The 64,837-nt window shown below is 37.2% G+C and overlaps 1 protein-coding gene across 1 annotated transcript; it reads right to left on the bottom strand.

The window, feature by feature from the left end:
* Positions 1-13,952: 13,952 nt before the first annotated feature.
* LOC104527396 (A disintegrin and metalloproteinase with thrombospondin motifs 19-like) lies at positions 13,953-64,073 on the bottom strand (the record flags this gene model as incomplete). The annotated part of the gene is made up of 7 exons (XM_010171112.2): positions 64,028-64,073; positions 63,303-63,934; positions 33,898-34,063; positions 25,377-25,549; positions 24,359-24,442; positions 23,487-23,644; positions 13,953-13,996 (listed from the first exon to the last, which is right to left on the bottom strand). Coding segments are annotated over exons 1-7 (1,303 nt in total), but the record flags the coding sequence as incomplete, so codon positions are not given.
* Between the last annotated feature and the right edge of the window lie 764 nt (positions 64,074-64,837).

Genomic DNA, 64,837 nt, shown 5'->3' with positions numbered 1-64,837 from the left:
CATTCTGTGATTCTGTGTGATTCTGTGTAATGTGCAGTATTTTCTTTGCTTCATAATTTCTCATAGTATTAATACAAAAGAAAAATAAAACAATCTTTCTAAGCAATAACTCAGTCTTAGAAGTTCTAAGAAATTCAACTAGTTCGATCCATCACACTAACTTCCTCATGGCATGATTTGCATAAAAAAATTTTCTAGGTGTTTGTTTTACATGGCATAGAAAATTATATATAGTCTTGATTTACATTTAGAAGGACAGAAGTAGAAAAGTAAAGTCTTAGGACTTAAATAATAAAGACTTTTAGTTCTTAAATTACATGGATAAATTCTAAGAGTGCCTTAAGAAAGCTTCATGGAACTCTGCTGTATACAGTCAAATAAGATGGGACTTTGAAAAGGAGACATCTCTCTTCTTTGGCAACAAAACTGAACAGGGCTTTACAAAGTAAAGGGGAAGTTTGTTACATAAAAAGCCAGAAACAGGCTTCAAGCTGAGCACCAGCCATTTCAGCAGCTCTCACCAAAAACATGCATAAATAAATTCATTTGGAGGATACACTTTTCACCGATGCATTGGACAGACATGACAGATACACAGTTTACTTTGAATGAGTATCACATGCCTCAGATTAAGAGTTGGTGCCCATTTCCTACCATAAAACTGTTTCAGTATGTTGACAAAACTCACGTTACTCTACAGACAAGATGGGGAGATAATGACAGTGAACACTGTGGTACCCCACAGGAAGTATTTTCAACAACTCAAACTTGCTTTCTGTGTTTTCCAGCTTGTTCTATAATTACATTTACTTTACAGGTGGACAACATGACAATGTTGTTTTACAGTCTTTCAGGATGCAATTGTAGATTTCTCTATCAAACTCTTCTCGGGATCATATTTTTTTCCTGGGCAAAAATGATCAGGGAAAGTTGTTTGTGTGAACTAGCCATTTCCAGTCCTCATGATATCTAAGCATATGGCACTTCTGATATTGGGATTAGCTGCAGTGAAACAGGAATGAGAATTTATTCTTTACAAAGAAAAGCTTTCGTTATCGTCCATTACTTTCTTATACACATATATAGCATTAAAAAGACCATTAGACCATCTTTTGAAATATTATGCTAGATGGAAAAAAAAGCAGAGCTTGAATTCTGCTTTTCTTTGCTAGAATGAACCATAACCTACAAGCTAAGGAAAGACTGCTATTAATGGATCATCACAATGACTAGAAAATATGTAAACCAAATCACACATTCTCCTTTTACTTATTTACCTCTGTGACCAGACACACCACCACTCCATCTTGGCACCTACAGTTGTATAAAGTGTTACAAGGTGGTATGTGTGCATGTGATATGAAGGCTAAGTCTGTTCCTTTAACTGATTGTCTCTACATTTCTGTGTACATACACACACACTATTCTTTTTTTCCCTCTTTTGATCCTTATTTAGCTCATGTTTCATTTTTCTTTTCCACATCTGCTTTACTTAAATAAACTTCTTTATTTAAAAAAGAAAAAACACACAAAACAAACAACAGTTTACTTTTTTGTGCCTAGTCAATTAACCCCTAAAACAGAAGAAGGGTCAAATGAAATAGGCAAGGGTGATGTGCTTACAAAGCTGAGGGAAGAATGTAGGGAGTGGCTGACAACAGCTGTTGCACAGAAAGCTGAACTTATCTCAACAGAAAAGGGACTGGAGGATTTGTTTTAGATAAATGCCTGTACCAGTTCAGTGGATTAACTGCTTTTTTAAACGTTTTTCCCGAAGTTAATTGGAAGAGTGTGAATGGCTCCTTGAATGAGCCAGCCCACTGAGGGGTAAGCACATATGTGGCTCAGTCCAACAGAAAGCATAAACCCTGAACAACTGACACAATAAACTGTGAACAGAGCAATGGGCTTGAGCTGACTTTAACACACATGTTCCTTCCCAGCACCTGAGGATGCCCAGCATCATGACGGTGAGCATATAAAGGCCAGCAATACTGATCTATATAGCATCCATACAGAATTAGCCTTTTCTAAAATACAGTTTCTTCTATATTACTTTCAGTTTGAATCAAGTCCTGTTCAGTTGCTTGAAACTAAATTCGTGTCAGAGCACATAGTAACTCTTGAACCTGTCAGGAAGCAAGTAGGACCGCTACGAATATATGGGATATGAAGTGCCTATCTGTGTTTAATAGTGTCACACAAAAGCCTGGGAGATGGAGGCATTCTTGAAAGTGGGAAATTCTGTTAAGCTCTTCAAAAGCAAAAATTATACTTCAGATGCATTTAAAAATAAATGTTTCATTGCAAAAATGGATAACAACAGAAAATTATTATGAGGCCTACATATTTCCTTCTAGAACATTTTTTGAGAAATATAACATCTGCTATACGGTAACAAGTATCTTAGATGATTGAAGAGCCTGATAGTGGATGACTTGTATCTGGTATTTGTCCATTCAAAAATCTGTAAGGAATACATGGCATGGATTTACTGTGACAAGTATTTAAAAACAGTTATCATCTTTCACAGAAAGAGAGGAACAAGACAATTTTCTAGCCCAGTATAAATTGTGCAGTTTTGCAGAGGCTTACATACTGAGGCTTCTGCTACAATATGACTTTAAAAGGAAAATCGGGAATCACAGACTCCAGACTGAATTCAAAGGGAGGTTATCTTTGACAAAAAGACAAGTGAAATTTTAGTTTGCCAAGAATACCAAAGTAGTACAAGAAATTGCAATTTGAACATTTGCTAGCATTAAGACACACAAATTGATATAATTTTTTGATTACCTTTTCTAGTAATTTGTTACAGCTCTGCTAGTGTATACTTTCTTGCCACTGCAAATTGCTGAAATTACGGTTTGTTTGTTTGTTTGTTTTTTAATGCAAGCACTATTTTAAACATACTTTTATAAAAATTATGTACAGAAAGGTTTGGTTGACTTAAAAATATTTTAAATGTCTGGAATACATTAAAAACCACAACATTTTATTTTAAAGTATATATAAAAAAAAAGCCTCACCATTTAATGTCAAGAGCCCTGGTCCAAGGAAACCGGAAGCACAATGCACAGTACAGCATGTTTATGAAAATGCTGATGTAAGGGTAGGCTTTAGAGTTCCAGGGGAGCTATGTACAGTATAGGTACTTTAAAAGTTCGCCTAGTTTCCAAGATCAGTTTTGAGGCAGTCTCTATTTTCTAAATGGAAATTTTATATAACTTCTGTAACTTTAAAAATTGTGGTAACCTTAAAACTTAAGCATATATGTCATTTCAAGATGATTAAATGTTTTCTGTAATGTGTCAATAAAAGCATAAAATACTTATTGCACTCATATTTTAATGCAATTGTTGTCCTTCTAAAACCGCCTCTTGTCTCTTACTCCGCTTCTGAGAAAATCTGACTCTCCCCATAAGAAATGGGATGAATAGATGTTATCCTGAAACATGAGATGGTCCAATTGGTTGTCAGAACTTCTTCCATTTCTGTGAAGTGTGACTTCACTTTAAGACATTTTAAAATACTATAAGTATGCAACTTTGTACACTTCAAAATATATTAGCATCACAGAGTAAAATATATACTAGAGGTAATTAAGAATTATGTCTTTCCATCCAAATAATGAAATTATTCACCCAGGTGCTTTTCTCTCTTCTTGCCTTCCTGTCATCTGAGTTTCAATTCTCACATCCATAAAATGTGCAGCTGCTAAAGTCGCCTCCATGCTCTGTACATCTATGTGCATTGCAATGTCTTTGAATTCACCTCTTGTCTCATTCCATCAAATCATTTTTTCTTCTGAATATGCTTCCAAGCCTTGTGTAACATCAACTCCCCTTACTGATTTGATCTGCTCATAATATATCACTGATGATTTTCCTGGTCTTACAAAGATGCCAGCTTTGATACCGCATTAAGCTGATTTTCGTGTAATTTCTGGTGCCTTCTTCCCCTTGTCTTGGTATCACCCTCTGTGCAACAAACTTAAATCTTGGTCTCTTTTCCCAAGTAACAAGTGACAAGACGAGAAGAAACAGCCTCAAGTTGCACCAGGGGAGGTTTAGACTGGATATTAGGAAAAACTCCTTCACCAAAAGGGTTCTCAAACATTGGAACTGGCTGCCCAGGGAGGTGGCAGAGTCACCATCCCTGGAGATATTTAAAAGATGTGTAGATGTGGTGCTTAGGGACATGGTTTAGTGCTGGACTCAGCAGTGTTCAGTTAGCGGTTGGACTCCAACCAAAGCGATTCTATGATTCTGTGAATGTGTCTGAACTGGAATGTGTAACAAGAATTAGACACGGGTCTGAATGGATGTAATAGTTATTATTATTACAATGCAAGAAAAAATAATCGCTAACCTCAGAGATATTTCAAGATAACCACAATATCTGAAAAAGTTTATGTCTTTAGCAGATGAGGAATGATTGCAACTTTAATACTATCTTAACTATCCTGTATTTATAATTTATAACTATTATACAAATAAATGCTATTCATGACAACCATAAATACCAACACTATCAACAAACACCAAAAATTCTTTCAAGAAAGACCAGAAACTACTTGGAGAGAGTCCAGTGGAGGGCTACAAAGACGATTAGGAGACTAGAGCATCTCCCTTATGGGGGAAGGCTGAGAGACCTGGGTTTGTATATCCTGGTGAAGAGAAGACTGAAAGGGGATCTCATTAATGCTTATAAATATCTAAAGGGCAGGTGCCAAGAGGATGGGGCCAGACTCTTTTCAGTAATGGTAAGCAATACGACAAGGTTCAACCAACACAAGCTGGAACACAGGAGGTTCTGCTTAAATATGAGGAAAAAATTCTTTACTGTGAGCGTGATGGAGCATTGGAACAGGCTGCCCAGGTAGGCTGTGGTGTCTCCTTCTCTGGAGATATTCAAAACCCACTTGCATGGAATCTTGTGCAACCTGCTCCCTTGGCAGGGAGGCGGGACTAGATGATCTCCAGAGGTCCCTTCCAACCCCTGCCATTCTGTGATTCTGTAATATCCTGCACATCAAATGAGTAATGTGTTAGACTGTTTCATTCTCAAAAAATATTATTGCTTGCACCAGAACATTCACAGTTTAAGACTAAGTGTCATAGATTTTCTCAGCTCTATCTAAAATTTACTTAGAAATTTCACCATAAATTTCTGAATCTGGATGGAAATGTGAAAATTAACCTTCTAGTCTTCCTAAACACATTCAAAGGCCCTGTTGTTTCCCAAGACAGACTGTTAACACAGACTTAGTAAGAAAGCAGTGACTTCTGTAGTATAGCCTGAAAAACAAAACAGAAAAGATTTTTTTTTCTCCCTTCACTTTCAGCTCTCTAAAGGAACTGGCTAGCTACTTCAAAGTAAAATAAAATAAAATAAAGAAAATGAAGGAATTGCCTGAAGCATTAAGCCCTTGATCAATTGTTTAAGGAAGACAAAACTTGTTTTTTAAGTATGGTAAGTGGTTAGTAATTAAAAGTGAGCTCAGTGATTATGAAATTGCCATCAAGAGTCCATTCAGAGAGATTTATTGTGTGTTACCCTACTACTGTTGAGATTAATTAAGCTTTAAACACTTAAAATAAAACACTGGTAAATAAAACAACCTACAGGGTTGCAACCTAGTTACTTTGTCTCTGAGTTACAACACAGCTTGAAAGCAAAGGTTCAGCTGTCTTGGCATGAAAATCTACCTGTCTGGTCTCACTGGAGTGTTGCCATTTTGTCCAACTCGGTAAAACAAGAGGGAAGGTAAGATGGGACTGCATCTCAGGGGTTTTGCTGGAACCAAGAATCTTAGTAATTTTTAAAACTGAATTTAATTATCTAGAAGAGGAATAGAGTTGAGGCTCACAATAGCAGATGTCTGGATTTGGTGACTGAGCATCCATATTGCAGTCCTACATTCTTCTGCTTTCCTGAGAAACTGCACCAAGCATGCATAACTCATTTGACATTTTATGACATGAGGTAGACTGAATTCTACTTCTTTATTTAGGTTTGGGTTTTTTTAACATTTAGTGCAATTCACATCTAATTAGGTTCTGTTTTGCTTTACTTACAAACACATAACTCACCAACAAAAGCAAGTTTTATCCTGTAGACTGTAGAAGTCAAAATTTCCCTAATGATTTAAAAAAAAAAATCTTATGTATTAAAGGTATTTGTATACCAGACATACTGTACTATCACATGGATAGGGAAAGTTCACACTTCACAGGGAACTTTTGCATTTCTACATTTCTACATATTTCAAATTATATTAAATAAAGCATCCTAGCAACATCACAGGAGAAATCAATGTTCAGAAGCCACATGTGAAATTTACAGTTGCTCAGGCATTTCCAGCCTTTGGATATATATCTGAGCTACAGTACTTTTAACAAAAACAGAAATGAAATGAAATTGAGTGAGATCTTTATGGCTAGCTTTTCCAAAAAAGCTCTTAAAAGATGCTCCTGCTCTCACTGTATGAGGTGTTCCTTTACATACAGATCAGTGAATTTATTATCCTGATCTTGCTGTAAAAGACAATGTTGTATGAATGTATCGTAAAAGTTGTATGAATGGCTTAGATTAGGTTACATATTGGAAATCTCCTTAGGAAGTCTTTTGCATATTAAATGGTGAACCCAGTTCTCTGAAAGTCAGCAATCTCACTGACAAAAATTATCTTTCCTTCACACAAGATATGTTTAGAATATCTTCTGTTTAGGACAGTTTTTGTATTTTGGGGTAAACCAGCTCACAGGCCAAAAACTCAAAGCTTACAATGCTCTTGTCATTTTTGCAACTTGTGTGTAGCAGCAAGCCTGAAAATATGTCAGAGAACATTTTTGACCTAGAAAGTTTAACAGACTGCACCTGTGCCTTCACTGGGAGAAACTTGCTGTGGTCGCTTCTCCTCATCCAATCTGTCCGTTCAACTGCTTGTGCTCCTACTCTGAATTTCCTATGGCACCCAGGAAAGTAACATTCACAACAAAAGAAACAAATTTAATTACACTAGTGATGAATAGCAAAAAAAAAATATTCTGGTCACAGTGGTAACCTGGAGGGCTAGGTATACATTCCCAGGTATGGGTGACTTGAGTCAACCGCATTTTAGAATGGCAACCTCAAAAAGTACTTCTCTACTTAAAACAAAACACTTTTCACCAATATCCAACCTGACTGTGCAATGCTAAAATGTTGCAAAAGCCAGACGTATGCACACAAGTTACACAACTCATTTTTCTAACCTCCACTGATTTAATTCCTTAAGCTTGCCTCCTACATTCCTTTCTGCAAAACTGATAGTACTACCAACTCCCCACTCTCACCCCATCTGCTATATATAGGACACAACCTATACATAGGTTCTAAACTCCATCCCTTGCAGAAGTAGTTCTGGCCCACTCCCTACTTTCAGCCTTATCTGTCTTGTGGAGCAACCTATTCCCAAAAATGCATGTCAAGTTAGGAGATACAGTAAACCAACAGCGTTTATGGATTCCTGTTTGCCTTGACTGATCAGAAATCTCCCTCGTCTTCTGCAAATGTCAGCAACTGAACAAGCTACAGTATTGATTTGAAACTGCCTTAAGTGCATTTCTTCTACAATTGTGTCTCAACAAAAGAGAAGAAACAAACAAACAAAAAAACCTTTCCAGTGAATGAATATAAACAACATAGGCCCTTGTTAGTATCTTTTAGGAAAAGATACCAGCTGCAGGATACAGTTCTGACAGTAGGGAGGGCCTAGAAGAGAAGGGGACAGACTTACCCTTGCTTCTTTATCCCAGTTAAACCAAATATGCCCACTGAAAACACAAGTGGCAGCACCTCTTCCCTCCTTTGCCTTTTTCTGGAGAAAGACAGTGAAAGAAAGTCCAGTACCCACGTCCTGTCTAGCCACACAAAGTGCTAGAGAGGCAGAAAGGCTAGCCCTGTATACACAGCTTATGTCGCAAGGGCTCCTGTTCTGCAGTACACAGGTACTTGAACTAGCTTCAAATTAGCAATGTCGAGCGCCCATGGGAGCTCAGCCACAGTGGGATATGGCTCAGCCTGAGAGAGTTTGTCCTGCTGCTCAGCAAACCCTTCCCACTCCCCTATCTAGTTAGGCTAAGGGCAGCTCAACAGAGCGATTTGATGGGTAAGAGGAGGGACACCAGATGGATACAGACGAGGAAGCACAGGGAAACAGCCTTCTTAAGTTTACTTCTGCAGTGCTGCTGCCTGTGTTCTGTGCGACTTCTTTGTCTGCTTGGTAACAGGCCCTACACATTCAGCTTCAATATTTCCAGCATTAACCTCCACTGGACAATGGCAGCCTGCCCAATTCCCTATTGCTGTCATATCTCTTAAGGCAGAGGGCTGGACTAAACCTTTGTCCCTGGGGAAAAGTTTTGGAGGAAAAGGCCAAGTCCTTTGTATTAAAGATCTACAGCGTCCACATTAGAAAAGAAAAGTAAATATATATATATATCTTTGGCATTTTGCCAAGTTGGATGGAAGATGTGTTCTTCCACTTCATTTTGTTTTGTGGGGTTTTTTGTGTAGATGTTTGTCTGATTCCTTACTGATCATTATTTGTATCCACACTATTTAGACCCTTTGCAACAGAATGAAGACCTGATGGTGCCTCCATTTTCTGCTATTGTTTTTCTCTCTGCAACACTAGATGTTACCAGAGTTAGAAATGTATAATATACTATATTTGTACTGACCCTTCAAACAATCTGACGAGTTCTTAAAGGAGTTCTGTTTAGAGATTGCATTGTCAACATTTTACTAGAAAATGCTTTCTAGTAAAAAGTTTAGATGGAAGCATGTTTTTGGGAAACAATGTTCTCATAGCTGTTATGTTTTAACTGAGAATGGTATCTGAAAGTACAGAATCAATTGGTACAGTATCAGGTTTTAATTTTATTATTTTTTTTTAAGGAAACCCTGTTCTTTTGTGATATCATAAGATACAAATTATTGTTTGAAAACAGCACTTCATTACCTTCTCTCCAGAAGACCACAATCAGAACATTGCACTTATACTCCCTTGAGATCAATGAAATGCTGGAAACCCTGTCTTTCATAAAGCATCAGAAAAGCTCCATATACTATTCCTGAAACATCCTATTACTTGGGAATTTCAACCACAAATAAGAGTATAAGCAAATGGTATCAGCTTTAAAGGAAAAGTGCCTGTGGAGAACAATACAGATGTGTCAGCCAGAGATGTCCTTTAAAAAAAAAGGAGCCTCACCCCTCTGCAGTAAGAAGACATTATTGAAACAATCAGCTGAGGTGACTCTATTTAAGGCAGAAGCTATCTTCAAAATTACTCATAATACTGACATATTAGGTCAAATGGAGCTCAATTTTATACATGCTGAGAAAATTCCTGACCTTCCTTTGACAGAAGCATATTTTTTTAACTGAGTGCACTAACAGGCTTACGGTAACTGAATCTGGAAATACTACTTTTTTGTTTTCCATTTTGTTGCAATCAGTGTTACTAGGACATTTTACCGGCTATCATAAATCTTTCAAAACATTAACTATAGCCACAGCATTTTACAAAGCACATGTTGTACACCTGCGGACTTTTGACAAGGGATGAGAGAAGATATTATCTGAAGAATCAGAGAGTATAAGACAAGGGATAATACAAGGATTCAGGTGCTTAGTGTCTGATCTCTGGAATGGTCTATATTCAGTAAAAACTTAGAAATAAAAACAACTACCAGCAGGAACTGCAATTAATTTTCACTATAGGCTAGTATTACTAAAGCAACAGATTTCAAGTAGTAGAATAGAAGATTCTTTTGTCTGCAATTTATTTTCAAATTCTGCATGTTCTTTAATTATAAACTGACTTGGTCCTTTACAACTTACAACAGACTTCATTTTCTGAAAATTGACAATGGAATTCTTAGATTTTTCAGAAATCCATTGACACATTTCACGTCTCTACAGCACAAGAAACAGAACAAAATTACAAATCACCACAGATTCAAAAGATAAAATCCTCTGACTAAGCTAACAAAACCTGTTTGGAGGACAGAAACACCATAATCCCAAAGAATAGTTGTCTTCCGGAGGAAAAGAATCTTGAACAATTACAAATCTAAACCATTTTTATTCATTAGCTAAAATAAATCTGATTTGCATATATTCTTCGACCCCCAGACAAGACCTCTTTTTTAATCACAGTATGTATCATACAGTAAAGCAAGGTCTGAAACCTCTTTCTCTTTAAGCTACAGAAATGCTGTGAGAATCAGTGGCAGAGAAGTAGGATCTCACTTCTCTGCAGGAGCAGGAGACAGGGAGCATACACATGAGCAGAACAGCAGGGAAAGAAAAAAAAAAAAAGAGTGCTGCAGTCAACCAACCACAGGAAGCTCAAACACTTTTTTTTTTTTTTTTTTTGAGCCTAAGACAATTGCCTCGTGGTTCTCCACCCAGAAGGAATTTGACAGGGGCTGTAACAATTGACAATGCTGAACTCGTAACACCTTAGCTGAAATCAGTTGACCTGAGCTGGCTGATATCACATGAGAGTCTAGCTTATTGTTTCACAGAAACATGAGATTCGTCAAGGAAGGCATTCATTTGAGTTACTCTGGATTTAGACTGTGAAGTAAGAAAGTAGCCCCACAACTCTCCTGGCTACAGTAGAGCTTTCCAAACACTACAGTATGATACTTAATATAACTCTGAAAAACATAAAATAAAGATATTCTACTTTCTAAACTTCAATACACTTTGGAAAATCAAATAACATTCCAGAACTAATTCTTCTATTTCTGCCTACTTTTCAAAACTACCAAATGTGAAATACCCTTTTGCTTGATTACCAAGATAGCAAAACCTTTTTTTCCTGATTCAGAATGTAAAAATCTGACAAAGATTCCAAAACATGTTTTCTATCATTGTGGAAAAAAAAAAATAAAATATTATATTTATTCACCTTAAATGCTTTCGTGCAGGAATATTTGGAAGACAGGCATCATATATTTTGTTTCAAAATCAAGAATGTATGTACTTCTAGAGAGCTATGACACATTTTTGATTTTGAGTAAACACTTTTTTTCTGGCTAACAGAGTTCTAGGTTAACGTTACCTTTAAACCATTAAATCTTCATATAAATCACTCTGTTATTTTAAGAGACAGTAGTGCATAGAGTGCATAAGCTCTGTACCTTGAGTAGAACTAGACTGTAAACACAGAAAGAAATGTATTATTTACCACCTAAATACGTGAAAATTTTGTCTATAAAACAGAATATTGGCACTTCATTTGGCTTAAGTGGGCACTCACATCCAGTCTGAAAACTGTGAGCCTTGGCACTTAATGAATAAATAATAAATCCAGTACTTGTCCATTTAGTGGAAAAAATTGGAAAGAGCCATGATCCAACATGGCAACCTTTTCCAATAATGAGGTCCATCCTGTAAATGTTCCCTTCTCATGACTTTCATTTCTGGATTGTGTAATGTGCTACAAAGATTACCTCGACTGCCTCACGTACATGTATGTGTTAACATTTCATAGAGAATTGCCTTATTCCACTCTTTACGGCAGACAAAGTCTGTATTGTGGTGAATTCTTTTGGGGGGGTTTTTTGGAGGAAGGAGGGGCAAACTCTGGACAGCTGGAAATTGTACAGTTGATACTACATCAGTATTTCTCATCTACTTTCTTAGGAAAAATCTTCAATTTACAGCATGTTAAACCTCCTTGGAATGTGCTGTCTCCTTTTGCCTATAAACATATTGTATGAAGATCTACAGTGAGATCAAACTGCTCTTCCACACCTTTCAGCGAACTTTTACTCATGATCGAATCTAAGAATACAAATCTCCATTTGGGTTTTCCTAGTGAAGGCAAAAGCAAAAGAAAAGATGCCAAAATGAAACCACCATCTACCTACATGTACTTTTAACAATTCTGCATAAAAATTTGCAGTCCTAAAAATATTGATGTAATAAATCTATGCTAGTAAGACAATTTAAAATGCACCAAGTTCTCCCTAGTTTTCTGAACATTCTGCCTTAGATCAGCTCACAGGTGATGAACAAGAGCTGTAGAAGGACATTTTCTTCTTCAGACTGAGCATGGACCCACAGTACTGTAAATGTGCATGGAAGAAATGATACACTGAATTTATAGAAAGGCCCTATATTCATTTGGAAAAGTAATTATTAAATTCATATAATAACTGATGGAACAACAGGAAAAGAATGACCTTAGCTTTTGCTGAACAATTGTACCTGTATAGAAAGAACTACACATATGAACTATGTTTCAGTTCCTGAAGAAAACTCTAAACAACAACACCCAGAGTGGGAAAGTCCACAACAGCTATTCTTCAAAATGCCAAATTAAGACAGTCAAGGTCTCTACTTCGTTTTGCTTATCACTATATTAAGACCGCAAATGTTTTACTTCCTGTGCACTTACTATGAATGTCCTCCCTCATTTTCAAGTTTCATTCAAGCTTCTTCATCATAGAAATGTGAATGACTGACACTTAGTTCAATCTTCTCTCATTTACAATTCCATGGACAAGTTCAGAGATAAATAGTCATACTATTACCTCCAAGGTTTAACCAAAGAGGAAACATCTTTCAGTGAAAATCCTTGAATACATTAATTTAATCAGTGAAATCCAGACAGCAGCCTGTCCTGATTTAGATATACTAGAAGTACTCCAGATTTGATCTTCAGCTCAGATCAGCCCAAGATGCTGAAGATTTCTTCTTCCTCTTTCAGCCAGAGGGAAACATTTTTCCACTTAAAAGACAAAAATAAACACCTCTCAGAACCAAGTACTCATACAAAATTCACCTAAGACCAAGATACCTATTAGTGGAAGAACACTATGAATTCTTAACCACTAACTCCTGTGAGAAACATTCCAGTCTTCAATTACAAGGATTCTTTATGGACATCCACCCCACAGACACACTGACATAGGCTTGGGATGATACAGCAGTGAAAGGAAAAAAACTAGCAAGTAGTGAGGTAGTACAGTTTACATAAGAATTCTCCTCAAACCTTTGCCATGGATATTGAACAGGGGAAACAAACAAAAAAAAATCCACTTCTCCTCTGCCTAAGAGGGAGCACAAGCATGACAATAGTTAATAGTCCATTACGATCAGCCTAAACTTACTGAAATAATTAGGTTCTGAATACTTACATTTACATATAGAACTGTTAAAGACTTCTATTAGCCAAATGAAATCCTATGGTAAAAACATGCCATGACAGCCTTCATTAAATATCCTGGCATGTTCTTACCCAGTATTGACTAAACAGAACAACTGCTACCTTTTGGTACCTTTTCCATGAGATATTTACACTGAAAAACTGTCTTCCCAAAAGGGTGCAAACTAAATTAATGACTGCTGATAGAAAAACTCGGTGCAGCTAGCACTCACTTTAATTGAAGATGTCAGAAGATGCCTTGCACAATAGTTCACATCTGTAGACTTCTGAAGTTACATAGTTCATAAACACTGCATCATCCTACTGCGTTACATTATGTTCTTACAGAAACTTTTTAAACATCATAGACATATCCTCACCAAAGATAAATCTACTGCATAAAAAAGAAACATAAACACATTTGTTTGGCTTCATATTCTGAATTAAGTATATGAAAACAATTTTGTATTAAACTCTCAGTGAGATTAAAAAGAAAAAAAGTTCGTAAATTTCATTTTATGAAGGAGAGAGAAATCTTGTACTTAAGTATATTATTTTGCTAGAAGCGTACACAAATCTAACGAAGGATTATTGGCATTTGAGATACATTTTGCATTTTTGTGTTACAGCTATCCATCATTGATGCTATTCTCATCTTTTAGGCTTACATCTCTATATTTATGTAACACATTGAATGAAGTGGTTTATATACAGTCTCTTACATTTATTTACTTACCAACAGTATCACATGGTTCATCTTTATGTACACAGAAATCCTTCCTAGAATTGGGGGGGAAAACAAAAATGTTAAGCAAGCCAAGCTGTCAAACTGGTAACGACTCTGTGACCTATTTACAAATATTTTGTATGGCTCAATGAATAAATACAGAACACCATTATCTCAACAAAGAGCATGAGGAAGCAAAGGCCAGGATTACTCAGAACACTTAAATCCCAGTTTATTCTCCAAACAGATTTAGGAGTAGTAAGGTGGCAAAACATGTATTTAAATTGCATTGTACCTAATTTCTGTTTTTTCCGCATGTAAGTATCTTGAAAAGTAACAACTTAAAAGTTAGGCTTTCTTTCATTTGAAATAAAAACATCTTTGGTGTCTAATATTAGATCCAAAAGCAATATTGTAATCCAGCACTTAGATCAGAGATAGAGTTAGAAATTTTTTGTATGAAAAAGTCAACAGTTAAAATGAGTAATAGGAATACATTCTGCAGAAGCATTTATGCTAAAGCATTCCATTGTAGTAGTGGAAAACTTACAAATTAACTCACTGGGAGAAGACTATCCTACCTCCAGCAGTTTTTAGTCCATCCATAGCTCTATAAATAACACTGCTCAATTGCATGAAGTGGAATAAATATTTCACCTCTGTTAGACAATATCTGCTTGGGATTCATTTTAATTTCACACCTATTTTACCTGTTCTCAGAGGCACATAACACAGGTATCAAAAGAGCAAAAGAAAATACAATTTTTACTAGTGTGTTTATAACTCAAGCTATTTTTTTTTATTTTAAGTAAAAATAGAGCAACTGAGGGAGAGAGAATCAATGGGGAATAAACAACAAAAAACCGACCACATATAGCATTTAAGCAAAATACAACCTAATTACCTGAGCTTCATTCTAACAGGTACTCAAACAAAGAAGTTTCTGTTCTTTAGCTGTACTATAGAGTGATGGTTTATTTTTAGAGAGGGATCATATGGGTGAGAGAAATCCCATATTTTTATATTGAAGATTAGATTTTATATATCTATGAAGCTACATAGATATACACATAGATTGATAATGATAAAGATACACACACATATAGAAACACTAATTGTTTGGCACTTGAGATGAGAGATTAAACTAGTGATACTTACCATTTTTACAAATGTAACTACTCCAAGAGCTTTTTGTATGTTTGTTTGTTTGTTTCCCACAGACTATTACCACAGAGCAATTTAGACCCAAAAGCAATCTCAAGAGGCTGGCAAATTTCTGACACTTGTTAAAGGCCACACAGACAGAGACATGGGGCTGTATAGTTTTTGATTCTCCATTGCCAGATAATTTCAGAGTAGAAAAGCAAAACAACAGTGATATAAACAAGTCTTGTGAATAAAGTGATAAATTTTGGAAATCCACATAGAAGAGCCCCGGAAATTGATCCAAAGGTGGTGAATAAGAAACTATAATCTGACACAGAAGGAAGTTCTTTTACTTTTTCAAACTTGCAATGAATTGCATTAATGCACTGGGTTGTAAAACAACTCTTTGTTTTGTGCTATGTGACACAAGGGACTTATTGTCTTGTTAAGCAACATGACAGAACGATTAGAAATATGGGACTTGTGGTGATGCAAGAGAACATGTGTAAAGACAATCTAAGGACATAGATTGTCTTCCACACACACTCATACAACTATCATAAATATTAACTGACGTAATAATAAAAAAAAAAGAGTACACCTTCAAATATACAAGAATACAATCTGACATTTTAAAACTGCCAATATTGAAAAGGTTTTGCTTATGCAATAGCTTTGTACTGAGCTGCTTTTGTTTTGTTTTTTTCTTCTTGGCTGACTCCGACTATGGTTATGCTATGCATCCAGAGTTTCCTTATGGGACATGGGGGAAATGGTACTGCTATGATTTGGCAAGACAGAAGTAGAATAAATCATTCTGAGGTCCTGATTTACATTGAAAGAATGTAATACCTCCTTTAATTTCCAAGAATATAAATACATAACATACATTTGAGACTAGGCTCCTTAGTAAAGATGTACAGCACTAGCTAGACCTACCAATGACTCTCACAGAAAATGTTCTCTAATTCTGACATGGTAACTTACATATTCCATCATATTACAGCGATGTTCCTCTGTGTGTGTATAAAATACACACATACATATATACACACACCTCTACACTTTACATATATATATATATGTATGGAACTGGCATACCGAAGCTACACAAAACAAAAGAGAGTATACAAACTTCCCCAAGTAAGAGGAGGTATAAAGTAGAGCAATAACAAACATTACAAAGCCCTCAGGAAAGCCACTGAGATAATTTGCCTTTGTTCTTTTCCTCCCTTCTCCTACCAACAAAGGGCAAGGATATTAGCACTCCAGTTAATGCATATAAAAGCTTTTGTGGTGCAAGTTAGTAACTGAGTTTAACACTGAAAGCAAGAAACTAGTTAAAGCACACTAAAGTCCCCCTCTAACCTGTATTCAGTATACAGTTTCCATTACTCTGAATGGTTACTTTGCGTGCACATGGAAGGGAAAAAAGGTCCTTATTCAAATGAGAGAAAAGAGGAGCTTTCATGACATTTAGGACTGATTTCTGAGCTTGAACAAATTGGCTCACCCTAGAAAAGAATTCTAAGCAAGAATGGGTAACCACTAATCCATTGCTTCAGAAAATTATATTTAGTTAGTGCATTCTTAATCAACTACATATAGCAGTATGAAGGGCCTTCACAGCAAAAAAAGACTAACTATCCAATTTCTAAATACAAAGTATCACATTACATTCTCTTTATCAAAATAAATCCTGATGTGTAGATGGGATGCACTACAGAAGACATCAAGAACAGCAGAGGAAGATTAAAGAAAAATCCAGAGTTATTTTTTATGAAGTTTGCACCAATTTGTCCTTTTAGATAAATTTAAGACTTGTTTTAGGTATACTAGTCAAAAGACCTATTTCCTGCCCAAGCTGGTTTATTATTTCCTTCTATACAACAGATTGGAGAAAAGAAGAAACAGAAGAGGAGAGATAATGGATTTTACCAGTCTAACAAATATTCATTTTGGCTTTCACCCTACTTTCCATTTCTTAACCACTCTAATCTTCATAATTTTGAAAAAAGTAGCATAGGCTTTAAACTGCAGTCCAACTCCTGCTGTTGTCATTGATTCTAGGACTTAAAACTTTTAAAGATATATTTTAAGTTTATTGTCCAGGCAAAAAGTTGTCTCAAATCATAAGGTTTTTACAATGAACAGTTGCAATTAATGGCTGCTGTGGCAAATAACATCATCATCACATTGCAAATGCCTTTGTTTTCATCATGCTAAGTGAATAACGACAACACTGCAGATGTTCTGTTCTCTTAATGTAATAGGACATTCTGAAATGATTTCCACATATAAACTAAGCTTATAGATACTCATAAATGCACTTTAAAAAAATAAATTAAAATAAATTTTGGAATTAATGAACCACAAGATAAATTATATATTCATTATTCAGTTGGGAATTTAAACAAATGGACAATGTTACTACCATAAATGCTATTTCAGAAAATGTTTAGTATTTTGAGGGCAAACCTCAATGCACAGGTAAGCACTGGACAGTACATTTTAGCAAATCAAGAAATACTATATTTAAATATTTTAAGTAGTTAACAGATCACTTAGGATCTGTAAAGTTGAACTGAGATTAAAAAGGATGCTACAAATACATCTTCTAAAGTTCATGCTTCAGTCAAACTAAAGCTCAGAAGTGTGACAAGTGAATTAATAACTGAATTGAATGTGTAGCTAACATTTCAAAACATACAGAAATGTTAGGAAGCCAAGGAAGGTGGTTTTGAGTGGAGTCCTACAGAATCTAGACTCAGTGTTAGCATTAAACAATGATCTGGAAGAAAGTAAGAGAGTGCTACTGGTAAAGTTTGAAAATTAAATGAGTTCTAGTAGAATACAAATAGGAATGAAGACAAACCAATTTTTAAAGATTATTTGAGTAACTTTTATTTTAATGTAGACAAAACTGGACCCCCAAACTTGATTAGATATGGCAACAGCATGACAATAACAACAAAAAATACGAGTGTGTGAAAACAGGCAGTAGGAGTGAACAGTATCCTTGGACTAAGATGCAGGAGAATATCAGACATGGCACCAGTACAACCATTCACACACTACTGTGTCTAACTTTGGCACTTGTACTTCAAAAAACAATTTGTAAATTAGGAAAAGGTCTGGAAAGAGCTAAGAGAATGACTACTTCTCTGGGAAATAGGCTTAAAAACTTTTCCATGTTAATCTAAGAGAAAGACGAGTTGTGACTTGAGCACAACCTGAAAAGAATTTACATATGGAGGAGCTGCCTAGATGCTCTTTAGCAGTAAAGGCTACAAAGAGATCCATAATTGAAAGCTGAAGTAAAAAAAATAGAAATAAGACACAAATGTCCATTTTGAAAGTAAGTAACTGTGGCAATAGTCTACTTCAGAACACAGTAAATCTTCCTTTCTTTTAAATCTTTGTCTCAAGACTCTAGATTTCCTACTCACCAGAAAAATAAAATGTAAAAACAACTGACTGAACTGAATGTTAGGGACTAGCACTAGATAATTAGAAATTTAAAATTCAGTTTAGGTCCATGTAATGCTACTTAGCAGATCAATACGAGAGAACTGAACATACGTAGCCTGAGCACTAAAGCTACTAAAGCATTACCACTTCACAGACTTGAACTCAGAGAAGAAAAAAACAAAACCAAAACACACAGTATGTCATGACTTTAAATTAGTGAGATTTTTAAAATACATTAAGTCAAAAATACATGTCTTAAAATTAAAGTGATAAAAACAGGAGATTGTGGGGTTTTTTTTTTAAAAGACATCTTTGAAGTAAAGCCCTTTTCATGTTTCCATTATTCCTTCTGCATCTACAATCCTATTAGTAAATAATTAATAGTAAGGACATGTGACAATCTAGTGAACTCCCTTGATGCCTGCTGTTCATGCTAAAAGAAAAACAGAAAACACCGTAAAACTTTGCAAAAATATCAAGAGAGTTGCCAGTATTGAAAATACAGTGATGAAGAAATACCACTAGGAAGACAAAATTAAGAATAATTTTATTTCTCACCATGCACTTGCGCGAACTCATTTTTCCAGAGCTGAATTTCACTAGACATTTAAGGACAATAGTAGCAGCTTAATAACCCAATCTCTATCCCACTGCATTTCAATAATTTTGGACTGCAAAACAGTGCAATCTTTTTCGGTGACTAAAATGTTAGTTTCTGTGCAGGGGTAATTCACAGTCTTTCACCCTCTGAATTTTTTGAGGAGGTATTTTTGGTTCAAACCATTATCATCAGAAAGGCAGCAAAAAGCAAAGTCAGAAAAACAACTGCACTTCTTGTGTGTGTTGGAAGGTAATAGCAACGCTTGAGATATCCTTGTCCAAGCTTTGGGGGACAGTTCTGGAGGGCTGAAACGACTGGAAATGAAACAATATTGAGCAACTGTAAGTGCTGTTTATGCCACTGTCTACTTTTACACAATGAGGCACTTTCTTACAGTGAAAATGCCTTGCAGCAGTGGTTCAATTATACATCACCCAGAGCAGAGAGATCATCATGAATAAACAGCTGATATACACTGAACATGGAATATCACTGTCTATCTGAAGAATATTAGGAAAATCAGAGGTCTACTTTCTCTCAGAAGTACATGTGAAAATGGCATTCTGAGAACATAGAACTTGATTTTTAAAGATTATTATTATGTTTATATTTACATGTTTTTCTAAAAACCACTGAGACACAGATTGACCAGCATGATGCATAACTTTTAAGTGAGGGTAGATTCTGCTTCATTCTTGTATCCTTTTTTTTCAAATATATATATACACTTTGAAGCTTTCATGACCTTGTTTACAACAGGGACAATAAAAGACCTTAAGTGTTGTCATAGAGCAACTGTGGATGCCATGGGCCTTTTTCTGCCTTACTTTCAGTTACCTCATCCAGGTCAGACAACCTAGGCAGACAGCAAATGGTAATATAATCTCAGTGGCCACCAAAATCAGGACTTATCTCTGTGCAGTGGCATCCCGCAACTTAAAAGGCAAGAAGGATGTTGATGTGTCATGGCATGTTTTTTCCTCAGAGAAAAGTACTTCCCAATATGTATATGTCTAAAGTAACAGTGCTAACTCATAACTGCAAATCAGATACTTTTAACAAGACAGCCCTTAAAACAATTTCTGTCTTAATTCTCACATTCTTCTTATACCTAACCTCCCTGGGGATCTTTTCTAAATACACTACTCAAGCTTTTGCTTTCTGTCTTCCTTCTACTTTATGGCATCATATTTTAAACAGGACTTACTTCATCAGAATAAGCCAATTTAAAAGGAAACTAAACAAAAACTCACAGGCTCCAATAGAACTACAGTAAAATGAAATTAACAAATTGGTAGCTTATTCACCTCCCTGTCCTCCATGGGCTATATCATTACAGCCTATTTGGGCAGCAGAGAAAGTTGTGGGGAGAAACCAGTTTTGCTTTCCGCTATGTGTAACAAATATAAAAATAAGTCTTGAAAAGTACTTTCTTCATGAAAAGGCTATGATGGCTCTTTGACTGTTGAATAACAGTCTCTATTACATACACATTATGCTTTTTGTAGTTAGGCATTAAAAATTAGCTCTGCAAAATACTCAATACTTCATTTCTAACTCTTTTGCTTACTATACACAACTGCCATGTGAAAACAGAGCAAAGCTTCCTCAAAGCACTCTTGCTGTTCTATTATTATGCAAGTCGAAAAAGGAGGTATGGGTAAATTTCAGGAGGTCTGACACAGAATGTGTTAGATAACCGAAACTTTACATTTTCACTTGGAAAATAACAAGCAGTTGGTGTTCATCTATCTAAACAAAATTATTTCTCTCAATAAAGCAGGTCTGCTGTCCAAAGCTGTTTGGAAATTCTGACAAAGGAGCCTGTTCTGTGTTTGCAAAACAGAATGAGACTCTGAATTAACAAAACACACAAGTGGAGCCACACATGGGGTTAACTATACCATAAACCTGATGATGTGCAGAGGGAGCCTGGATTAGCAAAACATTCCCACAGTCAGCAAACCACACTGCTATGATTTATTAGCAGTTAAAGCAGGTCTGAGATGGGAGGCAGTATAGTCCTGAGAATAATACCACTGAAAAAATAAAAATGTCAGAACAGATCTTTAATTTCTGGCTACAGCACTGACTTACTATCTGACATCCAGCAAATCACTTCCCTGCCCTCTATTTCAATTTCCTTAATACTAATCAAAGATTTACTCAAAAAAATATATTAAAAAACTGACAGGTACAAAATTGTAGGCAACGCAAATCAGAATATTATTATTACAAAGTATATCAGAAAAGCATGTCTTCACGTATGATTAGACTTTCCAAAAGCTTTTTTACCATTCAGAAATGCTGCATGAAATTAAAAAAGCTCTCTGGTCTAACACACTGGCTGTTAAAGACATCTCCAGACCACTGCCTCTTGACTGCTTAACTAACACCTCACTTGCATCAGTTCAGAACTCTTCTGCCTCTTCCCATAAGGGCTGGTTAAAGTGAAGACAGAAAAGTGAGAGGAAAGAGGTGCTACATGCTTTATTTCATAGTATCTTTGTATCTGTGAGATATACCTCACAAGCTAAATAATGCAGCTCTAGATTCACTCCCCTGGCAGTGACTGAGATGCAAGCTTGAAGGGTTCAATGCTCCCTCAAGCTGCTCCTGCTGCTGCAGATGCTGCTGTCTCCACTGTCTCAAACAAGAGAGCCAGAGGATAGGTGAGAGGTGACTCAACAACCCCAAGTTTCTAGCAACCAAGTAGTAAGGAATTGCTTGATTATCCTTGGACAGTCTCAAGGTACAACTAGATATAAGAAGGTCTGTTCCCCTTTAGCTGTGCTCATCAACTCAACCCCAGGTATGATACTTGAACATTCTTTATGCCTTGACCCATGTTCACTCTTCCCTACTACTCACGTCTTTCCTTCTCCATCTAGACTCTTCCCTCACCAACACACTCACTGCTATTAAAATAAGTTTTGGGTCTTAATCGGAAAGATTTATTTCCAGTCTGTCATCCCAAGTATGTTCCTGACTAGCTAATGGAAATTTCTTACAGAGAACATTATTTCTGATGTCTTCCATGGTAGTTCAGAGGAGCCTGTGTGAAGGAGTACTGCTTAGCTGATGTATAAAAGTGTAACAAAATGTAAGCTGACCCCTCAAAGCCCCAGCAATCCATAAAACCAACCAACACAACAAATAGTAGAAGATGGCACAGGGTACAAAGAGATGAGTATGGGCTTTTCTAAAAAAAGGTAAGGGATTAAACAGTAAAAGTAGCAACAAAGCTGTCACCACAGACAATTTGGACTTCATCATCTCCTGCTTCCAGTAAGTGATGGGCTCTTCAAAATAGGGAAATTTAGGGAAGCATTTTTCTGCTTCAGAAAACTGAAATATATTCTAGATATTGGAGTAATCAGAATGTAAACTAATTTTTATAAAATGCATATAGCTCCTGGTGAGACTGCCCTGAATAAATGCTATAAGGCTACACAAAAGTTTAAAGATTACACATGGTTTTAGGATACCATGCCACCAGCTAGCATGGGACAGCAAAATAGTATTCTAATACATCCAGTCATGGGAATTTTCTGTGGAAGGGAACTCTGAAGGTCCTCCAGTCCAAGGTCCACCTCAAAAATGGCACTAAGCCCAACCCTAGACCAGCTGAACCATCATCCTGTCCTTTTCTTTGGATAATGGCTGCATGCTGTTTGAACATCAAGATGCATCACCCTGTGTACCACTCACAGCCTAAACCATGACAGCATCTGCTTGGGAGGAAAGAGGAGAGCTGGTGGCATATTTCCTTCTGAATGCATGAAACATCTGATATGCAAGAGTTATAAAGAACTGAAGATCCAGGATCACACCCCTGTGGCTGCAGAGCACATACTCTGTACATGATGTACCTTCAGCATACAATGAAACACACTAGTTCTAGAGCCATTAGGGGGAAGCATATCTCAGTAAAGGGCCTAGTGTCATACTGATCCAGCTTTGAATGGTCTAAATATGCTTTTTTATTTTGAATGAAAGTATCTCCAGGTCTGTGTGTGCTGCCTCTTTTAAATGAGGGCACATGGAGCAAGGCATCCACCCTATGGCCTTAGCTACAAAGCCAAAAGAGAAATAAGATCGCCCTATTTATCATTTCCCATGTTCACCATCTGAGACCTATGGCTTTCTGAACCATCTTTTCCACCACTTTACCACCATCTCTGAGTTCTGGAAAGAAGCTCAAAGTTGTACTCTTTCTCAGGGCAAAACTAAATCATAACTGTGTTGGTAATCTGTTAGTTCCTTTATCTATGTTTATATTAGGTCATTGCCTATTTTTAAATGTTCACTTTTCAGTATATTACCTTGTGATCAGTATGGCTGCATCAACTGAAGACATGTCTTCTCCCCAGCTTGTTGACATTTCTAAGTGTATATCATTCTTCTTGCCAAATTCTTCATGTTGCCATTTACAAAAGCTTTCCAGCATTTTTTCCCCATGATGTCCAATATACATATCTGCCTGGAAATAAAAAACAACTCATTTTATTAAAATTGTGATCCTGTAAAGAGAACTAAGACCATTTTTTGCCTGAGATAGCAAAAAATATTCTCCTTAGTATGGCATATGAACTAACTAAAGTATGAAAGAATTTCCACAATATTTTGCAGAAAAAAGCCAAGAAATCAAGTTGACATTATCATGAAACATGAAATGTAAACCACAGGATAATAGAAAGTCTCAGTCAAGATATCAGATGACTTGTCTTCCTTCAGAAAGAAAGAAGAACAGAATTTGAGATGATGCCTGAAAGGTGCAATGAAAGAATAGTGCTATATTATGGCACCTTTTGTTCTACTAAAGATTGGCTGCTACAGAACACCAGTTCTCCTTCAACTGTTCACTGGGTTCAAGGGAGCTGATTTTTTTATTGAGCTATATGAATGCACAAAAAGCAGAGCACAAGCAGATTTTCTTAAGAACTAGCCAATTTCCACAAGGAAACTTTGATTGACTTCCAAATGCAAGCACAGAGAAAATCTCAGTATGTGCGGCACGTAAAGTAGGAGAAACTTAAACTTTACTGGGGATGCCCAGCAGTGTAAATAACTAAATAGTATACAAAAGGCAAGAAAATTTGTCAGACATTAAAGTTGGTGAATATTGCAAACCTTTGTGGAAAAAGCCAAGTAGCATTACCTTCTACAGACAAAGACAGTGATAATATATACTTACTGGAGTCTCATGAAGGAGGACAAGCTTAGTCACCCGAAGATTTACTTGTAGTCCAAGGCTCTTGTGCTGGAAAAGGTTAAAAACCTAAGAGAAAACAGTAAATAAGAATACATGCTTGTATTGCACACAAGACACTGTAGACTAAAAATAACAGAACCACAAAGAACCTAAAAAATTTCTCATGTTCTACCATGACTGCCTTAATTTTCCATAATTTGAAAAGAATATTAAGCTAATGTATTGTGCCGGTCTTCTGAAGGGAAAATAGAGCTTAGATAGTATTCATTCTGGTGGCAAAAAAAGAGCTTTTCCCCTCAATGGTCATGACCAGTTTATAAACTGTAGCCTGTTTCTCCAAATACTTACATATGCATATAATACTATTTACATGAAAATTTCTATTCAGTTAAATCCAGGACTGTAGCCTTTATGATCTGAGTCAGGACATGGCAATAGCTCTTCGTATCATTCAGAATAGTTAAAGTTTTTACTTATTCTTCAGCTTATGGTCCTTCTTTTGAACAATCTTTTCTTGTACTTTACAGACGCTATTTTTCACTGCTTTATGCACCAAAAGGGTGTACTGCAGCTCCAGATAGAGTTGGGAGGGAATGTAATTGTCCAAGTGCATTACCCTTTGTTTTTTTTTCAGCCACTAATGATCACATAATCCTTCTCAACAACATCATTTCTTCACAAAAACCGTAGACCATGAGAAATCACCCAATAGCCCAGCCTTCCCAACAACACTGTGGGCTTCTAGCCAAATAATTATCTTGTTCAGTTCTCACTTTCTGGCTTCATCACTGAAGGTATAAGATCAGACAGTACAGATAAGTCTGCAGCACCATGGTTTTATGCTGCAAAACATATGGAATAAGTCTTGACAGCCTGCTGATGGTCATGTACTGACTGTCCCTTACAAGTGCTCAGTCAGAATAATTGAAAGGATCAATGAAATCAGCCCACAGTGCATGCATTGTTGGCAAAACTCCAAAATTAATTTTAAATTTCCTACCATGTTTAAGATGGTTAGAATAAATCTCCTGGCAGCATCTGTTCCATGATATGAAACCATAGCTGGATCCGCCACCACAACAGTTTCTATATTGTACTCCTGAGGTAACTTGTAAGAGTATCGTTTTCCTCTTCCACTTTCTGATACTTTCTGATTCTTGGATTTTCTTTTATCTGTAACATAAAATGTTACTTGACAAAATCATCCTTCAAACTATCCCTACAGTACTTTTAGGATTTGCTATCTGTGATTATGGTACAAATCTGATGATGTGGAATGTAATAGCTATGAACTCTAATACATGTTTATTTAGCACTGCCAATGCTAAGGCTCAGACTGAAGTCCTGTGCTACACATAAATGTTAGTTTTCACAAAAAAAAAAAACAGGAACCTTGTCAAGCTGCTCAAACAAATTCAGTCAGATTCTTTGCATCCATTCACCTAACATATTTATAAAACAGTATATGCCTCCTAGTTTGGTTTGGTGAAGAAAACTAAATTCATGTTAGGTTTGACAGAAGAAAAGTCTCACTGAGACTGCAGAATTGTTATCTGCTCATCTTCACAAATCACAAAGAAAATATCTTGATGTAACTTTACCTTAGTATAAGAGATGACAAATATAGATTTGCCACGAATTCAATATTAAGAAAATACATGGAACAATTCAGTGACTTGCAAAGATAAAAGAGTATTTCAGAGGAATGACAGAAAACAGACAGAGAATATGTAAGATATAGGTTTGTTGGAAACAAAAAAGTAAAGTTTTAATAACATAACTTCAAAGTCAGTGCTGCTGTCATTATAAGTAGCTAAAGTAAAACAACAAAACAAAACCCTGGAAGCAGGCTTCTAAACCTGCAGAAAGCTCCAAATTGAAAACGTGTTACATTTACAGTAAGCTAGAGGTTACTGCTCGTGTTAATTTTAAGTTTCCTCTACAAATACACAACAAAATCCCCACTAGTACTACAGTACATATGTAAAAATAAAAATTAATTACTCAGAAATACTTCAAGCCAGAAGGTGGTTTGATATGCATACAACAGTTAGCAATGATATTGAAAATAATTTAATTTAAAACAAAATATAAAATTAAATTCCCTGTTGTGAATTCTGTTAGATCCCCTTGAGAAGATATAAAACTTCTTGGACTGACCTCACTGAAGTAACTGAAATCAAGTGAAATTTTTTCCAGCTTCCACAATGGAATATTGGTGTCTCTGTTTACAACAAAAGTGATGCTTGAGATGACAATTCTAAACACATGTTCTGGAAACCATCAAATATTCAGAAATTTTGAGGAAAGGTTTTGCAATTAATCATTTTCATCTCTAACAGGAAAGTTCCTGCAGTTCACTTTTTGACACATGACTACTCTCCAAAAAAAGAGTCACTCTTCAGGAAAGTGCTAAAAATATGCCTTAAAAGTCACTAACTCACAAACATACTTTAAAATATAAGATACTAGTGGAAGAAGGATCTGTGATGTAATATAAATGTATATGTATATATATTTAATATATATATAATGTAGATAAATACTTTTCAATATAAAAAGTATAAAGTATCCATGCTTAAAAAAGGTTGTCTACTTTTTTTTGTAGTCATTTGTTAAAGATTTTTTTATGTGAGTGATTTAGCCCATCCCACTACATTTGAGAAGGGCTTACTGATTCCTGTACAACTAATGACAATGTAAGACTAACACTGATAAGCACACAAATTTACTAAAAAAAAAAAAAAAAAAAAAAAAAAAAAAGGAAAAATTCTCCAGAAATAAATATTTGTTGTTTGATTCCCTAAAAGTAGAAACAACTTATAAATTCCTAAGCTATGTAAAACTAATTTTAACCTCTCATTTTGATCCTTCAGACACTTCTTTAACCTTATACATACAGCTAGCTTCTGGTTTCACTTGTGTTTGCTAACTGTGGATCAACAGTTCAGTTTATAAAACATTAGTTGTGTTTTCATCATTCTTTTGAGAAAAATTTTTAATGAAACTTCAGTGACAGGATTTGCGCCAAAAACCTCACATCCTCTAAGCTATACAACTATGACTTACCGTACAAGCATCTAATACTGCAAGAGTAGATCTAAGTTTAAATAGTAAACTCATTCGGGTTAAAAAAGATCTCTCATGAGCCATCTGGTCAATCCATCTTCCTCTTAGGAGCAGTGATTGATTCCAGTACAGTTTCCAGCAACACAGTTTATTCATTGTTCACTTCTTTGTAAAAAACAGCAGCTAGTGATTGAAAACTTTATATATAACATTAGCATAGTCAGAGAAATCTGCTAACACACTACTCTAAAAGTATTAGCTAGCTATGCATTTTTATTCAGAATTGACAGTGAGCAGCCCACAATAAAATACAGCACTGTGCTAAACACTAAGGTCACTGCAGTCCCATCAACTGTTGAAATCTCTGTCTTTCAATATTGTAGTGGATGAGAAGACTGCACTGCTTTGTAGACAAGCTGGCTGCAAGGGGCAGTGCCCATCATTTGCCTCAGGTATCTGCCAGGTTAACAAATCAAAGGACAATCTGTTCTTGGCAAGTCAACCTTTTCCAAATTGCTGGCAGAAATCCCCACCACATGAAACCTTATTTATCTGAAAATTTTAGTCCTTCTCTAAGACCTTTAAATAAATGGAATTAGTAATTTTGGTACCAGTGGTATTCAAACAACTGCCATGATTATGGCCAGATAACAGGCAAAACAAGCTTTAGGCAAAAACACTTGTTTCTTTACATACTCATAAATAAGTAAAAATTACAAAGAACTGCTCATTATTGAAGATACAGTATGTAACAGATAATATCTCCTGAAAAAACACACACCTACATCAATAATGCATGTGTTAACAAAATAGAAGTCAGATTAACTGAAAAAATGCTTTTTGGGATGAAAGATGCATAAATTAATCTTAAAAATTTAATTGCATTGGCAAAATAAAAAATAAATGCTGCAGAAAAGTTCTGTGCATTAAGACATCATGATGGTTTCACTTGGCAGGCACTTGGTTAGTAGCCAAACACAGCCGCTCACTCACTACCCCACCCCACAGGGGATAGGGGGGAGAACTGCAGGGGCAAGGATAAGGAGACTCTTAGGTTGAGATAAGAATTCAATTTAATAGTTGAAAAAAAATGAAACTTAAAATATTAATGATATTAAAATTATAATTATAATAATAATAGTAATCAAATATGCAACTGAGTTGATACACAGTGCAGTTGCTCACCACCTGCCAACCAAGCCCGGCCCATTCTCAGACAATCATAGAATCACAGAATCATAGAATGGTTTGGGTTGGAAGGGACCTTAAAGACCATCCAGTTCCAACCCCCCTGCCATCAACAGGGACACCTTTCAATAGATCAGGTTGCTCAAAGCCTCATCCAACCCGGCCTTGAACACTTTCAGAGAGAGGGCATCCACAGCCTCTCTGGTCAATCTGGGCCAGTCTCACCACCCCCACAGTGAAGAATTTCTTCCTAATATCTAATCTAAACCTGCCCTCTTTCAGCTTAAAGCCACTTCTCCTTGTTCTGTTGTTAACTGCCCTTGTAAAAAGTCCCTCCCCAGCTTCCTTGCAGGCCCCTTCAGGTACTGGAAGGCTGCTATAAGATCTCCCTGGAGCCTTCTCTTTTCCAGGCTGAACAGCCTCAGCTCTCTCAGTCTGTCCTCATAGGAGAGGTGCTCCAGCACTCAGATCATTCTCAAGGAATAACCCCAGGCACCAGTACAGGTTGGGGGTTGATCTGCTGGAAAGCAGCCCTGCAGAGAAGGACCTGGGAGTACTGGTAAATAAACAGTTGACCATAAGCCAGCAGTGTGCCCTTGTGACTAAGAAGGCCAACAGTATCCTGGGGTGCATTAAGAAGAGGTTCTCCTCCCCCTCTACTCTGCCCTGCTGAGTTCGCATCTGGAATACTGTGTCAAATTCTGAGCTCCCCAGTTCAAGAGAGATAAGGAACTTGTGGAGAGAGTCCAGAGGAGGGCTACCAAGAAGGTTAAGGGGCTGGAGCATCTTTCTTATGAGGACAGACTGAGAGACCTGGGTCTATTTAGCCTGGAGAAGAGAAGACTGAGAGGGGATATTATCAATGTTTATAAATATCTAAAGGGTGAGTGTCAAGAGGATGGGTCCAGACTCTTTTCAGTGGTGCTCAGCAATAGGACAAGGGGCAATGGGCAGAAGCTGGAACACTGGAAGTTCCACTTAAACATGAGGAAAAACTTCTTTACTGTGAGGGTGACAGAGCACTGGAACAGGCTGCCCAGAGAAGCTGTGGAGTCTCCTTCTCTGGAGATGTTCAAAACCCACTTGGATGCAGTCCTGTGCAACTTGGTCTAGGCGAAGCTGCTTTGGCAGAGGGGTTGGACTAGATGACCTCCAGAGGTCCCTTCCAACCCCTACCATTCTGTGATTCTGTGAATACTCCAGTACTCCGGCAAGAAGGCTATACTGTAGAAAGTACATTTGTCACTCAATAGGCAATTAAGAGAAATAAACAAGAAGTGTTAACAAAACAATAAAAATCCCTCCCAAAAGCCTAAAAAAGCTGAAAATTCAGCTTGTATAACCACAGGTTGCATAAAGTATCTGAGCCAACATTAAGGACAAGCTATGACTACAGGACTCCTGAATACTTGCAAGTCTTCAAGCACAACAGCGTTCCCTCAGTACATCCACATGAGGCTCATACTACACAGCAATCACCATCACTTTCCAGGCTTTCTTTTCCCAGGGAAAAGAAAATGGGTACCCTAGCCATATGGAAATGGTAGTATTCTGGATAGGTATTCGGGAGCTTAGGAAGCCACAAGCTAAATCTTCACTGTAGTTTGGATAGGGAATTAAATGTTTTAATGCAGAGTGACAACTTGTTTCTGATCCAAGGAATGGAAACCAATACCTCAAGCAGCACCAGTCTCCCATCTAGTGCAATCTCATTGATCTAGACCTATGACCAAGACCGTTTATGCATTTTATTTAATGATTGTCACATGGAAAGAGGCTGTAGAGCAGGAGTCAACATAGGTCTCCCAGTTGTCTGCCCATTCTATATCTCATAAAGCCAAACTTCTGCTTTTGATTCAGTTAAATTAGCAGGCTTTTTCCTGCAAAATGGCATTGCTTTTAGAGGAGAAGCACAATCTGCCCATAATTCAGAACAGTATATTTTTTTATTGACAGAACTGAGAATTAAAAGAGGAGGCTTCCAGTTTCCCAAATTCAGAATGACTCAAAATTTAGATCTACTCTATTCTGGATAAGAGCTCTCACTCACTAGTCTGTGTGGAAAGGAATGACCATTTCAGAAGATAATGGTTTTTTTCCCCTCATAGTGCTCCGTGCCTTTACCATGAGTTAGGTTCATAGTACAAATAACTTCAGCCTGGAACAAGTGCTTCAATATTAGGAAGAAGAAAAAGAGCTTAACTTTCCAATGTGGCCCTTTGCTCTAACAGCAACTGCTTCTCTCACAAAATTTTCTGTGTAACACACTTGTGAACTGGTTGCTTTGGGAGGTTTCATGGGCCCTGCGCTAAAGCAAGGTGTAGAGTGTGAGGTCTGTATGTGCAACTGGCTCACATATGTAAATAAATCAGACACACATTCCACAAAAGGATATACATGCACACTCTCACAAATCCAGAAAGCATTTGCTTCTGTTGGTATGATTCTGTCCCTTCCCTAATTAATAAGAAAAATCCACCCCATTCACAAAAACAAGTTCTTTGTTCCCTGCAAACAACTTGGGCTGTGTAGCATCATTCAATCCAGGCCGCAACAAACAATACCTTCTTTGACTGCCTCTTCTAGTTCTGCATGAAAAACTATTACTTCCACTAGTGATCCTTCAACACCTCCAGCACAGACATTCATTCCTTCTAATATTACAATTCACCACTGGCATAACACATTTGCTTGATAGGTAGCCAGTCTTTTACATCAGTTTGGCTCAAAACCAGCAGCATAAATATCTGTCCCAGAGCACCTATTCTGACATAAGTACTGTAGAAGCAAGAGATTCTGTTGTAACATTAGGTTCACATTACTGAGAAGTTGCCATACTGCTGAGATAATAGTTTCTCTGTGTCACATAACTACAACTCTACCAAAGGCAGCTGTGCATAACCTGAGAGTATCAAGAGAGTCCCATATACCCACCTGTTTTATCTGTGTTTCATTGATCTACTTACTTTAGGATTTGACTTTAAATTCTCAAATACTGCTTTAAAGGCTTATTTTGACACACCTTTAAGGCTGTGTCCATGCCATTAGTGTGTTGGTCATATTAGGTAACTGCATGTCACACCATCAAATTGCTCCTAGCATAGACAAGAGTTTTTATGCATGTAACTTACTGCAGTCCCACTTAGTAAAATAACCTGTAGCAGCAAAGTGAGGGACTGGTCTTGCTAGTAAAACAGCATCAGTTAGAAATTGCAGATATTTATACTCCCCTGGCAATAAAAGTATGCTGTAGATGCTAATCAGTTATGCACAGCTTGAGTTATTTTGAAATTTCAGGCTGGTAGTAGAGATAATGAAACTTACTTCAAGCAAATATTTGAATTTCTGTTGACAGACTATTTGCACGAAGTCAGAGCCTACGGCATAAGATTATTAGAACAGAATAAACTGACTTTCCCATTTAGAGCATAAGAGAAAGTGAAAGGATGACTGGTAATGAACATGACAGAAAAATAATGTCCTTACAGAAGAGCTTGCATCTTTACTCATTTGCATACACATCATGGTTTGCTATTTATCAGATGGTCCTCTCCCCTTTCCCAGTGCACTCATCATGCATACTTTTCATTTTCTCTCTTTTTCTCATTCCAAAAACATGCAGGTATGCATGCTCTAACTCATTTATCACTTATAAGGAAGAATGACCAGCTTTACTTTACTTGAACAACTTTTGCTAGTATAGAAAATTTTGCTTTTAGTTAAGCACTGGCAATGTAATACAAAGCCTAGAAGAGAAATATAGAGCCTGCTGGAGCAAGTTCCATGTCATTTACTTAGTCCCTGTTAATAACTACAAAAAGAGCCTTGTTTCGCTAATTCATCTTTGATTTCAACCTGTGGATTGATGCCTAATTATAAAAACAATACTACCAAAATGAAAAAAAAAAAAAACAAACACCAAAAACCTGTCACATTTATTCCACAACCATATAAAATGAACAGAGTGGTGTAAATGCTCAGGAGGAATCACACAGCCACAGAAAAGTTTAGGCTGGAAGGGATCTGCAGAGGTCAGCTAGGCCAATCTCCTACTCCACTCAGGGCAAGCATCAAAGTAAGACTAGCTTTCTTAGAGCCATTTACAGCTATGTTTTTAAATGTTTGAGGATGCACACTCCACAGCCTCGCTAGGCAACCTCTTACAGTGCTAAGCGTTCTTGCTGAGATTTTTTTTCCTTATGCCCAATTGAAATTTCCTTGAATGCAAGTTACAACTGTTGTCTTTCATACTGTCATAGCATACCTCTAAGGAAAGTCTGGCTTCATCTTCTCTCTGCAGCCCCTTAAGCACCAGAAGACTGCAGCTGCATCCTTTCTTTACCTTTATTTATCTGTTTGAAATAAGCCAGTTCCTTCTGCCTCACCCCAAATGTCATATAATCCAGGTCCTTAGCCATGTTAGTGCACCTCTACTATTTCTTTCTACTTTGTCAGTATTTCACTTATACTAGGTTAGGAGACATTAAAAAAATGTCTATAAATCTGCACTCATTCTGGTTTGTTTCCTGAGAAAATAATAATTTCTCACAACAGCATTAAAAACACCCTTAGATCACCCTGAGGTCAAAAGAGTGAGATGTCCTCTATCCTTTGAAGAAGAGGAGCTGATGATGAAGCAGGAACAACAGAATATCGTCTTCACAAAAGTAATTTTTCCCCTCTCCATTGAAAAATACTAAATCATCACTATGTGCCAATTTGAAACCTTTCTACTTTAACAACTTCTACACACCATTGAGGAAGATGCATTAGAATTGTTTCATACAGTTCTTCTAAGCGTCTATCACAGAACAGGAACACTGTTACAAAAATAATTTCAATCCAGTGTCAGACCTATTTGGAAGATCAAGACTTACCATAAACCGAAACTGGGATGAACTGTGCTAATGTTTTAAAATGGAAAATTAAGTACAAGCACTCCATGCACGTAGTAAGTAAGCAACTACAAAGACAGAGAGGGACAAGAAATAGGTTGTAATTATTAAGCTGAAGTAAAACAACTGGAAGATTTCTCCTTTCAAACATAACTGGACATTAAGAATCCGTGTCTATTCCTGAATGGACAGTTCCCTCTTCCGACAACTGAAATGGCAGCGTCATCATGCCACCTCAAAGTTCACCATAAGTTACGGCAACAAGAACAATCAGATACATTTTTGTTGGGGGTTGTTTTTAACTACTATCTACATATCTTAAAAATATGTCTGCTACATCAGATCTTTACAGTGAGATTTGTATATTACCTGTAACAACACCACAGTACTGATTCTGAGAAGCTGGCTTTTCAGTAATTTTCTCCTCTATGGACCTTTTTCGCCTGTACACCCTGTGTGCATGACCTGTCACGGCCAAAGTGCGATTGAGTGGCTCAATAAATATGAAGTCCTCATTAATCTGTATAAACCCCATCTGCAAAGGAAAACAAAAGGAACACATAAGATACGAATTTAAGAAAGTATGAAATTGTGTACAGTCCACAGTCCTGTAGAAGAAAAAAAATCCACAAAACTCCATTTAAGAAAACCCCTTGTTTTGGTAACCTTACCAGCAAGGTAACTACCTTTATATTTTACAAACCTTTCTACTTCAGTGAACCAGAATAAATTTCTTTCATTTCAACTGAATCTGTGTGGGTGGGTGGCTACATGCCAGTAGCAGATGCATGGTAAAAGATCTGGAATGTTAAAAGTTTGCTTTGGGAGACCCATGGGGTCATTTAAATATGTACAGCATGTACAGAAAAGTCTATACACTAGTTTTATTACACAGTGTATTGTCATATTTTTAGATAACTATATTTAATGAAACAACAGGAACTACTATAAAGCTGAAACAACAACAGCTATAAAGCTGAAAAAGACATCTTTTGACACTCTTTTTACATATTTTCAAATTTTAAAAAAAGTACAAAAAAAGGTGGCAATCTCTCCTTGGTTGCCAGCAGCTAAAACAGAAAAACATTCTAATGCAGTCATTTAGCTGGTTAGCTTCCCACTCCCCTCAACATATTTATATGCCCAAACATACATAACAAGCTAACACATCAGATGCATATCTAATATTACAAGAGTGTGGTCAAAGTTAAAAATAATACTATAAAATGTATTTATATAAATACCATACAAATCTAACTCAACTCAAATTGTTAAGCTGCTAACACACACAAGTTCCTATCAAGAGTAAAACTGGAGACAACAAGGTTTTTTGGGTTTTTTTCCTCCTAGAAAATGTCATTGGTAGGACTGACAGTTAACTTTCTCATTCTCTAAACTTAAAAACCTATTAAACGGTTTTGGTACAGAAAGAAAACAATGTGATACATCTGGTTAAGAGAAGCAAAGCGCTCTTCTGTATATTTCCATGTAGTATGAATGTAGAGAAATATAAAATAATTTTGTTACTTCTGGAATGATGTAGATACCATTATCACATTGGATATCCTGCCTGACATATGGATAAATCAACAAAAAGAAATTCTGATCCAAGCAAGAAAACAAAATTAGATTTTATAGGTGGCACAAAATACAGTTTCTTTCAAACATAAATTGGCATTACTATAAAAATGAAAAAAAAAAACACCAACACAGTCTCTCTGCACAATCACATTAAATAAATGTGAATACATGTATTGAATTTTTCAGTCAGCTACACCAGCTGCAGAATGCTGAACAGATGTTGAAAGGTCATTATTAACATTGTACAGAAACTTCAGAGTAGCTGGGTTTGTTTGGCTGTTCCGTTTCCTTTTCACACTTACTTTTTAGGTCAGTTTATCTTCATCATGAGCTTTAAATGTTAAACATTTAGAAGATTAGCTACTTATGTATTGCTAAGTACTTTCCATACACCTACTAGATACCATTTCTACATATCTTGAATAATGTTATCTTTACATTACAATTAACTTTTCTAATATGAACAACGTTAAATGGAATCTTATGTAAAAGCATAGTTCTCAAACACTGGTAAAATGCATAAGCTCTTTTTTTATTTGATTTTTTAAATCTAATACTGAATCTCACTCAGGCATACTTTTTTTAAAAAAAAAATCATTATTTAGCCTATGAAAGATGCTGATAAACTCTGGACATAAAACAGGAACAGCAACCCATCAGGTGGTGCTGCAGTTTTCCCTGTCCACCTACAGAAAACAAGGCCTTTAGTCCAACTTGAACAAAGACTCAGCCATAGCACATTTGCCATACTTCTTCTGTCTCCATTCTCTTTGCTGCAAAATTAAGCCAGGGTTTTCAGATGTTGTTCTTCAGATTGACAAATAGACATACTAAGAAGCTGTGCTAGGACCACTGACATTTTATGTTTTCTTTCAGCTCCTTCCATAAACTGAAGGTTAATCCACTGGTAGAGAACACTGAAAATTATTGCCAGTCTCCAGAGTCAGAAGTTAAAGAACTGAACACTGATGTAAAGTTTTTTGAATAAAATTAAACTCAGTTATATGTATTCAAACAGGTAATTTCCAGACAAATCTGGATAACCAAATAATCTCTGCGATCATTTTGATTGCTTTTAAAAAAAACATTACTATTTTTCCATCTCTTGGACAATGCCAGAGGTAGAAAAGAGATGAAGCCATATCCTTGCCAACCATGTCCTTATTTTTTCATAATCATTACAAGTGGAGTTAAGAAGATCATCTACCATAAAAGTAAGCACAGAAAGCAGAGGAAATCAAAGCCATGCATTAAAAGCACCATAGTTTCAATGTGTTTTCAGATACTAGACGCCAGGGTCAAATACAGGCTTCAGACAGTTCAAATAGCAAAACCTCTGTATCATGAAGATGCACAGCAAAACAAAGATTTAAAAAATGTAAAAAAAAAATATGCATCTGGGGTAGAAGTGTAGGTGAGTTCTGAGGAATTGATCCATCTCCCACCAGTTTCATCTGAAAATCTATCACGGTTACAACTGAAAAGGCTACCAGGATGGTGGTTTTATCTCATGCAAAGGTAACGTAACAGGTCATTCTTCCTCTGCATTCATGTATCCCTGAAATTTCAAGTTTCTTACTTAAAATAAAACAAAACTTAAATGTGGGACACATACATTTCAGTAGAGTTCAGGCTGAGGACAACCTCATTTGGCAAAAAATTCCTCAGAGCTCCTAAGTAAGAATGAATAGGGTACTTTCTCTGCATTTTATTTACTCTATGCAATAGAGTGAGGCCATAAGTACAGGACAGACTGCATCAAATAAGCATGTAAAGCATTACATGGGACTGAGTATGGACACTCTGAAATGGATTCGCATCCACTACATGTATTTTACAATGAACTCTTGCCCTCATAAATGAAAGTTTTCCACAACATCCATTCACATCATATAAAGACTTTTCACTTTCATAAAAGAAACAAACACAAAATAGCCATGTGGAAACACTAGGCCTGAATGAAAACTAACTTTCTGTCTTACCTAAAATAAAAATAGTTCACACTTGAAATATGCCAATAATCAGAAGAAGCAGGCAGATCAGAATTCTTCTGAAATATGAAATCTGTGGGTTTTTCTTACATCCAAGTGGAAATACCATAGATGAGAGATGAAGAATGAAAAATGCCTGAATATTCTGGGCCATTGCATATAAGAAAAGACATTAGAACAGAAAGTGCCATCTCGTCTTTTTTTCTAACATCTATGTTACAACATTCATGCTAATCTTTTCTAGCTGGCATTTATTTCCTAAAAGGACAGCAATTTATTTTTTCCTATTTGGAGCACATATAAGGATTTGACATTCTATCATGTATTCTATGAGAATAGAGGGGGAGAAAACCTGAAGTAAGGTTACTGTTTCTAATAGCTATATAACCATGAGAAGTTACACAAACATAAAAATGAAGTAAATTTGTGAACACCATCTATGCATATAGTTACCAGATACCGGGTATAAGCCCGGAAATGTCAGGATTGGCAAAGATTTCTTTATACTCTTATATACTCTTCCCTGCATACCAGTTCAGAGAAGCAGCTTGTTATCATTCAAAACTGAAACAATGCAGATTTTGAACACAATATTGTTTCTTGCAGAATTTATACAAATAACATAACAAATGAATGTAAGAAAAATTAATATGCTTCTTAAGAACAGGAACTGAGAAGTAAGAAAAGAAGCAAGTATATTTCCCTTGCTATCCTTATCACAAAAAACCCCAGGCTGACAGAATAACATCCACAAGTATGTATTACAGTCATAGATTAAGTAATTCCCATTTTAATATCTCAGAGAAGAGTTGGGGCACAGATAATACTGTGTCAAAAAGGAGACATTACATACTATAAGACAGTTATGAAATAGTATTTTGATAATATATTGTGCTGTTTTCATCACAGAGATTCACTGAAATACAATAATAACATAACACAGACTTCAAAGAAATGTCAGAATATTAACGCTGTTTTACTTTTTTAAATGAAGTAGTTTGGCAGCTCCAAAGGATGAGTCTCGGTGGTCTACCCTTTATCATGACTCGCTTATGTAGTAGCAGTTTCTAATCCTGCGCCTTGACATTTCAAAGCAAAATAATTCATTCACTAAACAATTCACCACTGTGGTGGGCTGGCCTTGGCCAGTCTGCCAGACACCCACCCAGCCGCTCTCCTACTCAGCTACCCCAACAGGACAGGGGAAGAAAATAAGATTTTAAAAAAAGCTCATGAGTCCAGACAGGGAAATCATTTAGCTATTACCATCATGGGTAAACAAAACAACTTGCAGAAAATTAAGTTAATTTTTTGCCAATTAAAACAGATTTGGATAGTGAGAAACAAAGACAAATGAAAACAACACCTTCCCCTGCACCCCAAGAAGCACAGGGCAGGTAGGGAATGGGTGGTATGGTCAGCACGTAACAGTTTCTCTCTGCTGCTCCCCTATCCTCACACTTTACCCTTCCTCCCTCTCTCTGTAGGTTGCAGTCCCTCAGGATAACCCTACTCCAACATAGGCTTTCCATGGCCTGCAGTGTCCTTCAGGGCATGTCCACCTGCTCTGGCCCATGGAGGACCCCACGAAGGACCTGGAGTGGGGATATCTGCACCAGTGCCTGGAGTACCACCTCCTCCTCTGCCCTTGGTGCCTGCAGGAATGTTTCTCCCACTTTTTTTCCTCACTCTTCTCACTACTGGATAGTGTTTTACCCTTTCCATTTCCCAGGGATGTTGCCATCTTGGCTGAGGGGCACAGCTGTGCCCTGTGGCGGGACCACTGGAGCCTGCTGGAACTGCCAGTGGCCAGCACAGGGCAGTTCCTGGTGTCATCCCACACCAGGGAGTCATATACCTGTCCACCTCTTGCAGGTTATTACTATCAGCTGCACGCTTGCATGGACACATGCGTACCTAATAATGGTGTGTTCTGGTCCCCTAAACGAGCAGTAGATTCAAAATTTCCTAATTTGCACCTGAAGTAAACTCCCACCGTGTTACACCTCCCCTGGCTTCTCACAACTCTTTTGCCTATTCATCCATTCAATGGGCATCTTAAACTAGATTTCAGTAAATGGCCATAGAGTTGCTATGTCATGACTCTAATAAAAATTTTCCCTGCAATCTACTCTCCGCTGTCTTGTGAAGCAGATGCACACAGTGTGCAAGGATAGGCTCTAAAAAACTGTGCTTCTTCACACTCCCACCATACGGTCCAAGGCAGGTAGTGATGCTGTAAAAGAAAAATGCATCCCTATCAGATGTAGAAAATGTACATATAGTTTAATAAGCTTCTTATGATCACCAGCACCAATGTCATCAGCAGTATAAAAAAGAAAGGTTTTCTTTAATATACAGTGCAAAAGACCACTCTTGTTTACTAGGTCAATACTTACTAGTTTTGGAACACATTCTGCTAATTTTATATGTTGTACTATTTGTAAAACATCCCAGAACTGAAGACTTATTATGGACTAAAGCAGCAAAATCTTTAGTTTGCATATCGGTATCCCACTCTGAAGAAGGTTTTCCTCCAAGATTTTAAAAGTTTAGATTAAATTTAGTATCATGATTCCAACAATGCTATCAGAACCTGACTTCAGCCGAAAAACAACAAAAATAAAAGCCTCCAGCTTTTACTACTGCATAAAATAAAGCAAGCTCAAACTTTTCACACTGTGTAATTAACAGGGTGAGAACCTCACATGTTGTTTACACCTTTCCATCTTTAAGCACCTTCATTGCTGAAGACTGAACAATTCGTAAGTGTCAGCGACTTCTGTCTCCAATTAACTGCATTTCTGGGCTTTGCACAGCATACACATTGTGCTTCTAGAGGTTTTCTCTATCTACCTGCTCACTCCGCTACACTGCACGGAGTTAGGAGAAATCACAGCAGGGAAGGAGTATTTCTCTATTGACTGGCTTTCAGCTGCTGCTGAATCTAGTCCTTCAGCATTCAATCTAGTCCTTTCTGGGATTATTTTTTTAATGGTAGGACTCTGCCCTATGGAAGTACACATATATGCACAACACCACACCTTAAAGCCCTGATAGAAGAAAACATTCAGACTGTTATGCAGAGACTACTGAGTTAAAAGAATGCATTCAGGTACTGGTTCCTACATTTAAGAACTGTAGAAACAATTTTTCCATGGCTTTTAAACTCTTCCAAACTCCTCTTCTAGTCTGGTTTAAGATACACACTACTCTGAACCTTTAGGAAAATCATTCTCCATAGGATGTTGCTCTCATGATGTTTAAGATGATCACAGAAATCACATAAATCCAAAGGAATCTGATTTATTGAAAAGCAAATGAAGTAAAGGAGACCAAAGGATAAAGAAACCATAGACATTAGGTCTGCCCAGAGGCTCTGTAGTTGTTATGCCTCAAACTTCCATTTGCCCATAATTTACTGTCAGCCAAACCCTAAAATGTTCAGTGTTTCCTCCAGATTCCAAATTTAACCTTTCCTAACCAGAAATAAAGTATTTCCTTTTTTAGACCTAAGTTTCCCTCTGTGAACACATTATTAGAAATTGCTGCTGCATTTGGTAAAAGTGCTGCTTAAATTGTCAATATTCTAGTATTTGCCATGATTTTTAAACTGTCTTCACAGTGGAGGATGATATCTAAACAAAGTACAGTCCACTTAACAAGTGACTACAAACAATCACTGAATACCTCCACAATCAAAATATTCTAATAAGGCTGTGCATGCAATAAATTATTTATAATTTGAGCTCTATCGCAAGATGTTACCAGTTATTTCAGATGTTAGCTTTGCTGAATGTAAGTACCTAAGATAGATTTTAACATTTGTGCCTTTACCATTTGGAGAGCACATCAGAAATATTTTAATTTCTCAAGAGATTTTTCCAGGGAAATCTTTCAACAAAAATAAGTAATTTGCATTATTTTTTTTCAGAATCTCCCCTTCTCAAATCTTGACATCCTGTCTCTCAAGGAAATTTTCCATTTATCAAAGTTGTCCTCACCCTGTTTTGCCAGGTTGGCTGATCAGCTGTACCACTGATAAAATTACTGATTGACAATATTAAGAACACAATCACATCTTTGTTAAGTACATATGAAGAACTGGACTGGGTCAGAACAAAGGTCCACCCTGTACAGCATGCCAGTGCATAAAAGATGACAAGAAAGAGCATAAGAACAGAGAAAACAAGTAGTTTGCATGCTCACAGCCTACAGAAAACTCCAGTAGGGAACTGGTACCAGTATCTTTACGGTATGCATAAACTTTAACTGTAGTGGAAATAAATAGAACAATTCCTCCTCTTCTCACTTGCTCATTTACAAGATTACATGTCAAAAAACACTGTTAAAGAGTTATTTGCCACACAGGAATGATTCAAGTTCTCAAGTAAAAAAAAGGCTGACAAGATACAAAAGTAAAACTAGTTAGCTTTTTTTTTCCAACTACAGTGAATAAGATCTCAAAAATATATCAACACTATTAATAAAAATTATGATAAGAAAAATATGGAAAAGGATCAATTAAGATTCTAACTTACTGAAGGGTGGACAGGGGGCTATTTAACTTCTCACTACTTGTAGACTTCACTTTCTTTGACATTTATTTCAGAAAACATCTTCTTTTTTCACTTTATAATGAGTAATGTACAAACACTGTCCTTGTGATCCCCACACTGCAAGTGCTCACAGTCACTGTTGGTTAGGTCTAGTGCTATCCTGCAGCAGACCAGAACTCAAAGAAGCCAACAGATTCGTAGCTTTGGAAATTACTCAATGTTGTCAAACTTTTACTAGTAATCTCACAATCTGTAAAAGGCTGACAGCCTCCTAAATATCACTTTAGAGCTGTGAAAAATGGAATATACCTTGGAAACGAGGTAATTGAGGCAACATGGTCACAACTGTGAAACTGATAGGATTGTGAAATACCTACTGATTTTTATTCAAGTTTGCAGACATTCACCAGGACCTAAAGAAAGGCTACTCTGATGGATGTACATTTTCCCTATTAAACTGAGTATTAACTTACATCTTGCAGTCTGAAGTCCCTTTGCACATCTCAGTTCTTCCATTCCACTCCACAAATGCCTTCCTTATCAATATGTACCACAACCAGACCTACTCAAAATAGAACCTGCATTTCTAAAATCTCTTACACTACTACCAGCAATACTTCTTCTTGCCTGCCTCCAGTACCAAAATGTGCCTCTCCCCTTATGGCCAGCTGGACTACCCATATTTCTTGCAGGTGATGTGAAGCACAGGAAATAATTTATTTACATAAGGCTCTGCCATTCAGCTACTTGTTGGCATCTTGCCCCTGTGCAAGGCAGACTTTCTGAATGCTTCAACTGCCATTATAAGACAACAGATATCCCAGGTACATTTGAGTGTGGAGGATGTAAATTACATCACCTGTAATTTTATCAGACATTCTCTAAAATTGTAATGTGTTAACAATTTAGTAGCCACTTCTGTAACTTTTTATTTTTAAAACCTTAAGAATATTTTATTAATGGTCAATTACATAAATGATGTCATATTTATGAAATCTAAGTCGAAACACATGAACTATCACTTGATTTTAAAATCAATTCAGTATAGCTGTACCCTCTGAAGTTTACCAGGGAACATTCAACAATACTATTTGAAGACATAACACATTATATATGGTGCATTGCAATACAATACACGTAGATTTAATTCCTCAACCCCTTTTCTTTTTTCTTAAAAATGCTTTGGAAATCTACTAATCCTACTTCAACTTTTCCCTATTCTTACTGAATTATGCTTATAAATTAAAAGTTAAATCAGCTCCATTAGAAAACATGTATACTTTATTATACTTGAAGTTAAAACATAACTTTGAAAAAAAAAACCCCTAGGATAGTAAGTACTGCAGCACTGCCAAAATAAAGTTCCAACAGCAACATTAACTTTTGCTCGAACTGAGATTCCATTTTTTTAGTTCTGCAACATGAGTGCTACACTCATATTTTTTAAAAACTCTACTTAGATACAACAGTTAACAGTAAAAACAAAATGCATCTCATTGTGGAGAAAGCTCTTCCTGCCAAATCTAGAAAATAAAACCTTTTATCTGGCCTGTACAGGGTTCTATACCTTTCAGTTTCCTACTTACCAAAGAGTGGTAGAGAAGCAGCAAATTTACTTGGTGATAAGCATATCTCACCAGCAACGTATTGTTTTATAGTCATGGTCCAAACTCACTGCCTACAAGCTTCCTATGATAGTTTCAGGTTCTGAATTTTAGTTACTCAGTTCTCAGTGACATGCAACCTATCTCGATAAAAGAGCTGGACTCTTACAATGGCATTTTGCTGAAATACAGTTAAGCTAAATAAAGGTATTTGAGTTTCAACTGGGAAGCTGGTGACAGGCTATATTCTCTGTAAGAATCCCACAGCTCTACAAAAATGTGCTCACCCAAAAGTTCACAAATAATGCAAATCTGCTGAATGAGAAGCTCACATTTCTTTTCCCTGGATAAAAATCTGAGATTAGAAGGTAAAACTCTAAGATTAGAACATGTATATCTAAACTGCAGACTGCACTTCTAAGATATGAAAGACACAACAAATTCTACATAGGCTTATTTACACACTGGCCATTTAAGTAACATGGCTAGCTTTTCACATTTAGCATGTATTCTTAATTTATGCAAAAGGTTCTGCAGAAATGTCTCAGTTCTATTTAATGTATTCTTTGTGATGGACTTAGATTTTATTGGAAGTTAGGCAAAAATGCTTCAGTACAATTTGTATCATTAGGATATGAAGTCCACAGCTTATAATGATCAGTACTCACACCTCCAAGATAAAGATTCAGAAGTCAGAATTTTTGTACAGCACTTTGGGAAATTCTCAGGTCACATCTGAGATAATAAACCTTCAAGCTGTAACCTGTCTGCACAGCTGCAATATAATGTCTTTAAAGGTAGAGGATGCATTTTGCACACCTATCATAAGGTGATAAACCAACAAAAACAGATCTTATAAAATTAACACAAGCACAGCTAGTTCAAACCATGATTTTCCAAGCATTTAAAAAACACTTACATGTAAACTTATCATTAATAACACTAAGTTTTAAAGTGTTTCAATTAATTCCAGCTTTAACGAAAAGAAGGGAAAAGCTGTAAAGGCACATTAGCAACAATGGTCTATGTCGAAAACTCATCTGTATCACTACAATGTTATAATCTCCTTTATCCATGTTTCATATCTCACTTTCATCATAGATCTCATGGTATCTGAGTGTAGCATAAAAGTTTTCATCTCTTTTGCTTTCTTCTGTCTCATGGAGTTTTCTAAAGCCACAACAATCCATGCCAAAGATGAAAAGCTGAAATATTCCCCATGACACAATACATGATAATCATATTAAATGTGTAATGATGATATCATATTTATATTTCATGGACTTTATACCAAATGGGCTTTAGCCTACATGATGTATGGTTAAGATCTTTTTCAATCAAGATATTACTTAAAAGCTAAATGCAAATTGCTAAATCAAATCCAATTCTCGCTTTATGTCATGTGCAGCATGCATTATTTCATCATTCTCATTGTACTACCTTAATTCTCACTGCTTTAGTTCTGTAATATTGAAAAATGAATAAAGGATAAGAAACAGTTTAGAAGAGAGGATGCAAATTGCCTTTTTGTTTTTGATGTGTCAGACCCACAGATCAAGTCCAGTCCCCCATGCATTCAAGACTTTGTAAAATAGAGGCTTTCTTACCCTTGTAACACAAATTTTTTATTAGCCTAGTTTTCTTTTTAATGTATTTCCTTGCTGTTACTGTTACGTAAAGTAGTTTCAATACAACTGCTGCTCTATTATTTTACTATTCCTATCTGAAATTTGTTTCAGAATTTATGTCTTCTAACATTTGGTGTCCTGGTTTTGCCAGGATAGAGTTAGTTTTCTTCTTAGTATCTAGAATAGCTGTGCTTTAGTTTCAGTGTGGGACTTGTTATGAGAAGAATGTTGGTAAAGTACTAATGTTATTAGTTGCTGCTGGAGGCCAAGGCCACCGTGTTTGGCTGGTTCACAGCTGTGTTAGGACTGGGAGGAAGAAGTGCAGTAAATAGTAAAACCCCAAACTGGCATTAGGATGTGTCAATGAGATATTCCATATCACATCGCATCATGTCAGTATATTAACCAGGGCTGACTGGAAATCGGGGATATTTTCTCGGAGATTGCTCAGTTTCACTCTTCCGGGGTTTCAGTTTCAGCACTGTCTCTGCTCCGGGGTCGCTGGCTGGCAGAGGCCGGGTATCAGTCGGCAGGTGGTGATCAACTGTACTGTGCATCACTCAATTGTATATTCTGTTATTACTGGTGTTATAATTATAATTTTATTTTAATTAGTAAATAGTTTTTATCAACCCATGAGTCTCCTTTCCCTTATCCTTCCAATTCTTACCCCTGCTCCCTGGAGTCACGAGGGCAAGAGTGTGACTGGGTTTGGCTCCAAGCCAAAAGGGTGAAACTATCTCAGTTGGAAATCTTTCCTATTTTCTAACCTTAGTTTTTTCATGGACATTATTTTATATCCATCTGATCCTGGGTCTACATTGTTTTCCCCCTTGTTAAGCTTTCCAGGCTCCTTGATATTCACTATAGTGTTTTCACAAAAGGTAATCCCATTGTATTGCAGTTTCTGCTGTATGATGATAAACACACCAGCCTTTTATTGTTGTGTGATGAAATAGGCTTTATGACTATAATTATCCTCGTAGCCACAACTTCTTCTCTTTGAATACCAGCAAACAGAACTGCAAGACATATTTCAGCTATAATTTCACTGCAACTTTGTGAAATGAGAATAAATTTCTTTATCCCTACTAAATGTCCTTCAACCAGTTAGATGTATCTTTCACACCTGGCTCATAATAATCCTGTGATCAGCAAATCCAGAACCATTCCCTCCTCCTGTCACTGCCAGCTATGTCATCAGTCTATAAAGCAAATCTATAAATGCAGTATAGAAGTAGTAAGACATACTAGAAGCCACTTACACCAGCCTTTGGTCTGTTTAATTCTGCCATGCATGCTTCCCAGCTTTTAATTTACCACTAACGCAAAGTCAACTCCCCGTGTGTTGCTTCCAATCTTACCTCCTGTTCATATAAAGCATCCAAGCTAGGTTCTTCATGGCTACAACTGGTCAGGAGCTTTCCAGTAAAAAAGGGTTTTTTCCTTCAAAAATACTGAATCATCAAAAAAAAAAAAAAAAAAAAAAAAAAAGCAGCTCTCTAACATCTAAAGCACTGCTTTCTCTCCACATTCATAAGAACAAAAGTCACACTGAAAACCAGATAAAGTTTACTGGATCCCTGTCTCTCGGTCTGCCTGCTAAACTTCTGACAGATGGACTTCAAAAGAATCATACACCTTCCACTGAGAGGCAGCCAGCTTCACATGGAGAATGAAGTCTTTAAGAGGGAAAGCACAGAACAACAAAATGATAATAGGATCATTAGCGATAACAGAATTTCTACCATTTGTTATTTCCAATTTGTTATTTTAAGGTCATTGCTACATCTGACATTCTGTTTTCACAAAAATATATTTTTTATCTCAATTTCCTAGATCTAACTGGGTTTGTCTGTTTGTCTTTGAAACTACTTACTTTTCCTGTATTGTAAGGCATACAATATGTATTTTCACCACCACTAGATGCGGTGGTGAAAATTGTTCCTCATAAGTAATGTACTAGCAGGTTCACTACAACATCACTTAGAAGCTTTCATAGATTCTCTTTAAAAAAAACCAAACAAGACAAACAAACTTTAAGAAGTTGTTTACTGAAATTAAACATGTGTTATTATTTTCACAGATTTACTGCTTCAACAGCACATTGTAAATGGACCCCACTGTACACTCTTTTTGGCAGCAGTTACCCAGAAGCATAGTTTAATTGTAGTTTTCTTTAGTCAAATTAGTTGTGTCAAAACATTGGAAGAGGCTTGATACTTTAAAACGCAGAACTCATCCCAAACCCTTTTACGTCTTGCACTGAGAAGGCATAGTGTAATTTAAACATGCATTAAAAATTTCAAAATCACTAGCACATCATAACTCAAATTACAAAATATTAAATGTTAAAAGGATGTAAACAGGACACTGCTGTTGAACAAAGCCCTATAATTCTTAAGATTACTCTTTCTAGAACAACTACAGAAATCTTCACAATCACTACCCTACACAGACTGTCTATGAACTACATATTTCTATGCTGTTCTTTCTCTCCATAGAGACAAGTCTAATCTGTTCCAGTTTGAGGTAACTGGAGTATTTTTAATAATAATTAATTGAAAACTACTACCATAAGGCAATTCGAAGTGCTATTTTGAAACACTTCAAATAGAAAAGTAACAAATATGAGTTACAAACTATGTGGGGGCTTGGGGGAGCATTTTTGGTAGTGGGGGATGGTCCCTGTGAGAAGCTTCATGAAGCTCCCCTAGCTTCAAGGTGGACTCACCTCCAGTCCAGGCTGAGTCAACCAGTGATAGGGAAGTATATCTACAAATCAATTTTTATGAGGGGAAGAACCAGTTTGGCAAGGTAGGAGAGAGCCATCAGGAGACCATGGGCCTGAACAAAAGACCATCAGCCTGAAAAAAACAGAGCAGCATTGACACGAGGAAGGAGTGGGGAAGGCAGAGAACCTCAGACACCCAGACCAGCAGGGAGAAGAGTAAGGGGGAGGTAAACGGGGTCCACCGCACCCATGGAAGTTCAATGATGAAGCAGATACCCATGTGAAGGCCATGGAGGACTCCATGCTGGAGCAGGATGCTGTGCCCAAGGGCAGTTGTAACTATGTGGAGAACTCATCATGAGCAAGAAGACCCACAGAAAAGCTTAGTGCCAGATTGGGGAGAGGAGGTGCACTGGACCCATCTGCAGCCCATGGACTCCCCATGCCAGAACTGGGAGCTGTGCCCAAAGGGTCTGTGACTCCATGGGAAGCCTGCATTGGAACACTTTGCTCTTGAACTCTTTTTTCATTGGTAACAAATTACACTGGTTTTTTCTTCCCCAAGTTGAGTCTGCTTTGCCCATGACCATAATTGGTCCTCATTTCAACCCCTGAGCCCTTTGTTGTGTTTCTCTCTCCATCTCACCAGGAGGTGGGGAGTGAGTGACCATATGGTCTTAGCTGTTGCTGAAACCACCACACAAACTACTAAAGCTAAATGTATTATTCTTGTTGTATAGTCATAAGTGATCATCTCCTTGTACTCAGCACTGGTGAGGCCGCACCTCAAATACTGTGTTCATTTTTGGTCTTCTCACTACATGAAAGACATTGAAGTGCTAGAACGTGTGCAAAGAAGGGCAACAAAGCTGGTGAAGAGTTTAGAGCACAAGTCTTATGAGGAGCAGCTGAAGGAACTGAATTTGTTTAGTCTGGAGAAAAGGAGGCTGAGAAGAGACCTTATCACTAAGTACAACTAACTGAAAGGAGGTTGTAGTGAGGTGGGCTTCAGTCTCTTCTCCCAAGTAACAAGCAACAGAACAAGAGGAAATGGCCTCAAGTTGCAACAAGGGATGTTCAGGTTCGATATTAGGAAAAATTTCTTCCCTGAAACGGTTGTCAAGCATTGGAACAGGCTGCCCAGGGAAGTGGTTGAATCACCACCCCTGGAGGTATTTAAAAGATGTATAGATATGGCGCTTGGGGACATGTTTTAGAGGTGGACTTGTCCACGTTAGGTTTATGGTTGGACTTGATGATCTTAAGGGTCTTTCCCAACCAAAACAATTCTATGCATTCAGAAAGAAAGAAAATTTACCCAAATACCTTTGTCCAAGGTATCAAAAAAAACCCCAATGGTGCTGCATGAAAAACAGCATTTAAGTGTATACAATTTCTAAAATATATAACACCTTGTCCAGTACTTCCTCAGTTTAAACTGAATAATCCCTACAACTCTGTTTTTAAAATCATAAATTCAAAAGTATTAACACCTAAAGATTTATACTTAAGCAACTACAAACTAAGAAATGCAGACTTACCACAGGCATGTTCTTTTTTCTTTTCCTTATGCAGCACTCTGGAAGTTTATGGGGTATAGAAAGCCTACTACTCTTAGGTGACTTTATTTTATAAAATTTTAAAATCAAATTAGCATTTCTGATCCAAGCTCTACAAGCCATTGTTGAAATGGGAAGTCAAATTTTACATTATGTATGTGACAGTCAATTTTAAAACTATTTTCAAGACAAACTGGGTTAAAGATACATTGTAAAAATTTGATTTTTAAAATAATTGAAATTTTAAAACTGTATTGTATGCATTTGCTCCAGGTAACTAGGCAAGGATTGACTAATAACACTAGGAACAGAAACAGCTATTGGCAAGCCTGACTTCATCAGTGGTGGAGATATTAAATGTGCATAATATCCATAGCTGCACACAAGGCACACTCTGCATTACTTAAGAAAACAAGTATAATATTTTCAACTTAGATTCTTAAAACAATACAGATTTTATGGCAACCATGACTATGTCACAAAAGAAAACATTACCAATTCTGCCAGCCCACCATGTAATAAATTACTGGTCTCCCTGCGATCATTTCTCCCTTCACTCAGTAGCTGCTACTCTTTATCTCAGACAGTTGAACTGGTTAGTAAAACTAGTTAGGTTCTAGAATTACTTATGTCTCAAGTAGCTTTGCTTCTATGACAGAAGAAGCTTTGAGGAAGAGCTAGAAAGCTATAAAGGTTGTCTATTTATTCCAGTGGCATAAGATGAATTAATAAAATAGGTATCTTTTGCTCAGAAACCTTGCCTAAGATTAATTATTTATTATTTTTTAAGAACAGTGACACTGAAGACCATCCTATGTCTCTTTCAAAACTACTGTATTTATGTCAACTATGATCAAGCCCTGATAACATAGTAAGAGGGTAACCACATTATAGTTAAGATCAGAAGAGACTTTCCCAATTTTGGAATGTTAAAAGGGAAGACAAATGAAGTTGTTGTTATGGAAAAATCATTTCATGGATGCAACCCCCAAAACTCTCAATTATCTGCTCTGGTCCATATATGCTCAATAAAGCAAGATACAGTATTCCACCCTTTCTGTATAAACCCTAAGCAGATCCAGATCTGATTTCATATCAATTTAGATCAAGGGTAGTGCTGTGATAGTAAATATAAAGTTATGTCATATAAACAAGATTCTGATTTTATGGTGTGTAGAAAAATTCACTAATTTTTCTGTTGCAAAATCAATTTATTTTAAAAATAATTAATAAATTGAGCTAGAGCTAGTAAAGAGAAGGAAACTAGAAGGTGAAATCTGTGCAAAATTAATGAATTGGCCACCTACCTTTTTCCTCTTCAGTTGCATGAAAAAGTATTAGTAATCAGAAATCAAATTAATTAAAATGGAATTTATTATTCTACTAAGATAACACATAAACTTTCTGTACTGGCAGCTCTAAATGGTCAACTACAATCAGAACCTTTTTTTAAAAAATAAAAAGTTATTTCAGTTATCTCCCAGTTTTTTGGCATTCAGGCTTCATACTTTGATCTGTCCTTATGTGAGCTAGAGATTTACTTTTTTATTTTTATGAGTTCTCAGTTCCATGTAGGCCTATGTTTCAAGAAGCTGGAAGACACAGTAATAGTACAGCAACTCACAGGGGCCATGCCTTCAGTTTAGTTCATCAAAAACACAGTGATCAGAGCTGACCGTGACTCAAGCAGTTTCCAAATGAACTAAAGGAAATAAGTACCTTTACAAGAGAAACATTAACCAACTATCCAAGGCTGCTAAATCAAGGGAAAAAAATTCTAAGATATCAAATACTTGAGTCCTATGGACAAAGATCTTCATTTTGCCCACCACACAACCATATATTAAACAGATGTTTCAAGCGGTTGCATCAAGTGGTTGCAGTGGAGTGCTTCAACTCCATTGTTGGTGCACACACCAAGTGACTAATGAATAAAGATGTTTCTTGTCTGTTGCCTGAAATATTCTGGAAAGCCTTATTTCATTTTGCTTCAAAAAGTATGTTGGTGCAACATGCTCAACCAACCACAGGTGGCTAAACAGACCCATAAAATAAACTACAATCAAACCGAAAACCAAGATATAATTATACTTGAACAAGCACCATACAGCCCTTTACTCATACAATTCAAAGCAGAAGGGGCATAAAAATTCATTTTTTAAAACAGCCACCTAACCTGCAAATTATATCTACCATGTTGTCATAACTGAGTGATGCACAATGTTAACAATCACTTGGTTTTGCTGATCAGGTATAGGATATATTAACACCACCACTGAGTTACTATTAAAAACAAAAAATCACAACCCCAACCATACCCCCCTTCCAGAATAAATACAACAGCTTCTCTAAAGTAAGCCAGGATTCAAAAAACTTCTAACTTAAGGTTTATAGAATAAAATTCTTAACAATCAACTAGTTTAATGATATTCCAGATGATTTATTACAGACAATATTTCAGTAATTATTAATATTGTATAAGAAAGTCCCTTTGCATAGCTTAATATGACTAGTCGTAGAAAAGCAACACCTATGGAAAGATATCACCTATGGAAAACAGCCTTGCAACTAAAGATTCTGTGCTTGTAAAGACGTGTTTCTTTAGAGCATTTTGATGTAACATAAGTAACTTCAGCACTTCTTATGGGAAGACTAAAAAACACTCTTTTGGAGAGGGAATCAAACTGCTATACCTTTAGCTAATGAAACTGCATTAACCTAATTTATTAGTGCAAGTCTGGATTTAATCTCATCACAATCTGAAATGCTATTTTATGTGGGCAAAAATGTAATAGCACACAAAGGCGAGCACAAAGCATTTTACACTAAGTCCCATGCAGGAGATTTAAACAGAAAATATCAGCAACTGTGTATGTAACCTAAACACACAGACTAGTACCAAAAAGACCAATACAAGGGATCCAAATTTCAATTGATTCATCCATGTAAAACACTCAAATAGCACATACCAATGAGCTACCATTGTCCAAACCCATGTGCTTTCATTGTAGCCACAGAGAGACGTGGCATAGCTCCAAAACCTGCCCATGATTGCCCATAGGGAAACGTAATCTCTGTTAATCCTGATTAAAATATCTATCCACGACTCCATTATTTTGATTTTGTTCTGAGAGAAGGTCTGAACTGCATTCAAAGACTATTTAATTCAACATGGCAACACTCCACAAAACTTAGTTTCATTCAAATCTACAATTTGCCAAAACTACTAACTGTGGAAAACAGTAATTCAAGAAAGGAAAATAAATTATATTTATGGACACAGAACTAGAATTCAACAAATGAAGCTAGTCCATCTGTAAAATAAAACTATGTTTAGGCTTTTTATATCTCTGTCTAGATTTACATGAATCCAGAACTCACGGCTTTAAGAAAAATAAATAAGATTCTCACAATTTATTATTATTTTAGATTCCTTTAAAGAGGTAAAAATATTGTATAAGAAGTTGTATACTTCTATGACTCCACTCCTAACTGAAACTCATATCTATATTTTCTTCCAAACTATGCATAGTTTTTTGTTTTTAACATCTAAGCCTAGATTCTCCTTCCCCTTTTTGGTGATAAAAAATACCTTTTGTTGCACATAGAAACTAAAGTACTGCTACCCTCATGAAAGAAGGAACAGTATCTAATTATTTTTCAGGAACTATTTTTTTAATTAAAAGGAAAAAAAAAAACAGATTTGGAAGAAGGCTTTTTTCCTGCCTCCTGTCTTCAGAAGAATAGCAAAGCACTTCATACAAGAAGCCTTGAAGCAGAGTTACACCTGAGTTTTCAAGGTTTTAACCTGATCGCCAGGCTAATCAGTGTTTTCACCGACAAAAAGAGCACTGAGAAATTTAAGCACATCTGAAGCACAGTTTAAAATTTGTGGTGCTTTTGTTTTAACACAGGCTGGTCAAATCTGTCTTTATCTCAACCCTTTGAGCCCCATGTTGGGTGCCAAAAAAAGACTGTGGTGGTTTGGTTTGCAGTCAAACACAGCCTGCTCTCTCACTCCCTGCCCCCTCCTCCCCCACCCCACCCCAGAGTAGGGGAGAGAATCGGAAAGAAAAGGGCAAGGACACTCACGGGTTGAGATAAAAACTATTTACTAATTAAAATAAAATTATAATTATAATACCAGTAATAACAGAATATACAATTGAGTGATGCACAGTGCAGCTGATCACCACCCACCGACCAATGCCCGGCCTGTGCCAGCCAGCGATCCCGGAGCAGAGACAGTCCCAACACCGAAAGCCCAGAAGAGTGAGCCCGAGTGATCCCCGAAAGAATATCCCCGATTTCCAGTCAGCCCTGGTTAATGTACCGACATGATGTGATATGATGTGGAATATCATTGGCACATCCAAATGCCAGTTTGGGGGTTTGCTATTCACTGCGCTTCTCCCTCCCAGCCCTAACACAGCTGTGAACCAACCAAATACGGTGGCCTTGGCCTACAGCAGCAACTAACAACATTAGTACTTTTATCAATGTTCTTCTCATAACAAGTTCTACACTGAGACTAAAACACCGCTATTCTAGATATTAACAAGAAAACTAACTCTACCCTAGCAAAACCAGGACAACATTTTATATAAAAGATTGCATTACTATAATGGATCTAGCCATTACTTGGGCACTTCTCCCAGCATCCTCTTAAGCCCAGAGGGATGTAACAGGATATTTACTCTGTACTGCATCATAAAAAGTTGTTCCCAGACGAATGAACATTGCATGCAGAAATATCTGTATTTTCCTTAACATACTCCTATCCAAATAAGCTTGACCTGACTTGACCCAGTTAAACTTCTGACATCTAACGAGAACTCAAGGTAGCACAGCTGAGATCATAAAACAAGCATATGCAATTGTTGGAAGATAATCACACAGAAACTAAATCACTTCACAAGTCAGTTTTGGGCACATTTCTACATTTTTGGATGCAAAACTCATTCAGAAAATAATTCTGACTGAAGTACTGGTAGACCCAAGAAAAACATTCACAGCATAGGCTTCCAAAAAATTTTACTTCTATTCATTTACTTGTAGATGCATTTATTATTAGGAACTAATGTTATGATTTTGATTTATCATTCTAAATACATTGTCCTACAATTAACACTAGAAATGTTCTTCATTCTTTCCCTTCCCCATAATACTTCTTTGGTTTCTTATGCCATTATTAGAAACAATAGAAATAACCAAAAAGACACAATTGTCCAGGCAATGACAGATTAACAACAAAAGGTTACCTGAACTGCTAATGCACAACAGATGAACATCTGATTTTAAATCTAATGTAGATATTTTTGGCAATTGGTTTATAAAAGTTTGACCAACTACTGTCTGGATGTGTAATATAACACACACATGCACGTGCTCAGCATATTTCACACTATTTCCATTACCTTGCTGCTTCTGCTAAAGATGAAGTGACTAATGAACCTTCATGCTATGTTCCTAAAGTCATCAGTGAGAGACTGGAGTAAACCAAGGAAAGGCACACATTCTACAGTGCAAACATCTCATTCTCCCACAAATCCAATGGTTTCAACTTATCCCTTTCTACCCTAGTAGCTCTCTTCATCACATAGCTTAGAGAAATGTGCAGCAATTGCATGCCACCTCTATGTGAACTTCAATTTTCACAGACTCCTCCTTGAATGTCCTCACCAACCACTGACCCCATAATGACTCTTATACCTGATGCTTTCTATTGTTTCCTGCTTGCCCTATTTTTATGGTATTATATCTCGGAAATCATGGATGTTCCTATTTTCATCCCTGTCACAATCTGTCATTAACTACCAAAAAGAACCTTAATTCTTGCAGGTACAAGAAATCTTTTTAAAAAGACAGACAAAGAACGGTGCTTTTAAAATAAAATTACAAGAGTTGCAAAATGGAGAACAATGGTTTCTTTTAAAAATCCTGTTTCATTTACTATATAAGAAACAACCAGTACATATCATGAAACATGAATAAAAGTCAGGGATACAAGACTTGAAGAAAATAATAATTTCCTAACCTTAACAGTTGAAGCTGGGAAAGGCTCAGTGCTCTATCTTTTCTTTTTAAACCAGTTAACTTGAAATTAGGGGGTCAAAACTTTACTAATTTAACGAATGCAAAAACTTTACTCATTAATGGATTTACCCAGGGTTTTTTTATTTACCATCTAACTTCTGTATCTTGCAAAATAACCTCGATAATTTTATATTTATTAATTACAATGGGTAAAGATCTCATTTTTTTTAAATAAAGCTACTCTGGAGACAGCATATTTCTCATTTCCAATTATGGCTTAGAAATACATTGCAAAGGAAGTATTTGTACTGAAACTAAACACTTTAGGAGAACAGTAGGCTTTTATAAGCAGGATTGGAATCACAAGTCAAACCTGTCTCAGGATGGAGTGATTACATGATTACAGGATAGCTCTTAGAAGGAGAAAGGAATCATTACCACATGGTCTGAGGCATCTTGGCCCAACATCTCTCATACCATGTCACAGTGTTTAATATTAAAGGAAACAGAGATCGTTATAGTTCAAATGTATATTCAGCCTAAATCAAAAGTGATTTTCTAAACCTTTCAGATTTACATTAATATTACTGTTTCTATGTTTAAAAGACTTATCCTTCTTATCAATTAGGAAGAGTTCTCAGACAGACAAAACAAAAATCCAATCAAATAATGTTTCATACAGAAAGGCAAAGATCTATAGCGACAGACTGCAGCATCAGAGCTCAGGAAGGAAAACAGAAACAAAGAGTTTTTAGTCCTTTATCTTTACACAAATCTCATTGGTTTACGGTTCTTAGGGACACTAATCAAACATTTAACAGGATACCATCTTCAATGCTCCTCTTCTTTATGAAAAAATAAAAATGAACAGTACTTAGTAGTTCTGTTTGCAATTAACTTGCTGTTCAGGTGGGATAAAGCAATGTTTGTCAACAGTGCTTTGCTTGTATCTATATGCTGGTTATTCCAGCTGGCCATAGCCACTTTCTTGATCTTAATTTTCTCAGGCTTCTCAACTGTGTTTTCAGTTGTGCTTCAAAAGGTGTTCAAGGTGCATCTATAATGAAGAGATTTTAATGTAAGAGAGAGAGTAACCAAAACAGCAGATAAGCCTGTGTTGGAGGAAGATGTGTCTGTGCCTAAGCATGCCAAAGTAACCTCATGTAAACAATTTGCTTTGTCCTGTTGGAGACCAGACTTCCTAGAAGCTTGGCTGCCCTCCCCTCTCCCACGTCCCACTGCCTTGTAAATCCAGGAAGAACAACCTAGGTGAGATTTAACACATAGACTGAAAGTATGGGTATTCTCACAGAAGCACCACCACATGTTATTGGTTCTTCTACCTTATGCAGAGGTGGGCAGCATAATTTTAGTCCAACACCTTATTTTCCCAGTGGTGCTTCTGTTTTTTCTTCAAAGAAACTCACTTTCATAACAGAGCAAAGCTGTTTTCTGTTCAGGGCTGACATTTCTACTCATATCCTACATTGTCCACCTGTTTCTACTGATGACAAATTTTATATTGCCCATTTAAAGATGTTTAAAACACAAATAAGACATAAGTTAAAGTCAACAAACCTGTGAGCTCTCAGTAAGTTATACTCACAGAGTACCTTCATTCACATATTTATTTCTGTCCCTCTCATCAGTGTTTCATTTCTTTAACAAACTCACAATGCAATAATAGGCAGACTGCACTAAAAAATAGTAAAACCCACCCGTTATTTCCCAAATCTTTCTGTCTTGAGTAAGCCCTAGTTTTTTAAAAGAGGGGATCTAAATACGTATTCTACTGCTTGTATTTGTCTTCTCTTTCATTTAAGGATCCCAGAAAGCTGGGGATACAGGAGAGAGCATGTACTTCATTTCATCCTGGCACCCTTTAAGGACAATACCATTTAATTTTATAATCCTCCTTCTTCAATGTCAGACTTTAGCCTATATGCATCAAATGGACCATCAATATTGCTAACAATCCTTTTTCTTGCCCCTTTTATGAAAAATTGTTGGTGATCTCTGTTTTCTAACACTCAGCAGCAGCACAAAAGAAGCTGTAATTGTCTCCAAGTTCTTTTGGAAAAGCATCTGTTGTGGAAGTTACTCAATACTGATGTGTAAATTCAAGACCACTGAAGTGGGGAGGCAGGGGTACTATTTTTGGTTGACAAGAGGCTTGGAATTTAACCCATTTCGGGCTTGTATGTTGGTACTGTATGGTCCAGGATGTGTAATGGGATAGTCGGTCTCCAGCTTGATTGAAGCAAGAAGTCTATTAAGAAGTCTCAGAGCATTACACCAGCAACTTACAGCCTGTAACAGTACAGCTTCCCAGGGCAATTTATGAATTCCCAGGAATTGCTCCTGACCACCTGCTCCAAGAGTCCCACAAAAGCAGGGATGCTTACAAAAGCAAGGATTCACCTTGCATGTGCACTGCAGAGCAAATGTCAGACTCACTACTCACACGCAGCACAAACAATCTATGCATTCCCAATCAGTCTGACCCTATGCCAGGAAAGGAGCTGCAGCAGGTTAAAGCATTGTGCTGCCACTGAAAGCAGCTGTGCAACCAAAAGGTGGTACTTCAGTACAGCTCTCCAAAACTGTCAAAAAATTCAAGTATACTTGCCATGTATAGACACTAATCTCATTACAGGAATCACTCAGAAGTGTAACTAAAAACTACATTCATTGGGAGTTTTACCATATAAAAATGTTGAAACATAGTGGTTAAAATCCTTCTCTAGGAGTAAAGAAGTCAAAGGAAGGATCCAGCCTTTTCTCAGGCTGAATCTTATCTTCAACAGTGACTGTGTGAAGAATTTTAGGAATACAGAAATTTTTTTTATTACTATTGTTCTATTACAATTTCATTCCACCTGTTCTGAGACAACCTGTAAAGTCAGGCTATCCTGACTTACAAAATAAAAAGTTCCAGTTTTGTAGAAGCTCTGTTATTTGTCCTGAATGTAACAGTCATGTTAATTCAGAATATCCTAAAAATTCTAAAACATTTGGAATCCATCATGTCTCATTCCCTTACTATTAGTTAGTAGCACTATTCCTCAAAACACAATTTGTGCCAGAAATTTAAAAAAATCATACATTCCCTGTAAAGGTCCTTCAGGTTTTTTCAAATCTAACTGAAGTACCATACACGTATCCCATTAGCCAAAGGCAGCACGTAGCTTTTTTCGCATCCTAATTTATTTCAGTTTTATTGTAAGATGTTACCATCAGCAGTATTTCTTAAAATGTTGTCGTTCAATGATACTATGATACTTCACGCACCTCTCCATGACACAGAACTACTGACATCCATTCTTTTGCTGATGCTGGCAGCATTGGTTTGGATAGCGCTCTTTGAATGTATGCCTAACAGCTGGAATAAATCTGTGACTACTTGTCTATAACCTACTGATCAGATTTTTAAATACCTGCTTGTTAATGGCAATAAGGTCTAACAAAAGTACCATACAATTCTCTGAAAAGAGCTCTTCCCTGGATTGGGCTAGAGATGTCCTAAGACTTGCTTCCATTCAAGTCACTAGGAAAATGCACGTTAACTTTCATTACAAATAGTATTTGACGCTGACTCTTAAGGGACTTAGAGAAATATAGATACACTACTGACCATTTCACAACCTTAAAATCCAGTGAAAATATAGACCTACACAGATGAATTTCAAAGCTTTGCTCCAGTAAATTAACCCAGCTGGCCATGCTGTCAGTTCAGGCAGATCACACATCTTCTGCTAGACAACCTGCGAAGTGCTGTGACAAACAGCATAGCTGTATGGAGCTACATTCTCCAGTCTGTCCTCTGTGCATACATGTCCTCCTGTTTGCACTTTCCAGCAATCTAAACATAGCCCATTGCTTTAGGTATAAGAAGACATTAAAATCCTTTCTCTACCTGACTGTTTTATATTTATTGTGGACTGTTTCAGTTAAAAAGGAAAAGAAAAAGAAACAGAATACTGGGAAAAGCCCTGCCTGTCACCAGACAGCCACAGAGTGCTACCTAAGCAATTCAGTGCTGAGAAAAAATAACATTATATGTCTCTCTGAAATCAAAGGAGTAGGGGATAAAGCACACAGCTGGCACGTTTACAGCTCTCTTTAGGGACATGTAGTCAGACTACTTCAACTTCCATGCTAGCAGCGGAGTAGATAATTGATAGAGAACCAGTAGCCAGATCTCTTAATTCTAAGTCCACAGTAAGTTTCTCCTACAGCTTGCTCTAAAACAACGACCAGTTTTATGTATTACCAGTTACAAATAAAAATGTTCAACAACATTTGATGTGCTGCTTTTTCTTATTTCAAGTATTATGGCAAAACACAAGCAAGCAGGAGAAATGGCCATTTAAATAATTAATGGTCCAGTTCTGCAATTCATCACTTTCAGAAGAGCAGTCTCACTGGCATCAGCCAGACTGCTTCCATCCTGGTATTTGGCTAGCACAGAACAAGTAGGCAGTCAGCATACAGATGGAGAATTCTTGGAAACCTCTCCTTATTAATCTTCCCACAGCTCCAGTGCAGAATCCCAAAACATACTCAGAACAAATTCCACTGAGCTACAAAAGGATGTAAGAATTCACTAGTGTTTTACGCAGGAGTTGGATAGAGCTGTCACCATTGATCATGGGAGCTCCAAGACTACACTGAGGTCACAGTGATGGAGTTTCTAGACAGTCCATGCGTATCTCCAGTCTTTAGAATGATTAGAAAATATCCACTGAGTTATGTTTCCTTCATTTGTCACAACAGGTTGCTAAATGAAGCCAATGCTGGCAGTCAGAATTTGGTTAGTTATTATCTGGAAGTACAGCTTTCACTTTTCACTTGTATTTTCACATGATTAACCTGGTGTGTTATGAACCCTATTATTAACACCCTTCCATACTGTTTTGATGAACAGCTCAAGAAAAAACACATTACTGAAGCTCTGAAGAACTGTGAAACAAGAAATATGGGGAAGCTTTACAGTTGTGCTGTACATTACATGATTTCCCCAACTGCAACCAGTGAACTATTTAAAAAGCATCTAAATCCCACTTCAAGGAGATACGGTGCCTAACATCTGCAACAATGAGAAAATGTCTTCTGTCGTCCTGACTACAGAAAGAGCAGTCAAGACTACTGCATAGACATTTTTTCAATTTCCTGAATGTCACTGGCAAGTCAGGTCTCTCCACGTCTTCAGAAGTTGGAACCAACAGCAACTTCCTAACTTGGATGGCACAACAATTTCATGTAAAGCCCTTTTTTTCATATTGAAGCTCCAGTTCACAAAACTAGCCTTACAGCATCAGCCATACATCTGTACTGCCACGCATAATTCTCCCCTGCACATGATGGCCAAACTTTTCTCTCAGCCTTTACACTTCTTCATCCTCCCTCCTGTGTGGCAAAATCACTGTTGTCTATCACACTACATTCACTTTCCTTGATGAAAAAAGAGATTCACTAAAAGGCTACTATCTAAAGGCCAGAATGGTGGAAGTTCTGCTGTTCGACAGAGATGCTATACTTCACATGGAAAAGAAAATTGCTGAGTGGAATCTAACATGCCTATTAAGGGACTTATAGCCCACTTTTTGGCTTTCCAAGGTGTATGCAGCCTAGTAATCCTACTCCAAAATCTCTGAAAAGAGAGTATATTGAAGACATTCTTACGATATTTTCTCTGAAATTCATTTATATTTAAAAAGAAAAAATAAATTATAATTGAGGTAACTACAATAAAATATTTGTAGGTTCGAGTTTCAATGGATTTTTACATCTTAGAAGAGAAAATGTCATTTGAAATATTGCTTGGCTCTTTTTGCAGGGCAAGGCCTAGAGAAAACAGGGTGGAATATGTAACGTGTGTATGATGTTTTTTCAAGACTCTTGGAAACAGAGCAACTTACATATGTAATAGAGCCCAAGCAATGACTGAATAAAAAAATGACAAATAACTTAAGATTTGTTATGACAACTTTGACATAATAGCACTGGGCAATTTTTTTAACTATGTGTCTGACATAGCAACACTCTCAGGAAGAACAGCTGCTTAACTATTTCACTGCAAACAAGACTATGTAGTTGAAGATCATGACATCACCAGTCAACATCAATAAGTTTCTAGTTTTATTTGAGATACAGAGAAGAGTTTGTACTTCAGATGCAGCTTTTTGAATGAGGAATATGAACTGGGCACACGCATGCTTAGACAGCCAGTAGGCTGGGAGTAAGATAGTGCTCCTAGGAAAAGTCTGACTGAATCAAAAATTCCTAATGGAGCTCTAGAGAACTGAGGTCTATTTAAACAGTGATTTTCAGTTTACATCTTAAGTCAAAGGAATTACAGATATGTAAGGATGTACATCATTTTTGAGCAGACATTTGTGGTAATTATCTCTACCAATTTCTTTGCAAAGATTTTGTCTCACTCAATTTTACTCATACGCAATGTAAAAGGAAGAAAATTTCTAACAATAACAAGGAGTACAGAAGTCAAGCGCTTCTCCAGAATGTAAAAATGCTTTACCTGATTGCTTACAAACCACCTCCAGTTGACTTCCAATATTTTTCTCCAAATTAATTCTGTGACCATGCTTTGGAAAATCTGACACAATGTCAATAATTACCACTTAGAGTTGTGTGAAACTTGGCCATTTCATTTTGCAGGAGTGCAGGCAAATATTTTATTTGGTGTCAATTCATGTATGTTGTCTCTCCACCACTTTCAGTTTGGGTTTTGACTTTTGAGTAAGTCTACACAGGTAAATGACCAAGCAGTGAAAATTTCCACATTTTACCTGGTTTCACTTCATGACCATGCATGCATAAACCAGGCAGGCATATCTTAATGAATCAATAATGGAACAAGTTAGACGTTCAAATTCAGAAAGAAATATACAAAAACATCCATTATGTGCTTGTAGTGATTTACACCCATCTAGCCAATCAAAAATCCCATGGTCATGATGGCAACTCTCCTTAGCACCATTATTATTTGTATTCTATATTCTGTAAAGCACTGCAGGCATGTGCATTTATGACGCTATATTTAGGTCTAAAATGAGAATAATACTAGTAATAATTGAATTTGTTTTAAATCCTGCCAGCATTTTACATCATCCCAGCTGCTTTCTACTCTTTCCATCCACCTCCAAGTATCTTGGGATTGCAGGTCACTGGATCACCACTGCTGCTGTCAGTGTGCCCAGTTCTCGTCTTTATCTGGTAAAAATCACAACTGATCTAGCAGAAATTTTTAGCAGGTATGGGAGGTATGCCACAGAAGTAATAACCATTCAAAAAGTCTCACTGTACTAACATTTCTGCTGAGAACATACTCATTGTGTACTTCTATGGAGGAACTGAAAGGAAAGAAGAGTGTGGAGTCCTAAATCCAAGTAACTACAAGTACCATATGCAGGAAGTTGTGAGGCAGAGAAAAAAGGCCAAAGGGATGAGAGGAATGAAAGGAAAGAAATAATTAAGATGAGAAAGCAGATGTAAAATATTAGTAGAAGTAGGAAAGACAGAACTGTCTGAAAACTGAGATGCAGAACATAAGGAAAATAACACAGATGAGAAAGATAACTTTAGAATATAGGATGAGAATGAAGAACAAGTGGGATTACAGATGGACTGGAGGAGAGATGAGGACACAGGGACCAGGAAGGAGACTGAGCATGAAGGTAACTTGTTACAGGCACACACTGAAGACCAAGATAAAATTAGGGATGGAGATGAGAAAAGTTGAAGAAAGAAGGGTATAAAAATAAATAGGTGATCCAAAAAAAGAAAGGTTTGGGACTGAGAGACAAAAGCATATCCAGAAATGGGACAAAGAACATCAAAACTTTACAGAATAAAGGCAGAAGTAGGATTTGAGAAAAAATAAAAGTGGGATGATAAAAGTATAAATACCAAAATCATTAAAAATAAGTACAGAAATAGGGCCCAAGATGATGTGAAAGAGATAAGATCTCGGGAAAGGGATGGGAGCAAAAAGCAGCAGATGAAGCTGACTCTTGGATGGAGACCTTGGTGCTACCCCTGCATGCAAGGTCATCTTACCAATCCACCACAGGTACTGAAGGAGGCGAAGGAGCCCGGGTAGCGGAGGACAGCACCACTGTAGTAACAAGCTCTCTCAGGTTGCGACTGTGCAGCACCGGGTGGACTTTTGTTCTCACCCCCGTGCCGCTCCTCCACAGCAAAGCCAGGGGCCAGGAAACGGCTGTCCCTCTTGAGCAGCAGGTAGAGCTCCCGAGCAAAAGCTGGGATCCTCAGCAGCACCTCATCTCTGTCCTCTACTGGACGTGGTGGTGGGGGGGATGGTGGTGGTGGTAACTGAGAGGCAGCACCAGATCCCTGCAGCAGGGGCGACCAGTGGTAAAACTCCTGAGACTCATACTCATCCTCAGCCTCTTCTTCCTCTGCTGCCTCCCCCACAGCCTGTGCCTGCCCCTCCACCGAGGAGGAGACTGAACGCACCTCCCGGGAACTGCCGGCCACTGGGCTAGGTGTGATCGGGGCACTGAGGGTGCTGCTCCGGTTCCCACAGCTGGGGTCGGCGCTGCAGCCCCCACCGCCACCGCTGCCACCCGCCGGCTCCTGCTGGCCCCTGCTCCACAGTGCGGGGAAGACGATCTCCCACTCCTCAATTTCTTCTGAAGCATGGAGACCTGTGGGAAGGCCAGCAGATGCTTTAAACGAGCAGAGCACCCAGCAGCACACAGTGACTGCCAGAAACCTACCCTATGCCCGCCATGACATGCTCCTTCTGGCTCCCAGCCCACCAAGCATCCCAACCAAAACACAGCGGGCTCCATTTGGCCCTTTCATCCCGTCCCCAGAGGCAGCAGATTGGCCAGGCGCTAATGCTTCTGTGCCTCTTCAGGGCTCTGGGACACATTACAGTCCTGGGAGAGAGCTGGAGCTCAAGCTGGGCAGAAGTTGTGTTTGTAGCAGTGGCTGGGGATGTTCTTCACGACGACCACCTCCACGCAAGGAGAACTGCACAAACCTTTCATCATTTAGATAAAGTGGCAATTTTTTAATACAGCTAAAAAAATTACATCATTTTAAGAGGGAAAACTTGAACAAAAGCATTTGAAAACTTCAGCCTTGCTCTCCGCACGATTTGCAAGACCCATGGCGATTTCAAAAGTGCAGCCAAATACACACACACCCCACGGCTGCCCATTTACGAGTGCAAGTTTGAGTGGCAGATGCATGCACACGCTGTATCACCATTGTCTTTACAATCAAACTGAATTTTAATCACTAATTAGTGATGTCTGTATATTTCACACACCATATTGCAACGTAATGACAACAGCCAGCAGGGCAGTATGATGTTTATAAGCTCCCGGGTACACACGCTCCCCAACAGCCCGAGGCAGGAGACAGTTCTATCGACACACTCATCCTGCCCACGCCGGGCACAGCGCTGCGGAGGTGACGGGGCTGCGGTGGCCATTAGCATCGCCCGCAGACGAGCGCATCACAACGCACCCTCCGAGCGGCGGACGCTCTACCGGATCGCCCGTCGGTGACGGGGGCTGGGCACAGCTGTGAAGGCGCCTGACAACGGGTAGGTAGGTACC

This window comes from Antrostomus carolinensis, unplaced genomic scaffold, assembly GCF_000700745.2.
Source record: "Antrostomus carolinensis isolate BGI_N321 unplaced genomic scaffold, ASM70074v2 scaffold3567, whole genome shotgun sequence".
Classification (NCBI taxonomy): domain Eukaryota; kingdom Metazoa; phylum Chordata; class Aves; order Caprimulgiformes; family Caprimulgidae; genus Antrostomus; species Antrostomus carolinensis.
Note: the sequence above shows the minus strand (reverse complement) of the source record. Positions and strands in the feature narration are given on the sequence as shown.